At 39.5% G+C, this 72089-nt stretch overlaps 1 long non-coding RNA gene across 1 annotated transcript; it reads right to left on the bottom strand.

The window, feature by feature from the left end:
• Positions 1–12033: 12033 nt before the first annotated feature.
• LOC138988895 (uncharacterized) lies at positions 12034–40176 on the bottom strand. The gene is made up of 7 exons (XR_011465135.1): positions 40045–40176; positions 23413–23555; positions 22793–22932; positions 19713–19885; positions 18553–18666; positions 16594–16715; positions 12034–15055 (listed from the first exon to the last, which is right to left on the bottom strand). It is a non-coding gene; the product is annotated as an uncharacterized lncRNA (long non-coding RNA).
• Between the last annotated feature and the right edge of the window lie 31913 nt (positions 40177–72089).

The following is a 72089-nucleotide window of genomic DNA, read 5'->3' as shown; positions in this document are numbered from 1 at the left end:
ATGATCCCTATCCTTGTCCTGTGTGGCCAGCCAACTTGATAATGTATATGTGTATTGGCTTTGCCTCCTTCTGTTTCTCTCGTCTCCTGCTCTCTTGCTTCTTGGGATTATTACTCCCAAGTAAACTACCTGCAGGCAAAGCTCTATCTTGGACCCTACTTTTTGGGAAGTTAGGCTAAGACAGGGAGAGACCTGCACTTTAATGCTAGACAGGCATTCACGATGTTTTCTGGAGGCCATGTTGACCACGATGAACAGAATAGCAAGGAGTGAACTCTGCTGGAAGAAACCTGTCTGGGAGGAGAGTTTGCTGGGACGAGGTAGCCCTGACAGAAAGAGAACGGGAATTCAGGTGAAGTTAAAGAGGTTAGCCTGAAACTGCATTCCCTGTGCCAAGAAATCGTACAATGAGAGGTCTCTGAGGAAAACTTGGAGAAATGTACACTGAAGCCCATAGAACAGCCAAAATTTGATGACTGCTTTGCAGACGTTATTAGACATATCAAAGAGAACTGGGAAAAGCATCAACTGAGAAAAGGAGCATCTACTTTTTTACTACTCTTCTACCTACTGCCCTTGACCACAAAGGAGGTAAGGCAACCTGAGTTGATGAGGAAGGCTTTGAATTAAAGGGAGGAAAAGAAGAGACGGTGCCGCTTTCCCCTCTTCTCTGATAGTCTGTAAGATTGTGAGTTAGGATTAAAGGTGCAGGAGGGGAGAAGTTCTTATTTGGTTGAGAGACTAAAGGTTTGATTTCAACTGGATTTGACCTTAAGTTAGACCTTAGCACCTTCTTAATACCTTTATTTTAATGCTGAAAAATGAGGGAAAGCTTTGGAATCTGTGTCAGTTATTGTCAAGGGCAGGTAAGGAAAAGCTGACAGTATGGAAGGGCTCTTTCCTGAATTTATCCCATTCAATGAATTAGTTAACTTTTCGGGTTTTATTTTCCTCATCTTCAGAATGGGGATACTAGATCCACCTTACAGGTTTTTTTGTAAAGATTCAGTGAAATGCTTGGTGTGGTGTATATTGACTGACTGATTGATTAACTGAAAGAGAGAATGACAGTACAGAACTCAAGACTCCACTGGACAAATATTTTCACTCATTGAGTGATCTCAGATCAGATATTGCCTCTTTCCAGTCAGCCTTTAAAAACTGTTGTAATGATCAGAGTGTCTTTTTCTCAGCTAATTAAGTAGGCAAATCTTTTATTATTATTATTATTATGGTTTAGATGATATTGCTGCCCAGCACTTTCCCTGTCATCTTTTTCTGATGCACCTCCTTGTAATTTTCCCTTTGTTACCTAAGAACATCAAGGCACATTCTTATCAAACTTAGCACCATAATTAATAAGGAGACATGGGACTGAGATGCACATGTTTGTTTGTTTGTTTTTTTTCCTCAACTGCTTTACCCTTAACAATTTAATTCTGGAAGCATATACATATACATCTTGTGACTTAAGATGTTATTTGTCCCTCATCAAAATGAAGGTGTCATTTTCAGGGTGAAATTATAGAATTGACAGAACTTAATCTTCCCGAGCACTGGAGAAGGAAATGGCAACCCACTCCAGTGTTCTTGCCTGGAGAATCCCAGGGACGGGAGAGCCTGGTGGGCTGCCGTCTATGGGGTTGCACAGAGTCGGACACAACTGAAGTGACTTAGCAGCAGAAGCAATCTTCCCGAGCAAGGCAGGAGTGCTTCCCTCCTTGCTCCTTGGTGTTTCTGACTTAGGCTTTGTTCTTGTTATTTTATCTTGCCGAAAAGTATGTGTACAGAGCATTTGTCTGGGGACTGTGACCGGCTCTGACAGTATTGTCCAAAAGCTCAGCCATCAATAAGAGTTTCTCTTATTGACTCCCGCCCCTCACGGTCTCCCCCCGCATTTTCTTAGTAAAAATTTCCCAAAGAAGAGAACAGTAATATGTGAAGAAGTATGAAAAATTCCTTCTATGGTACTGGTGATTATACCAACAGCCCATAAAATCTTTGCAGAGGAGCTGTAGGTATCCTGACCTCTGTCTAGGGCATAAAGGTCTCCTTAACACAAGCAGGAACATGTTTCCCACCAGAGTTGGTCCAAACATAAGTCTGTCTCCTCTGAGGAAGAGAGGTCTAGGGGACATCTGTTTCAGTGGTTTTGTGGCCGATCTCAAGCAGGGCTGGCCCTTTGTAAAATGTCTGAATCATAGAAGTTTGACACAGGTAAGATTTGGGCTACTATTTTAGCATTTTTTCCCCACTCCCAGCCCCACCCCCATTTCCATCTGCTCCAAGCTGCTCAAGGTACCTTGTACTGTTGGTTCTTAAGGTTCACCATACCCAGCAACACAATAAACCTTCAGTGACTACTTGCTGAATGAATAGATGACACTGATGACTTTTATCCCTACCTGTTGCCGAAGGGCTTTTATTTCCCTGTAAAGTGGTTTCCAGTGTGTGGACCATAGAAGTCATGGAAGAGACGTGCTGCAGCACCCCTGTGCCCCCAGACATCCAAGTCCACCAGGATACCCAATTAAGCACATTCCCATGATCTTTATGCTACTGTTTTTCCATGTATATAAAGGAAATTGGGATTAATGCGTAATAATGTTTATAATCCTTACTGGACAGGGCTTAAAAATAAAGATGAAAAGGTGTAAATCTGTACTGATTGCTGTGACAGGATGTTGATAAGTAATTTTGTGAGAGAGCTTGGTGATAAAATAGTGTGCAAAGTGGGTTATCATTCCTGAAAGATCGTACATAAAATACTGGATAGATAAATAGATTGGTATAAATCAGGATACAAATGAATTGTCTGACGAGTGCTCCTCATTTTTAGTTTATGTCTTCATTTTGGTGGAATATATCATCCAGTTGGTTTCTGGGAAAATGAGCACAGGGAGTTTACGGTTTTTTTTTTAGATCATTCATTTTTTTCCTGTCATATTTTTATTTTAAAAGTTTGTTTTTTCTTCTTATGCTCCTTTTAAAAAATAGTGTTCTCTTCTTAGTCCATGGGTATGATTTTCCCTAATGTCTGGACATGTAAATTATAATTTTTAAAGTGTTTTTCTTTCTTATTTTTCTGCAATTTTTGTGTTGTTGTTGTTTTGATCTTAGACTTTTCTGTTTGTTTTTGGTGAACTGTAGTGATCATGTTTAAGAACAGACATTCAAGGTGAATGGAATCTCTAGGGTGTGATGGAGCCTTGCCAACTGGTGGCCTTTTGTTGGTGGCTGCTCTGACACCACCACTGGGTCATGTGAGTTTCTTTAGCTTCCTGCTAGTGTGGAACAGTTTAGGAGTCTGTCTGTCATCATTCTGAAAGGTAACCAGGAAGGGGACTGGAGGTCACTGTTTAGAATGTACATTTTCACTGTAATCGCCCACTTTTCAGCTTTCTGCATGACCCCAATGCTCAGCTATGCCTGGCCAGTAACTCCAGAGCTGCTTGTTTAAGTGCTCTGGATAAACCTCTTTGTTCTTTCCTGGGTAGAGAAGGTGAGAACTGAATGCCTACGGTAGAGCAGGCATGTAGGTTCTAACTACTGCCTATCCAGACTTCAACCATATAATGTCTTAAGATATAATTTGCAAACTGTATAAGAGATATATTTGACTTGTAAACATATATTTTGATGTATTTTAAGTCTACTTAATATATTCAAAATAGAAATTTAATATGTTTAAATTATATTTGTAGCTATATTTAACTCAAAAAAAAAATAATGCTTTGACTATAATGTTAATGTATGTTCTTTGCTGGAAATAGCTAGTTACTTACCCAGGCAATTAATTTATTTTTACAGTTGGTCATGCAGTTAGTTAAGTTGAACAGGTGATTATTTTTTATATACCCCTTTCTTTTTCTTTTTATCATCTTACATGGTATAATATACATGTTTTCTATAAAAAACTGATGCAGAAGTGGGGACACAGAAGTTGAATATTCCTTCACTGTCTCTCTCACTCCTCAATCGTGCCTTACTTCCCAGAAGTAATCAGTTTTAAAAACTGGTGTCAATAGTCTGTACCGCCTTTGGGGCTATTATCTTAGACTTCTCCTTTTAATTAAGTTAATATTTACTATCATGCCTACTGGAGAATGAATGAAGAAATTCAGGATACCACCTCTCAAACGCATATAATTTACTTGAATAGTGGAGCAGATTTGGTGGAAGGTAAAGAGCTGTGCCCTACATGAATTCTGGTTCCTTTCAAGAGCTTTCAATTAATTATAAACAGGCCAATATCTCCCCAGGTTCCATGGCTAACTGAAGACTGACTATCATACAAATTGATTCTACAGATCACAACATTGGGTATCACTTTAAGAAAGATGGTTTTAAAGCGTTTCCTTGTATTCCATATGAGGAAAGAGATCCAACTGGGAGAATTAGAATGAAATAAAGAATCTGAGCTGATGCCAGAATGAAAGCCTGTGTGCTGTAGAGGCATTCAAATAATTTTTTAATGAACTGGTTCCTTTGACTTATTTTAAGATCTATATGTAGGGGGAAGTAAAAGCATGACAGGAATAAAATAGATGGAAAAAAATTAAACAAGATTCTGCCCCATTAGTTATGACTGACAAGGAAAAGATAATAGCCAAAGAGCAAATGGAGTTTGTTAGCAGAGAAAGATAATGATAATGGAACTTTCACAAATATATCAGAGAAGAATTAGATAAAAGTTTTTTTAAAGTTCAGTAATCAGTAGAGATATGTACAATATGAATGACTCAAATATGGTTGAGATATTGGTGTTTAAATCCTGTCACTACGAAAATAAGAAGTGAAGTTTAGAGCACTAATGACTAATGGAGGAAATTGCAAACATGGCTACTAAAAATGCAGATAAGTGACTATTTGTACTGAGAAATTTTCAACTTTATTTATCAGCACATGTAGTTGACATGCCTCCTCTTGGGTAATATGAGAATCAGCTAATGTGCTTACCAAACCACTTATGATGCATAATTTTTATAAGATAATTGTGCTGATTTAATATGAACTAAATATTGAAATATATTGAAGTCTGGAGCTGCCAATTTTTTTTTTTTTTTTTGTGAAAGTCCCTAACACGCTAAAAAAGTCAGAGAACCCACAAATTGCTAAGAGGGGACAATCCAGTTTCAATATACTAAAATAGAGAAACGCCTACTAACTATTGCATATTGAAGAACAGGCTGTCAACCTGATTTTCAGAGTTATATCAGGAAGGTGAGGCTGCCATTAACCAAGTTATTACTTGGAGGGCTAAAGACACATCATCTGCCTTGCCAGGGCTGATCATCAATGCTAAGTCTGGGTACCTCTCACCCCAAGGATGAGAAATGAGGGGGAAAAATAAGGAATGTGAAAAACGCTAAACATAACAGCAAGGAACACCTCCCTAAAGACACAGGGCCAATTTTCAAATAAGGAAAGAAGGGAAGCTGAAATAACAAATTATTTGAAAGCTCTGTGGTTTTATTCTTCAGACTGACCTCTCCTCCTGTTTAGCTCAGAAGGCCAGTAGTCACAAAAAGTTACCCATGATCCCTTTTCTAATGTGTATTTAAGCTAAGGAGATGTGCATACACTTGCGTTTTCATTTCCTCTTCACCTTTATTTTCAAAAGAAAGAATAAACCATGTTTATTGATCAAATCCTAGGAAATCCATCTGTGTAGTAGACTGGTCTACAGAGTGTATCTCCACACAAGTATCCATCGAGCAGTGGGAGGAAAATAGTAGAAATTCTATTTATCTATTTATTTACTATTAATATATTATCTAAAATTAGAAAGTTTACTAATTTTTAATTTATTGGTTGACATTTATTTTGGGGTGTTTCTCAAATGATTGGATATTGGTAGATAGTTGACTGCTCTCTGTAGCCTGTGAACTTTATAGTCTATATGGGCCTGTTACAGTAGTTTTACAGAGGATATTATCTTGTTTGCATTACAGTCTTTAGGCGGAAAGAGGACTAAAAAAAAAATCTGTCAGAGACACAGAGATAAAATATAATGATAGCAGTGATTAGGCATAGACAAGCATCTACAACATGGTAGTCCTGACATTTTACCCACCCCTAATATGAGTTCATATTTAGGCATCTAAGAGGCAAAAGCAATAGCAATCTAATCGTCATATTATTAGATATAAAGCTTGGAAGCTATTAAGAAAGCTTTTTACATGTAAATTTACATCCACAACAAAGGGATTAGCTACTGATGGTGTGAAGTCATCATGGTTCACCAAATGTTTAAAAGTAGTTTTATTTCACTTTATCTCATCCTCTAAATTGTCTAAATCTGTTACATGTATAAATAAGTTGTCTATATTTTGGGAGTACTTGCCAAAATTTATTAATAGCGTACAAAATTTAAAATGCCTGGAGAACACTATGTGAGAATGTATTAAAAAGAGATGGTACAGAGATTCTCAAAGGGGGTGCTCTTTACTGTTGCCTTGTATGTCATATACATAAATTCCATGATACATACTTTGCAATAACTAAATGACTTTGCCTTTTTATGAATTCTTTTACAAGTTGGTCATGGCATTTTCCTGGTTCTTCTGTGGTGTGGAAATAAATGAAAACTAATCAAGTGAGAAAAACAAAGGGTATTTGTTTAGAGCTTGCTATATAGTAAGGGAGTTAATCACCATCGCTTGTGTTTGGCGGTGACTCAAATGCAGGCAGAGGAGTAGGGAAGGTTTCAGGTATGCCCTACCTGGTGGTTGCTGGGATGGGGAAAGCTGGAGATGTGGTATCTAGAAGTAGGGATAACTAGAAGTAGGGAATCATATGACATGACTGGTTAGGAGCATGTTTTTGGCTTTCTCTGGTTGGTCCTAAGTTGTAAGCAAGGACAAAAATTAGGGAAACTGTCAGTTATTTATCAAGTCCTGGCGGTTTTGGACTGATTTTTACAGGTGTTATTGTCTTGCTTCCTGAATTGTTCCTAAAGATATTATAGAACTAACTTCCTGCAAGTATAACTTATAGCAGTCTGGTTTTCTGGACTGATTATTGTAGATAAAGGCTTGGCATTCTGGGCGGGTCTCTGAAGATTGTGGGTCAGAGTTCTGCTTTTGTTTATGGTCTGGTCATTGTGTATTTAGTCTTTTAATGGCTATTTAATTTTATGATGTTCCTTTTAGTATTTCTCTTTAAAAAGTCTCTTCTGGGGGATGTTGTGCTAATATTTTCTGTTTTGATAATTTATTGAAAAGTCTGCAAAATGACTTTAAATAATTAGATAATCCCTCCTGTATGCCTCTTGAATGTTGCAAAATGAAGACAAATAGCTGAAATCACAGCTCTGGGTATTTCCAGGAATATATTATTCTTTCCAACCTTTGGGAAAGGTGAACTATGGCATTGAAAAAGGGAGAGACTATGTTCTAAAGTGCCCCTGGGATCATTCTAAAAAATCTCTCTGTCTCTTTTTACATCCTTTGCTTTATTGAATTTTCTCAACACCCCCAAGAATTAAAAACATTACATTGAGAGATGCCCCTGGTGGTCCAGGGATTAAGAATCTGCCTTCTGATACAGGGGACTTGAGTTCCATCCCTGGTCAGGGAACTAAGATCCCACATGCCTCAGGGCAACTATGCCCCCAGGCTGCAACTAGAGAAAGCCTGTGCCAAGATGAAGACCCGGTGCAGCCAAAGTAATAAAAATAAATAAAACTTAGAAAGTAAACTTAATCATGATATAGTAAACAACAGCAAAACAATCCATCAAGAAGGACAAAAAGAAACTTAAGGCAAAACCAATATGAGATCTTGGGGCCAAGGTGAGATTAGGATTTTGGAGGTTGGGTACTTAATATGCTATAGGTCAGGAGTATAGGGCAGAAGTTGGACTATAAAGAAAGCTGAGCACTGAAGAATTGATGCTTTTGAACTGTGGTGTTAGAGAAGACTCTTGAGAGTCCCTTGGACTTCAAGATCAAACCAGTCAATCCTAAAGGAAATCAACCCTGAATATTCATTGGAAAGACTGATGCTGAAGCTGAAACTCCAATACTTTGGCCACCTGATGCGAAGAACTGAGTCACTGGAAAAGACCCTGATGCTGAGAAAGATTGAAGGCGGGAGGGGAAGGGGACAACAGAGGATGAGGTGGTTGGATGGCATCACCGACTCAATGGACTTGAGTTTGAGCAGTCTCTGGGAGTTGGTGATGAACAGGAAGCCTGGCCTGCTGCAGTCCATGGAGTCACAAAGAGTCAGACATGGCTGAGCAGCTGAACTACTTAATATGTTGCCTCCCCCAAACTGCGAAAAAGAACTTTGGAGGTGATGGCTCCTTTGTCTCAAAAACAGCGGTGCCTGAACAACATATAGGTCAGGATATCCTGGTGGTTGTACTTCAGGAACGTCCCATGGTAAAGCTGTGGCATCTCATAGGATCACTAACCACCATTTGACTTCAAGATCATTGAAATCCCATTTATGCTTGATTCTTAAAAAGAGCCCCTTCTTGATAATTCTAGAAACTCCTCTTTTCTTATATCATATATATACAAAGTAAAATAAGCATGCTAAAAAAATTCAGTATTAATATATTCCACTTAGAAGTTTCAGTTTAAACTGCAAAGTCATTCATTCCAAGAGGCAGAGTTCATCTCAGTTTCTTAAAGTTAAATGTATGAAATTCAGATAAAAGTTACATTTCTTTTTAAGAAAAAAATTTTTTAAACACCAGTTTTTAAAAGTCTATGCAACACTATATAAGCTAGTTTTTAAACAAGTGTTTATTAAATTTTATTAAATATATTCAATGTGAGTAATCATAGAGAATCTGGAACAAATAGAACAATGAAAAAAGATAGAAAATTTACCTAGAGACTTAAGCCCAGAGAAAACTAGTGTTATCTGGATATAATTCTTTTCAATCTCATTTCTCTTAGGAAGAGATTTTCAAAATAACATCTATTTAATTTGAGTATGATGTCATTGTGTGAATTTTGTTTTGTTGACAGTTTAAATTCATTCACTCTTCCTCCCTTCTTTGTTCTGTAGGATTATTTCTAACTATTCTGAGTCATGTAAGAGGGAGGAATTCAGAAATACTGAATTTACTGTATTTGCTGTAGATTTGTTCATCAGCTGTGGATGGATCCTCCTCAACACTCTAGGGACCGTGGCCCTTCATAGAATGATGTCCTTAACCATCTTCTAGAGTGTGGTCAAGATTTATCAGTTGCCATCGATCCCTGGATCAGGAAAATCCCTTGGAGAAGGGAATGACTACCCACTCCAGTGTTCTTGCTTGGAGAATTCCATGGACAGAGGGGCCTGGTGGGCTACAGTCCATGGGATTGCAGAGTTGGATACGATTGAACAAGAACCACTAACTAATAATTATTGGAGAAAAGGGACCATTATTGTGGGCGAGATATTTCCTCACCAGCAGCTCTCCAAAAGCAAGGGTTTAGGTAGTGATTACTGAAGCCCTATAGAGGGAGAGTGGGGCAAAATGAGGTGGAATGATAGAACACGTATTATACACCAGCCCAGATACTTTATTTAACACAAAAACCTTCAGTACCAAAGCACTAGGTAGGAAGACTGCATGGAAGGGAGAGATTCTGAAGATTCCAGAAGTGAATTTCATGGAAATTTTGAATATAAAAAAATTAATTATATTTGGTTACACTGGGTCATTGTTGCTGTGTGGACTTCCTCTAGCTGTGGTAGTGGGGGCTGTTCTCCATTGTGGTGTGTGGGCTTCTCATTGCGGTGGCTTCTCTTATTGCAGAACATGGGCTCTATGGCACGTGGGCTCAGTAGCTGCAGCTTGTGGGCTCTAGAGCATGAGTGCAGTAGTTGTGGCACGTGGGCTTAGCTGCCTGCAGCATGTAGGATTCTAGTTCCCAGACAAATGATGGAACCCATGTCCCCTGCATTGGCGGGTGGATTCTTAACCACTGGACCACTAGGGAAGTCCCAGAAATTTTGATTTTTTTATTATGCACAGATCATAAAGGACTTACTGAGTTATGTTTGACCTAAGAGCTGATTAAAATGTCTAAATAAATTTGACATATAAGTCTTAATAGCAAAAGTCAAGTGTCCACTCCAGACAGTTACTAACTAAACAGTCCACAGTTCCCTACCCTTCCCTTCTCTGAGTTTGCCCTTCTCTCCTTCGTTTTCCACAATCCATAGCTTATTCCTTTAAAGTGCTCTCTTCCCAGCCCTCAGTGCTCCTTTCTCCCCACCTCTTGTGTTTCGCAGAATAAGATACCCCTCAATACAGAAATAGTGATGTTTAGATAATGGTGTGGTACTTTGTCAATTTTACAACCTCTGCCTGCCCAATGAATGTCAAAGATTCCCACTCTCTACTGGTATCTGCTACCTCTGCAAAGGGTTTGAGGGGTGGAGGAATGAAAAAGAACTTTTGACTCTGGACTGCAGTTAGAATTTTTTTAATTAATTAATTTGTTTTTAATTAGAGGATGATTGATTTACAATATTGTGTTGGCTTCCACCATGTATCAACATGAATCAACCATAGGTATACATATGTCCCCTCCTTCTTGAACCCTCCTTCCCACCTTCCACCCCACTCCTCTAGTTTATCACTGAGCACCAAATTTGAGCTCCCTGTGTCATACAGTAAATTTCACTGGCTATCTAATTTTACGTATGACTGTATACACTTCAGTGGTACTCTCTCAATTCATCCCACCCTCTCCTTCCCCTACCCGTGTGTCCAGAAGTCTGTTTTCTGTCTGCATCTTCATTGTTGCCTGCAAATAGGTTTATCAGTACCATCCTTCTAGATTCCATATATATGAGCTAATATATATTTGTTTTTCTGACTTGCTTCACTCTGTGTAACAGGTACTAGGTTCATCCACCTTGTTTGAACAGAGTCAAATGCATTCCATTTTATGGCTGAGTAATATTCCATTGTGTATATGTACGACAACTTCTTTATTCTGTTGATGGACATCTAGGTTGCTTCTATGTCCTAGCTATTGTGAATAGTACTGTGATGAAAAATGGTATGTGTGTGTCTTTTTTGCAGTTATAATTTATTTAATTTTCAAAATTTCTATTATGGTAATGGCAAATTTTCCTCCTTTTTCCCAGTATTTTTACCTTACTCAATGTGAACTGACAGTATTGAATTTGACATTATTACTACTGTAAGAGAGTGTTTGTAGTCTTCATGCTCTGGGTATTTGCAGAGCAGAGTTTTTGTATATGAATATACCCTAATCAGCTCTCATTTTACCAAGCCATAGAGGTTCTAGAATGCTGCTCTAGACTGGGTAATTATGCAAAAAGTTCCATGAGTAATTAGGATAAGTATCCCACAAGTATAATGTTCATCATAAATATTTTATACATTAAAAGAATGTAGTTAACATTTTTCTGGTTATACACCATTCCATCTCTGTTAAATAATGTCTTTAATGTTTTAAACCATAGCTAATATTTGTGGTCAACTAAATTATAATTATGAATCCTACTACCATGAACAACTTTGTATATAGTTTTCTGAATTTAAGATTGAGGTGGTATTCCAGAAGAAAAAGTTTTTTCTAAAAAGAAGTTCTCTCTACACGTAGTCTTTTCATCATTTCCTTTTGTTGATTTTTTAAAAATCTACATAATTTTTGGTGTTTTGTAATTGAAAATAATCCAACTATTATTTCTTCTTTATGATACCAAAGAATAATATGTACTTATTCCTACTATCTTTTCTATTTGTGTTACATTACAATTTGGTAGAACATGTTGGTGAAATTAAAATTTTTGTTTATTCAATTCAAAGTGCATTCTTTTAATTGAAAATTAGATAATATTGTATTTTAATAGTTGTTGTTCAGTTGCGTCTGACTCTTTGCAACCCCATGGACTGCAGGACGCCAGGCTTCTCTGTCCCTCACCATCTCCCGGAGTTTGCCCAAGTTCATGTACATTGCATCAGTGATGCTATCCAGCCATCTCATCCTGTGACTCCCTCTTCTCCTTCTGTCCTCAATCTTTCCCAGCATCAGGGACTTTTCCAATGAGTTGGCTGTTCATGTCAGGTGGCCAAAATATTGGAGCTTCAACATCAGTCCTTCCAACGAGTATTTAGGGTTGACTTCCCTTAAGATTGACTGGTTTGATCTCCTTGCTGTCCAAGGGACTCTCAGGTGTCTTCTCCAGCACCACAGTTCGAAGGCATCAATTCTTTGTTGTTCTGCCTTCTTTACGGTCCAGCTCTCATAACTGTATGTGACCACTGGGAAGAGCATAACCTTGACTATATGGAGCTTTGTTGGCAGAGAAATGTCTCTGCTTTTCAACCCAACCATCTAGGTTTGTCATCGCTTTCCTGCAGTCACCATCCGCAGTGATTTTAGAGCTCACGAAGAGGAAATCTGTAACTGCTTCCACTTTTTCCCCTTCTGTTTGCCATGCAGAGATGGGGCTGGATGCCATGATCTCAGTTTTTTTTTTTTTTTTTTTACTATTTAGTTTTAACCTGGCTTTTTCACTCTCCTCCTTCACTCTCATCAAGGGGCTCTCTAATTCCTCTCTGCTTTCTGCCATTAGGGTGGTATCATCTGCATATCTGAAGTTGTTGATGTTTCTCCTGCCTATCTTGATTCCAGCTGGTAACTCATCTAGCCCCACATTTCTCGTGATGTGCTCAGTGTATTGGTTAAACAAACAGGGTGACAGCAGACAGCCCTGCCATACTCCTTTCCTAATCCTGAACCAATCAGTTGTTCCATACAGGGTTCTAACTGCTGCTTCTTGACCCACATATAGGTTTCTCAGGAAACAGGTAAGATGGTCTGGTATTCTCATCTCTTTGAGGGCTTTCCACAGTTTGTTATGATCCACACAGTCAAAGGCTTTAGTGTAGTTGATGAAACAAAGGTAGATATTTTTCTAGAATTCCCTTGCTTTCTCTATGAACCAGCAAATGTTGGGTATTTCAAGTTTAATAGTAAAATGCCTTAATTTGAATAAATAAACTGAATTATATGATTGCTTTGTTCAATACATTTTATGAAATGCTAACAAACTAATATGTGTTATATTAAATTTTTCCCAAAAAAGATAAGTGATTTCAAAATATAATGGGAAATTCCCTGGTGGTCCAGGAGTTGGGACTCCATGCTTTCATTCTGGAGTGCCTGGGTTTGATCCCTGGTCTGAGAACTAAGATCCTATGAGCCATGTGCCACAGTCAGAAAAACAAAACAAAAACCAAAATATGAACCAATTTGTGTAAAGATAAAGATTTTATTTCAAATTATCTATAAAATGAATTATTATCCTTACTTTAAATTTTTATACTGATAAACATTTCTAATAAAGATGCTTTGATCCCTATATGGTTTTTTAATTCACTTAATTTTAAGTTAAATAATCTGTCAATTAGTTTTATTGAGATATACTTGATTAAAAACGTTGTGTCAGTCTCTGCTGTACAGCAGAGTGACTCAGTTATACAGCAAACATTCTTCTTTTTAAATATTTTCCATTATGATTTGGGAGTGGGAGATGCAAACTATTATATTTAGAGTGGATAATTAGCTTAAGTTTTTAGAAATCTTATGAATAAATCTAGATCGGAAATTCATTGGGATAGTAAATCATTCTTAGGTTTTAATTTGACATCTCACCAAATATTCAATAATCATCTGTGTTGTATGGGATACAAAGGAATACAAGGTAAATGCATTTTTTTTGAAAGAATAATTTAAACGAAAAAATTCAGAATATTAAAAAAAGTTAAATACTTTATCTGAATGACAACTTAACTGTAGAATCGGACCATCTGACCACTCATTACATTTAGTCATAAGTAATATTCCATTTCTAAGAAGCTGTAGTTACATCTGGACAAGCTCAGTGTCTTTGGTTATACTTCTGGGACAGTCTATACATCTTACCTGGTTCTTAGGAGTTCCCTTTTGAACTAGGTAAATTTTGGTCTTCTGTAGAAACTTTCCAGGATTTTCCTATGACCTGGAAATGTACTTAAATATAGCCTCTTACCTTGGGATCTTTAAATCTCAGGATTTTCTTTTCTTTCTTTCTTTTAAAAGATTTCTTCTAATATTTATTTATTTATTTTTGGTTGTTCTGGGTCTTCATTGCTACAAGATCTTTTCTCTAGTTGCAGTATACTAGCTTCTCACTGAGGTGGCTTCTCTTGTTGCAGAGCATGGGCTTTGGGACGTACAGGCTTCAGCAACTGCAGGACATTGGCTCAGTAATTGTGGCAAGAGGCTTCAGAACGCAGGCTCAGTAGTTGTGGCACAAAGGCTTAGCTGCATGTGGGATCTTCCTGGACCAGGGATCAAATCCATGGCCCCTGCATTGCAAGGTGGATTCTTAACCATTGGACCACCAGAGAAGCCCTCTTCCTTCCTTCTTTCCTTTCTTTTTAAAGTTGTCCTGTAATCTATATCATTTTAGCATCCTGAAAGTATCAATAGCTACAGCCAGTGGATTCGCCAAGTTTGTTCTAATTAGTCCTGAGTCTAGGTGGTTCTTGGGATGGTTGTCCTGCATTTTATGTTATGGACGGAAACCAGGAGTTGGGGTTATCCTTGTATTGGGTGTCAGTAAGTTGTTCTTCCCCACTGTGTGGATGGTTGTGTTAGGCAACCCGAATTTAGCTTCCCTAGCCTTGCGTACCTTCTCTAAGCTACTGTGATCACCTCAGAAATAAGCTCTGAGGCACCACAGGGAAGTCCCATTGGTTCCTGCAAGGTCTAGTACTTTCTGAACTTCCTCCTCTCTGCTTTAGGTCTCTACACTACACAGATTTTGCTCCACATAACCCGTGGGGTAGATACTATTGTGCTCTCACATATGTCCTTGGATTGAAGTCCATAAATTGCCTTCATTTGTTTCCTGGCTCTCATGGTAATGATTTTCACTTTTCCTTTATCCCTTGTGTTTCTTCAGTTAAACAGCCCTCTTTGCTAGATTTCAATCCAGTTCAAGAACCTGTCTCCAGTCCACCTGTGTATTGGGCTATTGGAAGCACAATATTCACAATAGATGTGTGAGGTGGGGATCTGTGGAGAATGAGATAGTTCTTTCACATTTTTTTAATTAGTGATTTTTTTTTCCTAACATAAAATACATACTGACTTGTGGAAAGTTTAAAAAATAAAAATCAGTTTAAAGAAAAAATAAAGAAAACTTGTGATCCTACCACCTGGGGATATACTTTGTTAGTATTTTGGTGCATTTACTACCTGAAATTTGTGTCTCTGTGTGTATGCTCAGTCATGTCCAAATCTTTCTGACCCTATGGACTGTAGCCCACCAGGCTCCTCTGCCCATGGAATGTTCCAGGCAAGAATACTGGAGTGGGACTGGAAATTTTTAGGTATATCAATGACTGAATAAATTTGTAAAGAAGAAGTGTATTATACTCTACATTCAGACTTTATGCTACTTTGTTTCTTAATGTAGATAAATATTATGCCAACCTCATAAAAATCTTTAAAAATGCAAGTTTAAGTAATTGCATAGTATTTCAACAGATGGGTGGCTTTCACCTTTTAATTTCTGCTTTTTTTTTTTTTTCCTGGGAACCTTATTTTCGTCCTGATAAAACAGTGAAATTTGCTAGTATTATTTATTTCTTAAGATCATTACATTTTTCTCAAGTCAATATCTTATGTTTCTAACCATTATTTTTTTTAAGCAAAGAATTATGAACACTGGGGTTCTTAAATGCAATATAACTTTACCTTTATGAAAAGGCTCAGTATTTTTTACTTTCTTTTTTTAAGTGAAATAGCTTTGGGTATTATTCTTTTAAAGATTTGGAGTCTTATTAACTTCATAGAGTAACAACTAAATCTCCAAGTTCTTTAGGAATGGACTTCAAATGTTTGAGGAAGACTCACAAACCAGAATTTCAGTTTCACTTTCCTTTTCTAGGAAGAATAAAGATTGTACTTCTAAAAATGTCCCCAATGATTTTAGACCAATAAGCATCTCCTTTTATAAACTATTAGAAACTTCAGAAATAGAATTATTTTGTTTCATCTCTTTATTGCCACAATATCCAGCCCAAGTTCCACCACTGTCTGGCTATCAGTTTTTGGACAAATGTTGAAGCTTTCTAATCCTCAGTTTCCTCATGATAATTGTACCATTCTCATTGGGTTATAGCAAGGGTTAAAAATATCCAGCACACTGTCTAGCCTGGATCATTAAATTTTAGGTATTATTTATACTGTTATTATGCTACTGGGGGAGATAGCATAACATGGTGGTTAATATGGTGGACTTTGAAGCTAACCTACCTAGGTTCAAACCTTGACTGCCACTTACTAGTTCTGTGGCCTTGGAGAATTACTTATTCTCTTTTGCCTCCGTTTTCTCATCTGTAAAAGGGATCTAATAATAGGATCTACCCATGGAGTTTTTATGAGGATTAAGTGTTTTAATATATATGAAAACTATTGAGAATGGTGTCTAGCAAGTGCTGTATGTGTGATTCTTTAAAACACACAAAATATTTGGTCCATATTTTAAGTATTAAGTGGATAAAGTAGTTACAGAACAAAGCCAAGTCATGTCACTTTTGTTTCCTTACCTGTGTTAATATTTCTTTTTCTTTGAAGTGTTCAGTAACCAGAAGAACTGCATGCTTTCAGTTTTTTGTTGGCTGAAGAGTGCTCAATTTGACCAGTCCCCAAGGAGGTACTTGCCAGACTGCTAGGATGGAAAGTTAATGATTCAGAATCATCAAAATCTGAGATGAGTCAACTGATGTCTATCTTACTGTCTTAGGTAGAGCCCAGCCAAGAACATGGGAAAAGTATTATGAGTAGGTAACCTTCTCTATATATGTTTATGGGACTATTGCCATCTTTTCTAGTACAGGAGAGTAGTTGTGGGTTAGAGAGACTGATTTACTTTTAGAGATTAAATGTCTTCAACTATCCCTGGGCAAAAAGGAGTTTGCAAAGAATTAAGAAAATATAAACACTGTTTTTCTATTTCTCTTAAAGTAGGACTCTTCATAAAGAGTGACCCAATAGACTAGAAGATTTTTCAAGCAAATTAAAATTATTTTCCACAAGGCACACGAGCATTTTGATTGCTTCCCTATGTTTTAGAACTCTTAAGAGTTCTTCAGATGAGGTCCAAAGTGCAGCAAAACATAATCATCCAACTTGGATGGCAGCCACGGAATGGGATGACTGAATAAATATTACCATCTAACATCATTCATCTCAGGCTTTAGTGGGAATAGAAGAGAGGTTGGGAGAGATTTCCTGCCAAAATCCAAGGTTAAACCCAACGAGAAGTTAGTATTCCCCTGAGGCCATTTTTTCTCGATTATGAGCCTTGGCTATGATTTCATTTCAATGATTATTTTTTTTTAAATGTATTTTGAGTAGGGGTAGGCAAAGCTGGTTTCAGACATCTGTAATTTGAAAATTCATCTAGCAGTGTGATGGTCAATTTGAACAGATATGAATATACTTTAGCTGTTGGCCTGTTCCTCAATATGCTTTTTTTTTTCTGCTGTCAAGTTAGAACTATTAAAAATTCCTTGCAATAGAGGCATTTGATTGTTTAAAGTGAGACTGTGGATACCTCCACCAGCCTTGACAGGGGATACAAACCTTAGTTTGGAAACTAATGTAAACCTTGCGACAATGAAGCAACTTAACAGACCTGAGTCAGGCATAAACAATGAAATGGTTTGAAAGGATCGGTCTCCCCGGAATGTCACGTTCCATGGAAGAATGCTTTCTCTATTTGATCTGTCACTAGAGCTCTCAAAATATGACACTCCTGAACATAATATACTTTGATGATAAACTAGATTAACTTTCCCAGTGCAAGTGGAAGGCCACCTGTTGCCAGAATGGCCATATTCCTCGTTGGCTGTCTTGTAGCTGTCATCACTTCAATGCAATCTGCAGCCGACATGCTGGAATATAATGAATATGTCAGAAGTTGGAGGTCAGCCATCGAAGTACATGAAAACTTGGCTTGCCTACAGTGTCAGCATGGAGGCCTCCCCTATCATCTTGTGCAAAGGATTTCTGCACCACTTGATTTGTTTGCACAGGGTTTGTTGCTGTTGGATGGGACGTATTTCTGAGAGGCTTTTTGACAGCCCATTCAAATATTTTCAGTGTGGAAAAAATAGGGCTTCTGGTTTCATGCTCTTCAAATAATAATAGATGGTGTGAAATGCCGAGGAGTACCCAGTGGTGGTGGGGGTCAGTTGTGGCTTTTTAGTGGAAATATCCACAGAGACTGTTAGAAGTGTTTTGATTGGAGTGGAGAGGATTGGTTGGAAAATCAGAGCCACTGAAGAGATCGTGGAGGTGCTCAGTTTCTACCTTCTCCTCCCTATTCCTCCCTACTAACATATGTGATGTTAGGGCACTTGGGCTACAAACTCTTAATACTGGGAAATATAAAGTGGTGCATCATATTTATTTATGTCAAATATTTATATATCATATACAGTATACTATTAATGAGTTTTCCAGGTTATGATATCATGGGCCAATATGAGATACTTATTTACCATGGAATATCTATTCTTCTTGAACAGTGACGTCTGTTTTTGCTAATGGCATCAAGAAGAAGTTTTCTGAAGTCTTGGTCATTATGATGAAAGATTCATTAGTAGTTCCATTGGCTGAAAATAAGAGAGCTTAAAATCAGTCTTAGCTATTGTTAAATGCTTTCTCTAAAACTTTGAAGGCCAAATGAAAAGGGAATTCTGTTCTTGGCTTTGGCTTGGGCAGAGTTTCTCAACCTTGACACTATTGACATTTTGGATTGGATTATTCTCTGTGGTGGGGACCATTCTGTGCATTGTAGGAGCTGAGCAGCATCCCTGGCCTTACCCACTAGACACCATAACACCTTCCCAGTCATGACAACAAAAAAATGTCTCCCAGTGTCCCCAGTTGCCAGACGTCCCCTGGAACCCACTTTGGGGGCAAAACTGCCCCTGATAGAGAACCACTGTGTTAGTTGCATGCTGGGTTTCTAGAAGTATTTTACGTTGCAGTATCTAAAGGAGCAAATTGTATGCATAGACCCATTCTTCTAACTTTACCTCCCCAGTTTTAACAACAGAATGTCAACCGAAAAGGAGTGGGAGGTTTATAGCACTCTATACAATAATTCACATTCAATCATTCTTAAAGTATACATTTGGGTAGCCATGGGCCTAAGATTATCTTCTATGGGTTTTGATAATAATAGCAGTGAAAGAAAGTGTTAGTCACTCAGTCATGTCCAACTCTTTGTGACCCAATGGACTTGTAGCCTGCCAGGCTCCTCTGTCTATAGGGATTCTCAGGCAAGAATATTGGAGTGGGTTGCCATGCCCTTCTCCAGGGTATCTTTCCAACCCAGGGATCAAACTCAGGTCTCCTGCACTGCAGGCAGATTCTTTACCATCTGAGCTACGAGGAAGTTTAATAACAGCAGCAATAGCTCTAATTTATGCAGGGGTAATTGCAGTCCCACACCCTGTGCTAAATCACGTGCTATTTCACTTGATCCTTGTAACACATGTAGACATTAACTAGGTTTTCATACTCTTATCAGATGAGCATGTGGAAGCTTGGAGCATTTAAATACTTTGCCTAAACTTGTACCCTTAGTAAGAAACAGAGTTTGTGTTTAAATTCAAGGTGATCCCAGCTAGAACTTGTAAAATGAACTACCTACATAATTTCTTCCTTTGTAGACTGGGTTACGGCTGCTCCCAGGGATGGCACGGTCCACAGCTGATACTCAGCACATTTCTTTCCGGCATTTTCACATAATTTAGGTCTCAGTGAGTCACATCCTATAATCGTTTTATGAGAACAAACTGGCAAATGGCTAATTTAAAATTATCCCTGTCAAAAGAAGATAAGAAAATTACGTGTGGGTTTGATTAAAAAAAAAAAAAAAAACGTTTTATATCTCTTCTAAAACACTTGTTAAATTTTATCGAGATGTGACCTTTTAAACTTAGACCTCTCATGTCTCAGCAAGCTGTACACTCCGTGGGAATTTGAATCCCCATTCAATATTTAATTTGTGTTAATTAACTCAGTGTTTAATTTTTTCTGTTTGTTTTTTTCATCTTTAACATTTTCTACATATGTTGACAAAGGGAAATATCTGACTACTACATCCCTTTTTTTTTTTTCTCTCCTACCCTGCTGGTAGAGGTTTAGAAATGAGTGAAGTTGTCAAAAGTCAGACAAATTGAACAGAACAAAAACAAAAGCAGAGACACTTGTTAATCCACAGCCTGGGAAAAAACTGACACATTTGTCCTCATCTATTTTTTCTTAGTCCAGTGTCAGAGCTCCTTTATCCCTCTTCTTTATTTATATATTCTTTTAATCATCACTTTATCTTTACTTATTCAGTTACCATTCCCCAAATTGATGATATAATATAAAAAGAGCCTTTCCCCTTAGTTTTCTTTTTTTTTTAATCAGTGCATTATACCATTTTTTTCATTAGCACTTAGCAGACAATGAGTAAATATTTACTGTCTTATGAAGGCCAGTAGACAAATGAGAGTAGAAAACAAAGAAACATAGAGATACAGGCCAAGTGTAGCCATATGGAAGATAACTATACTGCCACTGAATGATGGGCACAGGAAAGACAGTGAATTGCTGTTCCCATAGTTTCAGTCAGTTCAGTTTCTCAGTTGTGTCCGACTCTTTGCAACCCATGGACTGCAGCACAACAGGCCTCGCTGTCCATCACCAACTCCTAGAGCTTACTCAAACTCATGTCCATTGAGTCGGTGATGCCATCCAACCATCTCATACTCTGTTGTCCCCTTCTCCTCCTGACTTCAATCTTGCCCAGCATTAGGGTCTTTTCCAATGAGTCAGTTCTTCTCATCAGGTGGCCAAAGTACTGGAGTTTCAGCTTCATATCAGTCCTTCGAATGAATATTCAGGACTGATTTCCTTTAGGATGGACTGGTTGGCTCTCCTTGCAGTCCAAGGGACTGTCAAGAGTCTTCTCCAACACCACAGTTCAAAAGCATCAGTTCTTCGGCACTCAGCTTTCTTTATAGTCCAACTCTCACATCCATACATGACTACTGGAAAAGCCATAGCTTTGACTAGACAGACCTTTGTTGGCAAAGTAATGTCTCTGCCTTTTAATATGCTGTCTAGGTTGGTCATAGCTTTTCTTCCAAGGAGCAAACATCTTTTAATTTCATGGCTTCAGTCACCATCTGCAGTGATTTTGGAGGCCCCTTTCCCCCCCCAAAATAAAGTCTGTCACTGTTTCCATTGTTTCCCCATCTATTTGCCATGAAATGATAGGACCAAATGCCATAATCTTTGTTTTTTGAATGTTGAGTTTTAAGCCAGCTTTTAAATTCTCCTTTTACTTTCATCAAGAGTACTTTGGCTTTCTTTAGTTCTTTGCTTTCTGCCATAAGGGTGGTGTCATCTGCATATCTGAGGTTATTGATATTTCTTCTGGCAATCTTGATTCCAGCTTGTGCTTCATTCAGCCCACCTTTTCGCATGATGTTAAATAAGCAGGGTGACAATATACAGCCTTGACATACTCCTTCCCAATTTGGAACCAGTCTGTTGTTCCATGTCCAGTTCTAACAGTTGCTTCTGGACCTGCATACAGATTTCTCAGGCGGCAGGTCAGGTGGTCTGGTATTCCTATCTCTTGAAGAATTTTCCACAGTTGGTTGTGATTCATGCAGTCAAAGCTTTGGCATAGTCCATAAAGCAGAAGTAGCTGTTTTTCTGGAACTCTCTTGCTTTTTCAATGATCCAGCAGATGTTGGCAATTTAATCTCTGGTTCCTCTGCCTTTTCTAAATCCAGCTTGAACATCTGGAAGTTCATGGTTCACATACTGTTGAAGCCTGGCTTGGAGAATTTTGAGCATTACTTGGCTAACGTGTGAGATGAGTGCAATTGTGCGGTAGTTTGAACATTTTTTGGCATTGCCTTTCTTTGGGATTGGAATGAAGACTGACCTTTTTCAGTTCTGTGTCCACTGCTGAGATTTTCAAATTTGCTGGCATATTGAGTGCAGCACTTTAATAGCATCATCTTTTAGGATTTGAAATAGCTCAATTGGAATTCCATCACCTCCACTAGCTTTATTCGTAATGATGCTTCCTAAGGCCCACTTGACATCACATTCCAGGTGTCTGGCTCTAGGTGAGTGATCACACCATCGTGGTTTTCTGGGTCATGAAGATCTTTTTTGTATAGTTCTGTGTTCTCACCACCTCTTCTTAATATCTGCTGCTTCTGTTGGGTCCATACCGTTTCTGTCCTTTATTGTGCCCATCTTTGCATGAAATGTTCCCTTCTTTCTTGAGGAGATTTCTAGTCTTTCCCATTCTATTGTTTTCCTCTATTTCTTTGCATTGCTCACTGAGGAAGGCTTTCTTATCTCTCCTTGCTATTTTTTGGAACTCTGCATTCAAGTGGATATATTATCCTATTTTACTGATTGCTTTTGAAATACTCTTTATCATGGAGAAGTTTTAAACATATACAAAAGTAGAAAGCCTGGTAAATGAACCCCAATACACTTTCACTCATCCCCAAAAGTCACCAAACTATGGCCAGTCTTGTCACATACTGCATTAGTTATCTACTGGGCTTAAACAAATGATCCCAAATTTAGCAGTTTATAACAGCATACATTTATTATCTCAGAGTTTATGTGGAGTAGGTCTCCAGATGGGGCTTCTTTGGATCCTTGTGAGAGGATCTCTCATAAGATTGTGGTCATCACGAATCTCACCTGAAGGGTCCACTTCCAAGCTTATTCAAGTGATTGGCAGGATTCAGTTGCAAGAGCTTTTGGTGGAAGGCCTCCATTTATTCCTTCCCAGGTGGACATCTCTGTAGAGCATCTCACAGCATGGAGCTTGCTTCATCAGGCTGCCCACAAGGACAAGAGCAAGAGAGTGAACAAGAAGGGAAATCATGGTCTTTTTTAATTTATTTATTTTTGGCTGCACTGGGTCCTCATTGCTGCACACTGGCTTTCTTTAGGCCAGCTGGGGCTCCTCTTTATTGTGGTGTGTGGGCTTCTCTTTGTAGTGGCTTGTCATGGAGCATGGGCTCTAGGGTGCTCAAGCATTAGTGGTTGTGGTGTCTGGGCTCAGTAGTTGTGGCACATGGACTTAGTTGCCCCGAGGCATATGGGATCCCACCAGACCAGGGATCAAACCTGTGTCCCCTTCACTGGCAGGTGGATTCTTAACCAGTGGATCACCAGGGAAGTCCAACACAGTCTTTTGAACCTAATCATAAAAGAGATATCCCATCATCCTTGCTAAATTCTATTCTTAGTGGAAAAAAAAAACACCAAGTCCAGCCCACACTCAAGGGGAAGGAATTACATAAGGGTGTAGTTACCAGAAGGTGGGGATTACTGGAGGCTGTTTCAGCAGTCTGCCCATCACACATATACACTTGCACTCCTTCTACACTCACAGAGTACTTTGAAGCAAATCCCAGATTTCATATCATCTCTTCTGTAATTGTTTCAACATGTATTCCTAAAAAGATAGGGGTTCTTTTGAAAAATACATAACCAAAGCACCATTATTACATCTAAAATTTAATGATAATCCTCTAATATTTTCAAATATCCAATCAGTGTTCAAATTTCCAATTATCTCATTAATTTGTGTGTGTGTGTTAATGGCTCATTCATGTCCAACTTTTTGCGACCCCATGGACTGTAGCCTACCAGCTCCTCTGTCCATGGGGATTCTCCAGGCAAGAATACTGAAGTGGGTTTCCATTTCCTTCTCCAGGGTACTTTCCCAACCCAAGGAATGAACCCAGGTCTCCTACATTGCAAGCAGGTTCTTTACGCTCTGAGATACTAGGGATATAGTAATCCATTAAGATAGATTGATAGATTTTAAAATGTCTTGTAAATCTCTTTTTATCTATTGTTTTCCCTTCTTTCTCCCTTTTTCCTTCCTTGTAATTGAATTGACCTATAGTATTTCCTGCAGTCTGAGTTTTACTGATTGGATTCCTGAGTTAAAGTTTGTGTTTAGTTGCTCAGTTGTGATCTGATTCTTTGCGACCCCATAGACTGTAGCCCACCAGGCTCCTCTGCCCATGGGGATTCTCAAGGCAAGAATGCTGGAGTGGGTTGCCATATCCTCCTCCAGGGAATCTTCCCAACCCAGGGATCCAACCCAGGGATTAATCCTGAATTGCAGATGGATTCTTTATTATCTGAACCACTGGGAAAGCCTGGGTTAAAAATTTACTACATTCTCAATATTTCCCTATATATAAGTAAGTATTGATTTTAAGATGGCAATTTTTACACATTGAAATCAAGGTGCATCTTACCATCAAAGGCATCATATAATTTTTCAGTTGACAGTTACGATACCGTTGAATTGCTTCATGAACAATCTTGTCTGGACTATTTTATCACTTTAATATCTTGACTATGTTATAACTTGAATTATGTGCATTGTTCCTATTATGTGTATTGAGTTTAATTACTATTTAATTTTTTTTTCCCTAAAAGATTACATTCTGATTCTACATTGAAAGAAAAAGTAACTGTTAGAGCAGGAAACAGAAACAAAACAGGGGGGAGTAAAATTGATTCATTCATCACTGGGCCACTAAAATCCCTTAATGTTTTAGACTGCAAAGCAAATAAGGACATTTGGAGAAGGACTCAAGTCCTGATGTTTGGAATGGATCACGGAAATACCACCGTCAGCATTTGCCAATGGAGTGTCAGTTCCTTGGAAGAAAATTCCATAGTCAATAGCAGAGCACCCTTTCAAGTTATATTCAACATATATATTATCCTTCAAAAAAATACTGTGGAGAAACACAGCGATCAGTGGCTTTGAATATAAAAGTGATTCCTGTTAGATAGCTTTTTGTTTGTTTTTGTTTTTCCAGAATATTCTTCTGACTTTCAGAAATGCTAAGTGAAAACAGTGCTAAGAAAATTGCATCACTAGTATTAGTTTAGTTAAGGTGCAGGGAAAGGACTAGAAGGAAATGTGTCAAAATGCACCAATATTGATGAGATGTGAGACATATATTTTTTCTTTGTATTTTGTTATTGATGTTGTTTTCCTGAATTGTTTGCAATGAACAAGAATACCTTTTAAAATCAAGGAGAATAAAAGCCCTAGTAAATAATATTAAAGCGCTATGTCAGAGAAGTGACAAGTCAGATCATATGATGGCTTCTGTAGGAGAAGCTGTGAGATTTTCAGGCCTGTAGGCTGCAAGATGAGTTTTAGTTCTTGACCTTGCAGCCTCTTGGCAGTCTTCCCATGGATAGGCTGCAGCCTTCTCCCTTCTTCAGGAGTGCCCCAGCCACCCCTGACTCTGAAACTGTTTCAGTACTGTCTGTGAGGGATGTTCTCCAGTTGTTCATTTTGCCTTAAGTGCTCAGGTATGATATTCTCATGATGACCTTGGAGTTCAGAAAGGTCTGTTGGATTCTTTAGGTGAAGAATTTTTTGTAGCATCTTAATCATAGACATTTTTACTAAATTTCTTATTTTGTGAATACATGGGAGTAACAAATGACATAAAACACTGTAAAAATAAGTTTAAAGAAATCATTCCAGTAAGTGTGAAAATTTTCAAAATAATAAGGTACTTGTATCAGTCTAATTGGCAGGGTCTTTTTTTTTTTTCTTTCTTAGTTGCTTTGAAAATAATTGTGTGCTTTTCAAATAAATTATCAGATTTGATGAAATGTATTGACCCTGATGCTGGGAAAGACTGAAGGCAGAAGAAGGGGATGACAGAGGACGAGATGGTTGGATGCCATCACTGACATCAGTTGATGCCATCAACTCAATGGACATGAGTTTGAGCAAGCTCCAGGAGTTGGTGATGGACATGGAAGCCTGGCGTGCTTCAGTCTCTGGGGTCACAAAGAGTTGGCCGTGACTGAGCAACTGAACATCAATAGAAAAATAAAAAAGAAAAACTCTGTCTTCTAGAGCTAAGTTTAGGAGATTAGGGATCTGTCTTTTCTTTCCTTATAGATCTCTTGCTGATAATCTATTTCCTTGATACAAGGTATCATAAATTGTTAGATACATCATGAATTTTATAACAACTTTTCAGAAAAAAAGCACCTATAAAATTACACATTTTGTTTTTTCCTGTAGATGTTCATTCTTCAGTTTATAAGTTTGGCCTGAGCCTAAGCTTTTTTCACATTTGAAGTAAAAAATGTTCTCCTGAGTATATTTTGGTTTGGACACTATCAGCAGCACCATGGTGACCTTCTCCAATCCACCTCAAAACCTGTCTTTTATAATCTGTTCCTCTTTAGTATATTTAAGATTGAAAGACATTTCAAGATGTGTCATAATATTCCAGGCTTGATGAACAATCCCTGTGTGGTTCAAATCATAATTAACTTTTCTGTCATAATTGAATTACATATTAATGGACATTAGACGGTTCTTCAGAATCAACTGTTTCTGATAGAGGGATACTGGTGCCAGAATGATCACTGGAATTCAAGAAAATATATCATCGACTCTTCATAGTTTCGAGAAACCTATGCCTATTCCAAGAGACTTGGCAATTTCTGTTGCTTTTAATTGTGTTGTGTAGAGCGTGACAATATTCTGCAAAGACAATTATTGTTTGTTTCTCTGTTACATTTTAATATATTCTTTTTTGAAGACATTTTCAATGACAATTGGAATCCAAACTTAAAATAAGGTTCAACTACATGCCATGCAAACAAGGCTTATTTCCCAGCTTAGGTGAGACTCAAATGAATCTGTAACCTTCTACACACATGCTAATTTGCACATGTGCAGACATTGACATCTATGTCACAACACATTTCTCTGCCAAGTATCTTTGGCAAAGACTATAAATTACATACGAATTTGAGATATGTTAAAATGTGAAAAGCTCTGCATCTTAGACTTGATGAAATACAGTAATAAATAACACTTATCAATTGTGTGTAATATGTTAGATACCTTGCCTATATTATTCACTTATTTTCATAATTACCCTATAAAACAGTACTGTTACTGTCTCAATTTTACAGATGAAGAAAACCGAGTCTAGGGGAGTTTAAGTCATTAGTCTGAGGAAAAGGCAGAATTGAACCAAAGCTTGAACTTGAAGCATATACGATCTTCCCTACTTATCTCTTGGTAAGCCTTATTATTATTATTTTTTATGCACTATAAAGTCCAGTAGAACTTTCTATTATGGAAATGTTCTCTATCTGTCCAACATGGCAGTCACTAGCCACCTGGGGCTATTGAGCATTTGAAATGTGGTTAAAATTTTAATGTTATTTGATTTTAATTAATTTTAATTTAAATGGGTACATGTGTCTGGTGGCTCCCACACTGCAGAGTGCAACACTAGAATGAAGATCACTGTGGTCTCAGGAAAATTCCAGAGAGTTGACACAGAGTTCACTTTTGTGCTTGCAAGTCAGGTCTACACAAGTGCAAATACCCGTTACTTTATTACTTCTCTGGAACACCTTGACTATTTTCATGGCTTTTTGAGATGAGAAAAAACTGGTCAGCAAATCTAAAACAAAAAGGGAAGCTAGAAAACTGTCCTACCACTGTATGGGGTACTTACTCATGCTCTAGTTAGGTCCCTTATAGGTTCTTCTTAGGTCTACTGTGATGTGTTTTTGTTAACGTTGTTATTAATCTTCTGCATTTGAAAATTTTTCAGTTATCTTATGAAACTTTCCCAAATGTTTTAGAAGGTAACTAGAATTGGTATTACAATTCCTGTTTTACTGATGAGGTAAAATTAAGATTCAGGTTGTGTGATTTGTCCAAGGTCACACAGATACCTGGTGACTTACATGGGACCGGTATCTAGACCTTTGAACTTCTAATCTGTTGTGCTTTCCATACAAGGAGCTATTTCTCTACTATTGCATTCAAATATATTTTATTTAAAAACAAGCACACATACCAGACAAACTCTGCAGGAAGAAACTCTGACTTTGGCTGGAGATGATTCCAGGCAAGCTGGTAGAATAAGGTATCACCCCATGGGCATTAGTCCCTCCCAAAGGAAGCATTTGCCAGTGACTTGAGTAGTGTCATGATCTTCGTTTTCTGAATATTGAGCTTTAAGCCAACTTTTTCACTCTCCACTTTCACTTTCGTCAAGAGGCTTTTGAGTTCCTCTTCACTTTTCTGCCATAAGGGTGGTGTCATCTGCATATCTGAGATTATTGATATTTCTCCCAGCAATCTTGATTCCAGCTTGTGTTTCTTCCAGTCCAGCATTTCTCATGATGTACTCTGCATAGAAGTTAAATAAGCAGGGTGACAATATACAGCCTTGACATACTCCTTTTCCTATTTGGAACCAGTCTGTTGTTCCATGTCCAGTTCTAACTGTTGCTTCCTGACCTGCATACAGATTTCTCAAGAGGCAGATCAGGTGGTCTGGTATTCCCATCTCTTTCAGAATTTTCCACAGTTGATTGTGATCCACACAGTCAAAGGCTTTGGCATAGTCAATAAAGCAGAAATAGATGTTTTTCTGGAACTCTCTTGCTTTTTCCATGATCCAGTGGACATTGGCAATTTGATCTCTGGTTCCTCTGCCTTTTCTAAAACCGCTTGAACATCAGGAAGTTCACGGTTCACATATTGCTGAAGCCTGGCTTGGAGAATTTTGAGCATTACTTTACTAGCGTATGAGATGAATGCAATTGTGCAGTAGTTTGAGCATTCTTTGGCATTGCCTTTCTTTGGGATTGGAATGAAAACTGACCTTTTCGAGTCCTGTGGCCACTGCTGAGTTTTCCAAATTTGGCATCCGGTCCCATCACTTCATGGGAAATAGACGGGGAAACAGTGAAAACAGTGTCAGACTTTATTTTTCTGGGCTCCAAAATCACTGCAGATGGTGACTGCAGCCATAAAATTAAAAGACGCTTACTCCTTGGAAGGAAAGTTATGGCCAACCTAGATAGCATATTCAAAAGCAGAGACGTTGCTTTGCCAACAGAGGTCCATCTAGTCAAAGCTCTGGTTTTTCCTGTGGTCATGTATGGATGTGAGAGTTGGACTGTGAAGAAAGCTGAGCGCCGAAGAATTGATGCTTGTGAACTGTGGTGTTGAAGAAGACTCATGAGAGTCCCTTGGACTGCAAGGAGATCCAACCAGTCCATTCTAAAGGAGATCAGCCCTGGGATTTCTTTGGAAGGAATGATGCTAAAGCTGAAACTCCAGTACTTTGGCCACCTCATGCGAAGAGTTGACTCATTGGAAAAGACTCTGATGCTGGGAGGGATTGGGGGCAGGAGGAGAAGGGGACGACAGAGGATGAGATGGCTGGATGGCATCACTGACTCGATGGACGTGAGTCTGAGTGAACTCCGGTAGTTGGTGATAGACAGGGAGGCCTTGCGTGCTGCGATTCATGGGGTCGCAAAGAGTCAGACACGACTGAGCGACTGATCTGATCTGATCTGAGTAGTGTCAGTGTTTTCAGGGTGACACTGCAAGCTGAATGGTTGTGGTGGAAGATCAGTCACTAATTCTGCTTTTTCTCAATGTGGCCATTTTTGTTCTTTTTGTGCAGTTTGTAAAGAAAATGAGTGGGTCATAATATCAATTCCTTCTTGGATATTTTGGTTGACTTCAAGTATCATTCCTTTTGTAATTAAGTGGGAGAGGGAAAACAGATGGTCACCTTGTCAAATTTTGTTTTCAAGTCAAATACACACAGCCCTCTTTTCTAAGTAGGTTAATTCCCTTTTAATGGGACTGCTTTAAGATAGGGAGTCCCTGGTGGTTTTGCATAGGCTCTAATGAATATGTACATAGTGTCCACCTGTTTGGACAGTGCACTTGGAATACATGTCTTAATTTGTATAGAAGTGCCGCCTGTAATCTTTATTGTCTGGAACAGTCATCCTTTAGCTTCTCTGTGCTTTAGTCTCTTCAGGGCTATACCTTCTGTATATATAGCCAGAGCACACGCAGGGAGCCTTGGTATGTATCTGGGCACTGTAAGCTGCCATTCAGCTGGAGATTAAAGGGATAGCAGGATATTTCTGAACATGATCCCACTATCACCTCATTTTGGTTCCTTCTTGGATCTTGAGAAGGATTTTTGCAGAGATGAAAGAATAATGATTACTCAAAACTGGAAACCATCTTTCTTTTTTTAAGTTTTATTTTATTGAAGTATAGTCAATTTACAATGTTGTGTTAATTCCTGCATACAGTAAAGTGATTGTTATACATATAGATTCCTTTTCACATTCTTCTCCATTGTGGTTTATCACGGGACAGTGAATATAGTTCCCTGTGTTACGGTAGGGCTTTGTTGTTTGTCCATTCCGTATATAATAGTCTGCACCTGCTAATCCCAGACTCCACCCATCCCTCCCCCGCAGACCGTTGGCAACTGCACGTCTGTTCTCTACGCTTCTGACTCTGTTTCTCTTTCGTGGATAAGTTCATTTGTGCCATATGTTAGATCCCACATATGAGTGATATATGGCATTTGTTTTTCTGCCTGACTTCACCTAGTATGATAATCTTTAGGTGCACCCATGTTGCTGTAATGGCGTTATTTCATTCTTTTTTATTGGAAGCCTTCTCAACCCACCTACTTTCAAGAACAATGAGGACCAATAGATTAGGGAGATCTTAGGCCCTTCTCAGATTTATTCTCTATGTTAAGGAAAAAATAGAAAAAAATACCTTCTATTTTAAAAGAATGTTTTTTGAGATGTATGAAAATGAGAAAATGAGCTGGTGTTCTTGCCTTTGCCAGTCCTAAAGTTCCTCTTTCACACCTTTTTATGTGTCTCCTTGCTTCCTTGGCCTAGTAAAGTTACACTCTCTCAATCCTCCATGTTACACATAACAGAAGTGGACTTCCAGACAAAAAGAAAGCCCTGATTCTGCCTCTGTTTCTAGAAAAGCATGAGATTCTTGTCACTGCTTTTTTGTTAATCAGTGATCTATTCTGCACCTACTGTGTACTTAGAACTATATTAGAATTTTTCTTCTTGCCTTGAAGCGAGCACATTGATTTTTAGAACTATCTTTAGTTAAGAGTTTAATTTAAAATCCAATATTATTTTTTAAATGGGTGGCATTCCTCTTGGAGTTCTGAAGTCTTCTGCTTTCTGCTTGTGTGTTGATTTGGGGCAAATCTCTCTTTTTTTTTTTTGCTTATTTCTTTTAGCCAGAAGTAAAGGAGACAACTTAAGCTTAGTATTTTCATGAAATTTCTTTTTAATTGTTTTGACATTGTGGCTGGTGCTCTGGTTAATTCATAAAGGATTTATAGTTACTATAAATTATTACTATCTAAAAATATACAGTTTAGAAGGTTAACTGATACTGTGTACACACATAAAAAATATTCCTGCATACAGCATGAGTGGATTTCAGTTCAGTTCAGTCACTCAGTCGTGTCCGACTCTTTACAACCCCATGAATCGCAGCACGCCAGGCCTCCCTGTCCATCACCAACTCCCGGAGTTCACTCAGACTCACGTCCATCGAGTCAGTGATGCCATCCAGCCATCTCATCCTCTGTCGTCCCCTTCTCCTCCTGCCCCCAATCCCTCCCAGCATCAGAGTCTTTTCCAATGAGTCAACTCTTCGCATGAGGTGGCCAAAGTACTGGAGTTTCAGCTTTAGCATCATTCCTTCCAAAGAAATCCCAGGGCTGATCTCTTTTAGAATGGACTGGTTGGATCTCCTTGCAATCCAAAGGACTCTCAAGAGTCTTCTCCAACACCACAGTTCAAAAGCATCAATTCTTCAGCACTCAGCCTTCTTCACAGTCCAACTCTCACATCCATACATGACCACAGGAAAAACCAGAGCTTTGACTAGATGGACCTTTGTTGGCAAAGCAATGTCTCTGCTTTTGAATATACTATCTAGGTTGGTCATAACTTCCCTTCCAAGGAGTAAGCATCCTTTAATTTCATGGCTGCAGTCACCATCTGCAGTGATTTTGGAGCCCAAAAAAATAAAGTCTGACGCTGTTTCCACTGTTTCCCCATCTATTTCACATGAGTGGATTTAGGCTTAGTTTATTGGAATATCTTTTAAACTAGAGTATTACATACCAACCCCCTAACCCTTATTCCTAAATGTAGGCTAACAAGGGTTCAATAAAAGATATCTATGTAAAAACCCATTTGATGACCAATTTTGTATATCCTGTGAACATATTGTAGAACCTACATAAGTGTAGATGTAAAAGACAAAACCCTGAATTCTACCATTATCAAATAATTGTCATTAGGGCAGTGGCTACCTGGATGCAAATTCGTTGATGTTTAATTAAATTTGTTTTTAATGAATTGATTGGTCAAAAGACAAGTCTGGGTCATGCGAATTTCCCTATGAATGAGGCTACACTGCAAACACAAATGACTTTTTCACTCAGTCTTGCTTTCCTATATGGTTCTTAAGGAGGGTTCCCTTTGCATTATTTAATGTTTTTGGCTTATTTATAATTCTTGGAGGAAATGTTACACAAAACCACAAGTACTCAGTCAGACTGTGCATGAAACCAGGCATGTTTTTGCCATTTAAAGCTTCCACAGCAAGAGAGAGCAAAACCGTGCATCTTCAAGGTTAAGCAGATGTGGTAAAAGCACATTCACTCACTGTTTGTTTTGCTAAAAAAGAAAAAAAAAAAATGAAAGCTTAATATGTGTTACAGCTCTCTTTCCCTTTTTGTTAAATTGCAAAAAGTTGATTATTGTTCCAATGATAACGCCTTTTATTGCTTAAAAGAAATGATAAGAACATACTTTTTTTAAGGTCTGAAAACTCAAGAATCCTTAATTTCGTGAAATGTATCTTTTATTTTTTTGATTAATGCATTTGTCTGTGTGATATTTGAAGTTTTCCTGGAAATGGCTTTTGATAGTTTTTTTTAGCTAAGCCGATGTCAGATTTATATGTAAAAAAGCCATATTCACGCTCCTTAGAATCATTTCTAAGAGTGACATCTCCTTAAGGATGCTTTACTCACTGTTGGCCTTTGCACTTGACCTTTAATTTATAAAATGAGATTTTTGTATACCTTTTTGTTCTGTATTCCATTTTCTTACTTTTTTTGGTGGGGGAGATTTGGAGATGGTCACCAGTATTTATTTTTTCCCCTCTTTGCATTTTAAAGATGGAAAAAAAAAAAAACCTGTAGAAACTCCTAGATTATTATGTAGGATAATAATAATGGTATGTGGTATTTACATGAAAGGGTGAAAATGAAAGTCGCTCAGTCGTGTCCACTCTTTGTGACCCCATGTACTGTAGCCGAACAGGCTCCTCTGTCCTTGGCATTCTCCAGGCCAGAATACTGGAGTGGGTTGCCATTCCCTTCTTCAGGGGATCTTCCCAACCCAGGGATCAAACCCAGCTCTCCTGCATTGCAGGCAGATTCTCTACTGTCTGAGTTGCCAGGGAAATCCAGGAAAGGATGCTATAATATAAATTAAGAATTTAATTCTGATTTCCTTTCAAATGGTTTTGAATCTGGATATAGTCAGAAAAATGCCTAGGAGGTCCTCTGGATGGTAAGCTTCATATTCTTTTGCCACCTGGTTTCTAGCGTTGATAACTAGATTTCCATTATTTTCCCACTTTGCTGCTGCTGCTGCTAAGTCGCTTCGGTCGTGTCTAACTCTGTGCGATCCCAGAGACGGCAGCCCACCAGGCTCCCCCATCACTGGGATTCTCCAGGCAAGAACACTGGAGTGGGTTGCCATTTCCTTCTCCAACGCATGAAAGTGAAAAGTGAAAGTGAAGTCACTTAGTTGTGTCTGACTCCTAGCGACCCCATGGACTGCAGCCTACCAGGCTCCTCCATCCATGGGATTTGCCAGGCAAGAATACTGGAGAGGGTTGCCATTGCCTTCTCCGACTTTCCCACTTTAGCCTTCCCCTTATCCTCAGAGCCTATCATCCCTCTCTCACCATCCACTTTCCCTCCCCTGACATGGCTGAACATTATTTCACACTCAGTATTGAATGCCAGAGTTTGCTATTAAGTTCAATATCTAACTAAACATGAATGATGAGTGAGTCATATCCATCTGAAAGTTAAAACAGGCTATGGGGCCTCCCCGTCCCCACGCCAAGGATTACAACTTGAAATCAACATTTGTGTCCCCTCAGGGAAAATCATGGAAGTTTTAGGACTATCTGCACATTCCCTATTTGATTTCAAATGATAATATAATCAATCCAGGAAAGGAAATCATCCTAAAATTTGATATTATGATTAGAAGTGTAATCTAGTGAAAGAGAAAATGTCTAATTATTAAATTAGAAGAGTCACAATTCCTCAAGCATAGATTCTGAGCACTGCATTTCTAGAGAAAATGGCTACTTTGGATGAAAAGATACAGTTGACACTTTGCCCATCATGTGGTAAGTGCTCAGTAACTGTTGCATTAAAAACTAGAAGTTAGCACACTCCCCAGACCATAGAAAGCTTTTCTTTTTTTTTTTTCATAGAAAGCTTTTCTAATTTTTCTTTTGCCATTTTAAAACAGCATACTGATTTATTTCCATTACAAAAAGAAAAATTTCCTTCTAAACCTAGCTAAAAATTTAATTGTAGTGGAGGCGTAAGAGAAGAAAAAAAAAGAGAGAGAGAGAGAGAAAAAAAAAGGGCTTAGGGGAGGAAGGAAGGGAAAGAGGAAGAAAAGAAAAGGAAGGAAGGAAGTGAAGACAGTCTGCATTCACATTTGCTTGCTGTCCTAAGATTAAGCCCGACCACACAAAAACCCAGAGGAAGCAAGCATCATTTAACATTCAACTTGCAATTCATTTTGTGACTCTATCATTATGCCAGCTCATTTGTCTGCAGTTTAAAATGTGTTATAAAGTAGAAACTTAGAAGTAAAATTCTTTCACTTCCTGATACTAGAGTGAGCGTAGTACATCTGCGTGTTTTGGATCATTTCTAAGCATTTCTCAAAGGTTTGTTCCTCTTTGCCTGAAAGATGGTGGTTTGAACCATTGAAAATGTTTTCATCAAAACTTTATCAGATCATCATTTCTTTTTAAAAATTTCCTATTAATAGATATTACTATTCAAACAGTTTAACACTCATCACCTTGCCCTTTTAATTTTATTTCTAAAATGTCTCTTGATTATGTCCCCTTTTCTCTCTGCCCTAGGCATTGTCTTTATGTCCTGAACACCTCTCACCAGAGCTGCTCCTGGGTTGGCTTCTGTTCCTATCTTTCCTAATTTAATTATTTCCTTAGACTGTTGCAGGATTATTTCCCCAAGAAATAGGATAAATCAAGAGGGTTTTTTTCTTCCCCCCAAAAAACCTTTAGTGGCTTTCATTTGCTTACACAATAAAAGCTGAACTGCTTCGAGGTCTTTTATCATCTAGCTCCCCTAATACCTTCCCAGCCTCAACTGCTCCTTTCTCCCTGTATGTGTGTGTGTATGTGTATTTGTATCAGTGAGTTCCACAAATGCACTGGAAGCTTCCACATTTCTTCATGAAAGGCTTTGCTGACACTAATTCCTCATCCCAAATGTCCTTACTCTGCTTTTACATGGAAAATCCTAGCTCAACTCAAGTATTACCCCTTTATGAAACACTGGGAGGCCTTCTCCAGCTGAAGGTAATTGTTCTTTCCTCTACCTCCCTGTAGTACTTGGATAAATTATTATATTAGAAATGAAATAAGTTTTACAGTCCAGTCAAACTTTATTCAGGAATCACCTTGGTGTCAGGTGATTTAGTTTCCAATGAAAGAAACATCAAATAAATTTGGGCAAGTAAAAGTTTTTATTGGTTCATATAACTAAAAATTGAGACAGCTGAATGCAGTGCCCAGCTAGTGTTCCCATTTTTTGTCTCTGTTTTCATCCCAGTGATTTCAGACTTCAGCAGACCCTTCACTCCGAATGATAGGAAAGTGGTTTTCAGAAGTGCTAGATTTACATGATATTTTTAGCTCTTAATCTCAGAAGAAGAGAAACCCTCTTCCACAGCACCAATATCATCCTTTTTCTCCCTTGGAGGATTGTTCCAGTTTGCATCATTTGTCACTGTTTCTGGGAAGCTGGGTTCTCTGGCTGGTCAGTCTAACATGCTCCTCATTGTAAAGGAGGTAAAGCCATGTGATGGACAGATGCACCAGAATATTGTAGAGTGAGGAAGAAGCTGTCTCTGAGAGGAAAGTGATTTTTATTACATCCTCTATTGAGTATTTTAATTTTTCCCATTGTTGTAACTCACTGTTGAAGTGTATCTTACCCTTTTAATGCTAAGCTTCTCCAGGACAAGTATCAACATGCATTCAATAAATGTTAGCTAAGTGAAGGACTTATCAGCAGATAAAAAATGAAATGGCACCCAAAGTTACCATTTTAATGGACTGAAGATTCTTTTTTTTAACCTTTTCAAAGCCTTATTAGTGAGACTTGATATTTTCCAGTGATTAAGGGAGATTGGAGTTTACAGAAAATAGAGGAGAGGATTAATATTTAAGATACACCCAGTTCATATAAAATATTGGATCCCAAACACTTCTAGTTATAATTTGGCTATCAGAAACCATTTAAATTAAAATGTTTTGAAGTAAAAAAAAAAATGCTTTTAGTAGAGAAAATTTTGATATAGTTTATTACCATCACAGAAACAATTCTACTTAAAACCTGCATTTCTAATCTCTCACAGTTAGACCGTTTTGTTTTGTACTCTTAGAAAGTATGAGGTCTTGCCAACTAGTGTTTTAAGATATTCAAAATGGAAAGTTAAAGACTAGTTCCTCATTTCTCTTCTTAGTAACTTTAAATAATCTAGGAAAATGACCCTGTTTTGCATTTTTTTGCTCTAAATAGTCTAAGTGCTTTATTTAAACTGGTTATCTCATTAGCATGATGCTACACAAGAGAGTTGATCACACTTGGCCACAGTACGGGCAGTACTATGTTGTGAACACCGAATCTGTATTGTTTCCTTCAGTGAGCTTTTAATAAAGCAATTTCTAAGCTTGTTTTCATCAAACCTGTGCTCTAGAGTTTGTTTGGTATAGAGGGTAATTAAGCATTCTGGATTTGGAACCTGATATGAAATCTAACTCTGCCACTACACTAGTTATCTCTGGATGTCCTTAGACAAGGTACACAGGCTCCCTGGATTTTTTACGCATCTGTAAAGTGGGGTTAGTACTCTCTAGCTCAGAGAATTTTGAGTTAAAGGAGATAATGTGATACTGTGCATGGAGTATCTGGGATATTATAAAGGCTCAGTGTAATTTATGGACTATTGTTACAATAACTTACTGTACTTCAACTGGTACCTATTGCTTTAGAGAGGAGGAGATCAAACCCAGTCAATCGTAAAGGAAATCAACCCTGAATACCCACTGGAAGGACTGGTGCTGAAGGTCCTTCCTAGCTTCGATACTTTGGCTACCTGTTGTGACGAGCTGATTCATAGGTAAAAAACCCTAATGCTGGGAAAGATTGAAGGCAAAAGATGAAGGGGGTAGCAGAGGATGAGATGATTAAATAGCATCACCAACTCAATGGACATGAAATTGAGCCAGGGGACAGTGGAGGATGGAGGAGCCTGGCGTATTGCAGTCCATGAGGTCACAATGAGTTGGACATGATTTAGAGACTGAACAACAACAAAGCTGGAAATCACTGGGGAAGGAACATTTGAGCAGTTGTATTAAAAGTACTCCTGCTTAGAATGGAAGATGTGGCAGTTAAAAGACAGGACAGTGTCCTTATTTCATCACTGATAAGATGTCCTGCTTTCAGTCCTTCATGGACTGACGCCTCTACTGCTTGATACTCCCTGCTCTTCACCCCAGTCTCCAGCTCTCCTCTTCCTCAACTGCAGCTACCAACATGTTGTGACAAAAAACCCCTCCTCCATAGATGGACCCTGAGGACTGTAAGGTCAGACCCAGGGTGACTTTTCACCTCTCTCAAGATAAAAAATATCTTGCTCCATTTGAGATTAAATTTAATCTTTTTGCCAAATGTGAAGCTGCTATACTCCAGTTTCTTAAATATAAAAGATGTGAGATGAAGCAAGGCATAGCATACAGGGAGATCTAACCAGACATCCCAGAGTCCCAGTGAGACCACAAGTCACAGAGCTTCATTATGACGAGAGTAATGGTAGTAATAGACCGACAGTAGCTTACGTAACCTTCCCTGGCCACGATTCCGGACTGAACAACCGTCTGCTGTAAAGAGCATCTCTGCTTGATATGTGCACACAGCAGGTGCTCATTCTTACACCATTTCCCACCCACTGTTGTTTGTTGTTTATAGTAATTTTCAAAACATTTTATTTTGCAAATATTTTAACCTTATAGGAATGTGGCAATTTTGGTTAAGAGAATTGTATGCTTTTACCCAGGCTCACCAATTTTGTTTTAAGTGAACACGTGTCAAATATTTTAACTCATTATTAATGAGGGAAACAGGCAATGTTGCAGCCAGTTCAAAGATCAGAAATATGGAAATGAATTTGCAAATGAATACAAAACTGGCTTATTCCACAAAGAGGGAGGGAAGTCAGCTGCACCTCCACTTGACAGAATTTATGTACAAGAATTATTTTGCCTCTCTCCGATGACTCACTAGCTTTTAACATTTTGCCACAAATCCTTTATCCTTCCCTTTTTCTCTAATTAAATTTTTCTGAACCCTTTGAGAATAATTTGCATGCATTGTGCCCGCATAAGCATTAATACTTTAATTCAATGTGAATTGTGAAAGAAAACACATTTTCTTACAAAACCATGGCAAGTTACTGAATTCAGAAAATGTAGCATTGATACAGTACTTATTTTAATCTATAATCCATGTTTTGTTGTTGTAATAACATTTTAGATGGCATTTTTCATTCTCTAGTACTGAGTTCAGTCTGCGGTGATATATCATATATACTTATGTCTCTTTTTTTAATTGAGGTATAATTGACATAAATTATGCTAGTTTCAGGTATACAACATACCAATTTAATATTTGTATATATTGTAAAATGATCACCACAAATCTAACATCTGTAACTATATATAGTCACAAAGTTTCTTTATTATGATGAAAATTTTTAAGATCTACTCTCTTAGAAACTTTCAAATATACAATACAGTATAATTAACTGTAGTCACCGTGTTGGTCATTACATCCTCAGAACTTATTTATTTTATAGTAAGCCAGCTTCACCCATTTTACTATTCATCCCTCCACCCTGCCCTTGTCTCTGGCTCCCACCAAGCTGATCTCTGTTTTTATCTTGTCTCTTCAGTTTTCTTTATATTTTTTAGAAAAATTTTGAAGTTTGTGTATGTTAGAAATTATGGCATTTCTGTGTTTGTGTGTGTGTTGCTTTATTTATGATAATATCCTCAGCTATTATGTCAAAAGGTGTGTGTGTTAGTCGCTCAGTCATATCTGACTCTTTGCAACCCCACAGACTGTAGCCCAACAGGTTCCTCTGTCCATGGGATTCTCCAGGCAAGAAAACTGGAGTGGCTTGCCATTCCCTTCTCCAGAGGATCTTCCCCACCCAGGGATCGAGCCCTGGTCTCCTGCATTGCAGGCAGATTCTTTACTGTTTGAGCTACAGGGAAGTCCTATTATGTCAAAAGCTGACTTTTTAAAAAAGTGCATTTCGACTCCAAAGTGATACTGGGGGGAAAATAGCAAGCATAAATCAGAACATCAAAGTAAGTCCCACCACGCCTACAGTGTACAAATAGCTGTTGATGAGTTTGCCATGCTTAGTGAACTGAGTAACTGTAAAAGCTTTTCGTGTGCATTCCTATTTTCAGGCCCAATACAGTACGTTAACCTCAGAATATCAAATTGAATCGGGTTCTGAGAAGAGCTGCCTGCAAAGCAGTTAGAATGACACTCTTCATTACACCACCTAGATTTGGGTTTCAGACCACCATAACCAGGGCCTTTTCTAATCTCTCACCTATAGTCAGATACGCACAGCCACCCAAATCAAGGACTCCGTACCTCTTGAGAGTGAAGTCCACCGAAGCCCGCGAAGCTGAGCCCCAAATTGTTAGGAAGAACCTCTTCTTGATGACATTTTTCCTGGCAAGGCCAAATAACCAGCCCCTGCAAGGCTGCTGGCCACACAGTATGTCAGCACAAATTATGCAGTCTGGGGCTGAGTGGCTGTGTCAGCTGCCCATTAGACCACACTAAAATAGAATTGCTGGGTGCCTGAAGCATGAAGCATGATATTAGATAAAGTGATGAAATTTCACTCGATTAAAGAGCCAGGTCAAGGACAGTTACCTCAGGAAATTCCTTTTTTCCTCAAATATTCTCACAACCTTGATGAATTTATCGTTTTCTTGCGTATTTTTCATTATCGTCTGGGGCTTTATGAGCAATAAAAGGTGCCCTCAGCAGGCACTGACATATTGGAGTGATCAGAATCATAGGTTATATTGATTCAAAGAAAGAAAGGGGGGGGAAAAAGACGGAATTGACATTGCCGCAGGTCACAAGCCCTTGGAAATGTTGGATTGATTTGTTTAGACAGTTGTTTGATTTCTCTCTCTCTGTCTTTCTCTAACACTTTTGTTTTGTTTTTCTTAATAAAGGGATAGGAAAAAGAACAGAAAAAGGTAGTCTTTTTTTTTTTTTTAAGGCCAGTTGAAGGATAGGAACAGCAGCATATGGCTTGGCAGAAAGTTTTATTTTTATTTTTTTGATTTATAAGGACAGGAGAAAAATGCTTCTTGCAAAGGGCTTCTTTTATCAAAAGGACTTGCAGGCTGAAAGTAAATGATTGCATACCTACACTCCTTCTCAAATCTGGGTTGGATAACCACAGCTAGCCAGAGTAAAGCAGTTTGAGTAATGCACCCACCACCCACTTCCTGGCCTGGTTCCTGTAGGAAAACATTTTTTTTCATTAAGGAAAATATTTTTGGTTCATTAATACTGTACTCTGGCTTATTTTCATTTACAGTAGCATTTGAGAAGCAAAAGAAATGAGAAGTGGGTATTCAGATCACTTGAGTTTCACGCTTACAGCTTAATGATTCTCCCATTCCTCTCCCTCCCCTCTTATCCTGCCATTGAGGGCGAGGTTCTTATGTGAGCACGATATCCCTGACGGAGTAGCACCAAGGCCAGCTAATCGGATCTTGTAGAACTCTAATTCAGTTGGCTCAGCCGCTCTTTCTTTGGGTCAGAAAATCCACAGTTGCAAATGTGTTCTTCAGGGTTGGGGAGACGGCAGGGAGGGGAGGGTTTGAAGGTATTTGGGAGGAATCAGCTAGCTTTTGGTACCACTTGAGGGTCATTGCTGCAAACTCTCAACTCAATAAATGATTGAGGAAACTTAGTTCAATAAATTTCCCAGGCAATATTTTAACTTTGGTGCTCCAGTTTCATTCCATGTTTGTAGGCTGCTTGAGTTTTTAGAGTCCTATTTTTCCCTTTATAAAATAGGAATAATTTTAGCATATTATATCTCTTCTATCTTATAAGACTATAATGAAGATGAAAAAGGGCATCTGTTTACAGATTTTTAAATTGTAAATAGAAAATGTATTATCTATATTCTAAATGATATCATGATTATATTTCCATACAATATTAATTTTTAATACTAGTGAACAAAGAATTTCTGTGACCTGGTGAGCTTTACTTACTTGGCATGTGAACTGTAGACACAGAATTTACACCTGCTTTTTTAGCAGATTACTTACACATTACATGAATGTTTCTATAAATCAAACTTCTTTTATAACAGCGTTTCCTAGGTAAGAGTCTCTACCCAAGAAAGAAACACATTAAATGATAGCTTGGTGGATGGACACAAAATACAGGAAGGCTTCTTGGGTATAATGCTGGTTTCTCAGTGTCATCATAATTAATAGAATAAAAGTGAAAGGACAAGTTTTCTTTTTTTTTACTTACAGGAAAAAAGTACAATTACTTGTTACATAGAAATGTTAGATACCCACTTTTGGATCTGATCAACTATAATCTTTCTTTTATTTTTCCCCTGGAGCCAAGAGGGTTTTTTTTGTTGTTGTTGTTTTTCAAAATATTGAAATGGTTTGAAAGATCAAAAGACAGTTGTGCTAAGTTTTCTATTATTAGCATGGAAGTGATAACAGCTTTCTTATCCCTTGGGAGAAGAGGTGGCAGTTGGAGGCTGAGGAGTTCTCAGTGTTGTATCAGCAGGCTTTACACCAAAGTGAAAGCAAAAATAAGAATATCCGCCTGTAATAAGACTGCAGATGGTGACTACAGCCATGAAATTAAAAGACGCGTGCTCCTTGGAAGAAAAGCTATGACCAACCTAGACAGCATATTAAAAAGCAGAGACATCACTTTGCCAAAAAAGGTCCATCTAGTCAAAGCTATGGTTTTTCCAGTAGTCATGTATGTGAGAGTTGGACTACAAAGAAAGCTGAGTCCTGAAGAATTGATGCTTTTGAACTGTGGTGTTGGAAAAGACTCTTGAGAGTCTCTTGAACTGCAAGGAGATCCAACCAGTCAATCCTAAAGGAAATCAGTCCTAAATATTCATTGGAAGGACAGATATGAAGCTGAAACTCCAATACTTTGGCCAACTGATGGGGAGAACTGACTGATTGGAAAAGACCCTGATGCTGGGCAAGATTGAAGGCGGGAGGAGAAGGGGACAAAAGAGGATGCGATGGTTGGATGGCATCACCCACTCGATGGAGATGAGTTTGGGTAACCTCCGGGAGTTGGTGATCAACAGGGAGGCCCATTGTGCTGCAGTCCATGGGGTCACAAAGAGTCGGACATGACTGAGCAACTGAACTGGAAAGAGGAGGAGTCTGTTTCCTTTTCTCAGTATAATATGAAGGGTAAAGATATACCAGTGGAGTTAAAAGTTGCCCAAAGATGGGAGGAATTTTAAACTCCTGTTTCCCTGTTCTTGGTGAGTTGGATTCTGATCTGTTGGAGGCACTTGGCTACCACTCTTTGTGTTCTCAAGGGTCCAAGAGTCAGCTCACCATCTCCTGTGTTTCTTGCTAGGCACTTGCTTTGTTCCTGTCATATTATTTTGACCTAATAAAAATCCTTCATTCAACTGCAGAATGGGGAAGGCCCACACCAAGCATAGGTTGGCAAAGTAAAGGTGCATCTATTTTTTTTAAGATGCCCGAAGAGGCCTTTGACCCATTTTCTTCTTCTTCATCAGATGCTTGGGCAGCAGGAGGCAAGAATTTTATTCTACTTAGGGTCTTCTTGTTTATGATGAAAATTACATGCTTTGTCTGAGCAACAATAAAATAAATTACTTTGAAACCTCTCACTGGCACCTTTAATGAACACAATAGATAGAAGAATATGCTTATCAAAATGTGTCATCCTTTTCTCCATGCTCAACTCAGTAAATATTCCATTAGAAGAAGGGTTTGGTTTCCCATGTGGATTGTGAAATCTCTTGAGTTATATTAAGGCTGCAAATGCAGTTCAAAGCAGCTCAGAGCCTTGCTCTAGGGGATGGGTGCCTTTTATTTTTGATTCTTTCCCCAGAGGTGGTTCTGATTAGCCCAGTGCTCACTGGTGTAATAATGGAAAGGAAATTTCCTACAGGCAACTGCAGCAGAGCCTGAGTTGAGCGTTTGCTACCTTGGGAGAATCAGGTCATTCTCCTATCTGCCAGGGAAACACACGCTCCCTGAGAGAAAAACATCAGGAAAACAGATTCCTCTGACAGGTGTAGAACTTCTGCTGCAGAATCTTCCCAAATAGTGCCCGAGGGGAAACTGTGTCTTCCTGATCAGATTGTCTCCGCATTTTCTCTTCTTCTTTTTAAAATTTATGTTTTTTGTCTTATTTATTTTGTTTTAACATGGGAGAATTGAAAGGGCAAAATGTTCAGGATGTACATCCCTCTAATGTGAAGGGTTCATCATTTCAGCTGTGTACACTGATTTCTGTCATCTCAGCCAACACGAAGGAAGAGACACATTTCTTTTTCTTTCCATGATGCCTTCAGTGACATGACACATAGATGATGGACTATGCAATGATTTAACCAAGCCTGATCTTTCTGCCTGGGGGCATACACAACACTTAAAGCCTCAGCGAGTCCTTATTTATTTACTGTGATTTTTTTAGATCTCTGTTGAGAAACCATAATAATTAAAATCCACCTCCTTTTTCATCCTTTAAACAGAGAATTTATTTTTCTTATTATAGAACAACTGTCTTCATAAGCCAACATGGTCAGGTTCTAATTATGTGGAAATTCCACACATATTTCAATTGTGAGTCTTTCATTCTTTAATTGCTGGAGTTTTTGTATGACCTCTTCTTTACCTGGGCACTGCACAGAGGAGAAATTGCATGTCCTTGAGTTCTAAGGTTGGCCCATCATTCATGTCACTTTGACTGATTATTTTCCTCCCCCCGTACCACACAGCGTAACACTTTCTGCTGGATTCAACTAGATGCATCCCGTCTGGTTTTCTGTGTTGCAGGTGATGTGACGTGCCAGGGAGTTTGCTTGTAACCAGTGCTAGATTGCCTAAGAGCACTAGAACACATTTTGAATGACATGAGAATTCCTCTAACGCCATTGACATGGTGATTCCTTTAGGATAAGACATGTCACAGTCATTTTTTTTTTTTCCTTTCTGCCTGACTTATCTAGGTAGGAATTAATATAGGGATGAGTGACTGAACCAAAAAAGAGGATGAGGTGTAGTTCTCAGAGATCTGGGTTTTAGATTAATGGTCACAAACATGGAACAGTAAAAATTAAACTACATTCAAAATGATCTCAGGGGAAATCTGCCAGTTCCCAAGATCCAGTACATTTAAATGTCATTCAGAACCAAGTTCCAAAATGGCCAGTTGGTCTTAAAACTCATCACAAAATGTGGAAACAAACAGAAACATATTTTGTTTGGGAAGATCCTAACAATTCTCATTCAGGATCATGAATGAGAAGATCAAGTCAGCCTTGTAGAATCTTCCAGGTAGAGATAATAAATAGTAAGTTAAAGGCTGTGAGGTAATAGTGTCCTGGTGAGTTTAAAGAAAACTCAGATTTTTCATGGAATGTTGCTATCCGTGGGGAGACCGAAGAAAATGTTAGGGTCATGAGGGGATTTTCTTCACGATGCTTGACACCATTGGGGATGACCTAGTAGTAAGGGAGACATTCATGATGTAGAGAGAAGGCAGGCTTGGAGAGGGAGTCTCAGGAGTTAGGATGGACTAAGAGAGGGGAGATGGATTCTAGTACACATGTGAAGGGTTGGCTGTAGAGAGGAGCCTAAAAGTTTACCCACTGTAGCAGGACAGAACCTAGGGCTCCACCCCAGGTCACAAAACACATCAGTGTCAAGAGCTTCAGAAATCTCTTGAGGGAGTGTGTGTATAAATAAAGTCACTGAGCGTAAAGATGGAGAATATGTGTTAGAAGTCTGGGGAGAAAGACTAAGTCATGGGATAGTCATCTAGGGCAGTGTCTCTCAAAGAGTTGTCCAGACCAGCAGTGTCAGCATCACCTGGGCGTTTGTTAGTGATGTGGTTTCTCAGGCCCTACCCCAACCTAACATTCTAAAACATTGAGAGGGGACCTGGCAATATGAGTTTTCATGTGCCCTCCAGGTATTTCTATGGTAGTCTCAAGACTGACAACCACTTGCTCAGGATAAGAGGAGAGTAATGTATTTTGGGAATGTCGTATGATTGATGGGTAGAAAGAAGGACTTCATTGAGGACAGTGGTCAGGCATTTGAAATGAGATCAGTCAGCAACCTGGTGTGATTTTCTACAGCCGTGACCATCTCTATGGGTGGACAGAGCATGCTGATTACATTTAATCTGGCCTGAGGATTTTTCGGGTGATGATAATGAGACATGATTGTTAGGAATATATGCAAAGGTGTAATACAGTGATGGGCCCATCACAAACTAGATGAGATGGGAAACCCAGAGAAAATATATAAATAATGTCTAATGGCACCTCATGGGGTCAAAGTTTCTTAGAGTTGGAGTATTAGCAAGAATGAGCTTCAAAGACAGAATGCTTGAAATTGCAGTTATGGAGGGGTTGGGTTATGTTGCTGGTAATGACTAGTCTGGGGTATGACCTTTGAAATGAGTGGCTTAGATGGAATAGAGAATGTGAGAGTTGGAGGATTGGGCATCAAGACACTAAGGGTCTCGGATATTGGAAAGATCATATATATGGGTACTGGAGTCACAAAATATGTTGGAGAAATGGCAGTGAGCCAGGAGCTAAAATTTTTAAGGAATTAGAGTCGCTGGGGGTTCTGTAGGTGACTGCAGCAAGTTGGAGTTGTGATTGATAAAGACTGAGATGACATTCAAAGATGAGGATTTTTGTCATTGTTTTTGTGATGTGATGTGATATAAAATCAGGACACCTGCCCTGCCTCCAGTCCTGGTGTTGCAAGAGTCTTGCAAGGTACAACAGCCATCACTTCAGAGGGCTGGGTGAAAATTAATTTCCTGGAAGGAGACTCAGTTCATTTAGAGCAAGAAGTGAAAGTGAAGTTCTGAGAAGAACTGAGCATGAATTCCAGAATACGGTGTGGAAGGGTTCCAGGAACTGGGCATGGGCATAGAGTGGATGAGAAAAGGGAACTATCAAGACACTGAGGAAAGAGTCCAGGAAATTGAGAGATGACTGAAAGTCTTGGCTTCTTGTGGGGCCTAATATCCATCAGTGCTCAGTCACGTCCTACTGTTTTGCAACTCCATGGACTGTAGGCTGCCAGGCTCCTCTGTCCATGGAATTTTCCAGTCAAGAATGCTGGAATGAGTTACCATTTTCTTCTCCAGGGGATCTTCCCATCCCAGGGATCGAACCCATGTCTCCTGCATTGGCACATGGATTCTTTACCACTGAGCCACCAGGGAAGCTCCAAAAGGAAGCATGGCAAAATGAGATTTGCGTAGATGTGCTCAACATAGATGTCAAGGTCAAGGCTGGAATTATTGTAGGGTAATGGGCTGTGGATGTCTTTCCAGCAGGATCCTGAGATCCTCTCTTTTACTCCTGATGACAGTGAGGGCTTCCCAGGTAGCATTAGGGCTAAAGAGCATGCCTGCCAATGTAGGAGATGTAAGAGACATGGGCTCAATCCCTAGGTTGGGAAGATCCCCTGGAGGAGGCAGTGGTAACCCACTCCAGTGCTCTTGCCTGGAGAATACCATGGACAGAGGAACCTGGTGGGCTACAGTCCACAGGGGCGCAGAGAGTCGCACACGACCAAAGTTACTTAGTATGCATGGTGGTGTGAGACCAGGGATGGGCGGCCTTATTCTCAGTATCTGGAACTCTAGGAGAATTGTGGAGGGAAGAGTGATTTTCTTCCTGTGATGTCCAATCAGAGTAGATTTGGAAGCATGTATTTGAAAATGGTGTTGGAAATGAGTTGAAGAGCAGATGAGTCAAGGCTTCTTTAATTTCAATACCCCAAACTATGCCCTACTTGAAAGTTACAGGGTGGCCTATTACCTATTCTTATCTTATTACAGGGTAGTCACTTATCTATTCTTATCTTCTTTAAGCCTTGCAAGTAAAAAATTTTTTTAAAAATGAGATATGAAAAGTACCTGAATTTGTATCCATTTAACCCTTCAGTTTTGTGAGATCCAGTGATTGTACCTGAGTTGTATCCATTGGTATAATTTCCAGCAAGAAAGACCACTTCATTCCATGTTGGTGCCCCATTCATTCCCCTAGCGTGTTCACATATGAGGAGGTATTTGGTTTGTTTACCAGTGAAGAGATGCTCTTAGGAACCAGCATACTTTGATGGCTTGAGCAAAGGTCCTGGGTGTGAGAGGTGTACCTAGGATACAATAATTCATACTTTTCTGGGGATGCACACCTGGAATGCAGAGATGGGGACTACTGAAAAAGCAGCTCTTTTAGATTCTAAATACTTTGAGAACAGCTAACTCCAATGGAAATCTCTTCAAATCTGGTAAGAATTTCAAGGTCTCTGGGCCCTACACACTGAGCTTGTGTACTGTAAGTCAGTACTCTGTGTGAAAATGCTTGGATGAAATTAGAATTCTCATAATGTGTCTTTAGTGGCAGAACATCATTTGCAGACTGACAAGTCCCATTAGAAAATGTATACCCTTCCACCACTACCCTTTTCTTAATGTGTGGCAAGGGAAAGGACTGATGCAAAAATAATACCTCTTCATGAGTTAAGATCAATTGTAGAAAAAATTAAAGAAGAATTATGTATGTTCAAGGAAATAAGTAATGGAGAAATCTCTGGACGGCTTCTGGCAACTTTGATATCTGCAGGGAGTTGGAGGGATGAGAGAAAGAGATCTGCTTCTCCAAGGTGTGTACTAAGAAATAGAACAAGGCAAAAACAAACATGAAATGACAACCAGAAAAACCCCTTTAAACCTGAAAGGAAGACTTGCCTTTAAAGTGCAATGTCAATCATTTTCTCACTCACTTCCCTTTTTTATTGACTGTTACTAGCAGCCATGGTTAGTTTCTTTTCAGATAATTTCTGAATACAGAAAATATCATTTTGAAAAACATAAATGTATCTATTATTACCTGTATCATACCCTGTATCTATTATTCTACAATTTTGTTTTTAATATATTTTATTTTATTTGTCTTCTAATTGAAGGATAATTGCTTTACAGATTTTTGTTGTTTTCTATCAAATATCAACATGAATCATCTAATGTATTCTGGACCTGAAGATTTCCTATAATCTTTCATTCAGTTGTTTAATGTTCTATGTATATTTAATGACATAATTTATATAACCTATCCCTGTTAACCTTTAAATGTCTTTCATCTGGTACTATTATAACAAAACTGCAGTTGATATCCTTGTGCATATATTTTTGTGCACTAAAGCAAATCTATCAGAGGACTAAATTCATAGAAGTATAATTCCTGCATCAAAGAATACATGCATATTTTTTATCTTATTAAAGTGTTCTATTTCAGGTTTAAAGTGTTCTTTTGAATCAATAGCAGAAGATGAGAAATATGTAAAACTAAGTAATGGTAAAGGTAACAAGAAAAGAAATAGAGTTGGTTAATAAGCAAGTAAAAAGATAAAATATCCTCATAATTAAAGAAATGAAAAATAAAACAAGATACCATTTTACCAATAAGTCTGATTCCACATTTCATTGGTGAAGATGGGGAACCCAGCACAGGCATGTGCTGTTGGTGGTGGAGTAAGCAGTCATCCCTTGTTTTGGAAGGTGCTTCAGCAACAGCTCTGTCAATATTTTTACTCCTAAATGCCCTGCCTCTTGGCCTGGACCTACGATTAGCACACATGATTAGAGAAGCTCTTTAGACACTGATTTGGCTTCCCTTGTGGCTCTGGTAAAGAATCCTGCAGTGTGGGAGACCTGAGTTTGATCCCTGGGTTGGGAAGATCCCCTGGAGAAGGGAAAGGCTACCCACTCCAGTATTCTGGCCTGGAGAAGTCCATGGACTGTATAGTCCATGGGGTCACAGAGAGTCGGACATGACCTAGCGACTTTCCCTTTCCCTTTAGACACTGATTATATGTTTCATTTTCAAAAGCTGTCTGACTTAATCTCATTATGGATCGATTTGCTAGTTTGAGTCTTAAGTCTTTCTTTTTATTAATTCATTTTTGGTTGTGCTGGGTCTTCGTTGCTGTCTGTTGACGTTCTCTAGTTGCAGTGATTGGGGCTGCTCTTCATTGCAGTACATGGGCTTCTCATTATGGGCTTCCCGTGATGCAGAGCAGAGGCTTTAGGTGTGCAGGCTTCAGTGGTTACAGCATGTGGGCTCAGTAGTCGTGGCTTACAGACTATAGAGAGTGGGCTCAGTAGTCGTGGCTTACAGACTACAGAGAGTGGGCTCAGTAGTCGTGGCTTACAGACTACAGAGAGTGGGCTCAGTAGTCGTGGCTTACAGACTACAGAGAGTGGGCTCAGTAGTCGTGGCTTACAGACTACAGAGAGTGGGCTCAGTAGTCGTGGCTTACAGACTATAGAGAGTGGGCTCAGTAGTCGTGGCTTACAGACTATAGAGAGTGGGCTCAGTAGTCGTGGCTTACAGACTACAGAGAGTGGGCTCAGTAGTCGTGGCTTACAGACTACAGAGAGTGGGCTCAGTAGTCGTGGCTTACAGACTATAGAGAGTGGGCTCAGTAGTCGTGGCTTACAGACTATAGAGAGTGGGCTCAGTAGTCGTGGCTTACAGACTACAGAGAGTGGGCTCAGTAGTCGTGGCTTACAGACTACAGAGAGTGGGCTCAGTAGTTGTGGTGCATGAGCTCTGTTGCTCTGTGGCATGTGGACTCTTCCTGAACCAGGGATCTAACCTGTGTCCCTTACGTTGGCAGGTGGGTTCTTGTCCACTGTATCACCAGGGAAATCCTAAAGGTGTTTTTTTTTTTAATTCATTTAATTAATGTTTATTAGGCATCTACTATGTGCCAGTGGGAAAACAGTGGGGGGCACAGTGATGATTAACAGTGGAGGGACAGACAAGGCTTCTGCTCTCACAAAACTTACATGCTAATGGAGGAAGTTAGCAGCAAGCAAATATATCTGATGTATAGCAGAAGATGATAAATCCTGTGGTGGGGACAAAACAGAAGAAGTGGTGGTAAGTGCCTGGAGGGCTATTCTATAGCATGCCAGAGAGTCTCTCTGAAGAGGTGATATTTAAGCTGAATGATGAATGATAGGAAAGAGGTGGCTATGCAAAGACCTGGAAGGGGCCCACCAAGCAAGGAACATAGCATGGGCAATGGCCCTGGGCAGGCAGGAGGACCAGTGTTACACAGTGAATTGTGGTGGTGGTTTAGTCACTCATTTGTGTCCAACTCTTTGTGACACCACAGACTGTAGCCCGCCAGGCTCTTCTGTCCATGGAATTCTCTAGGCAACAATACTGGTGTAGGTAGCCATTTCCTTCTCCAGAGGATCTCCTCTACCCTGGGATGGAACCCAGGTCTCCTGCATTGTAGGCAGATTCTTTACCAACTGAGCCACTAGGGAAACCCTGAATTGTGTCCTCCCAAAATTCGAATGTCAAAACCAAGGTATTTGAAGAAAGGGCCTTTAAAGAGGTAAGCAAGGTTAATGAGGTCATAAACTCAGGGCTCTAATCCAGTATGACTCGTATCCTTGTAAGAAGAGGAAGAGACACAAGGCATATGCATGCCACGAAGGAAGGCCAAGTGAGGACACAGTGGGAAGGCAGCCCTCTGCAAGCCAAGGGAAGACGGCTTAAGGAAACCTAGCCCATTTGGTTTGGGTTTCCAAGCTCCAGAACTATGAGAAAATAAATACCTGTTGGTTAAGCCACTAGTCTGGTATTTTGTTATTGTAGATTGAGTATACTAAGACAACCAGTGTGGCTGAAGCTTAGTGTCCAGGATGTAAAAGCAAGGACGTGGAGCTTGAGATGTAGGCAGTAGCCAGGCTCAGGATGACAGGGCTTTGAGGGCCAAAGTTAAGAGGCTGGGTTCCATTCTAAGTGTAAAGCTAAGTGGGGATACACTTAAAAATCTTGCTCTGATTGCTTTGATGAGAGTGGACTGGAAGGGATAAACAGGCAGTAGAGAGGACATGAGGAAGCCTTCACAGAAGGCCAGAAGAAAGAACAGATGCTGCTGTTGGCTAGAGCGTAGAGACGGAGACTGAGAGGTAAACAGAGGGGGGACATGGTTTGCTGTGAGGGAAGCCAAGGGGAACCCTCCCCAGTGGTGTACCAAGAGGTGGTAGGAGTGATCCAAACAAAAAGAGATGCACTGTCTACAGAGACTTTAAAGACATTAATAGCATTGAGCAAAAGTCCTCTGCTTTTTATTGTCATCATATACTGGTAATTCCAGACAATGTCCATGGTAAAGCATTCCTCCTGGCAAGCTTGGAAATCTGTCAGCATCTCCCACCACCCACCTGCCTTGGTCCAGATGCTGGGAGAGGGAGTGTGAGCCTAGTAAGTGCACTCAATGGCGCAGTAAAGCTGAGAGTCTCAAGTTCTTCATTGTAAGACAGTGACTTCCCCTACCTTCCTAAAGAGAGTAGATAATGGTGTGAGTGGACAAAACAACAGAATCCCTTCTGCCAGCACTTTTCCACAGGATGGAACAGGGCAGATCCCTCCTTTGCACCTGAGGCACACACGTAGGGAGAATGGGCGAGGCAGTCCTGAATTCTCCTTTCTGTTCTGTTATCTGTTGAAATGAGAGTTTCAAAGTGAAATCAACTGCAATTCAAACCTTTAGACAAATGGTCAAGGCCATGGTCAACCATGGGCAAGGCTGTCCCCTGAGGAAGGGGGGCCAGCAGCATGTCAGGGCAGCCCAGCTCCTCTTGGGCCATTGCCAACACCCACCAAAGCTGAGGATCATCTCTTGGCACAAGTGAGCTATGTAGTTCAGCTTTTATGATATACAGGGATATACAAAGACATTGTATGTGTTGTATGTGCTTAATCGCTCACTCATGTCCAATTCTTTGTGACTGTAGCCCGCCAGGCTCCTCGTCCATGGGATTTTCCAGGCTAGAACACTGGAGTGGGTAGCCATTCCCTTCTCCAGGGAATCTTCCCGATCCAGGAATTGAATTCGGGTCTCCTTTGTTGCAGGCAGATTCTTTACTGTCTGAGCCACCAGGGAAGCCCTGAAAGGACGTTAAGTTGTTTTAGAGGCCAAGTTGAGTTTTAGGCTGAATTCTTAATCTCAAGCTATACACAAGCACATTAGCCAAAACAGCTCACCAGAGATTATGGAATGGACGAATATTACGGTATTGATTCCCCAGGTATGAACAATGGATCACTTCTTAAAGTCCTGGAAGAAACAGAGTTAAAAGTGAAATCCAAATAGAAATCACCTTTCCCTTATAAACTAAGACTCTTAATTCTAAAATGCGTCCCCCTTCTGTTTCTTTTTCTGCTCAGAGTTAGAGAGCCTCACTCAGCTGCCTCGGCCAGCGCTATCTTCCTGGGACACTGCCCCAGTGGCTGTGTCCTCCTAAACATGGATCCACCCGGCCTTAGGACTCTCAGGTGCCCCATGCCCCTGAAGAGTTAGAAACTTACCTTGAGTCCTGAGACGATTGATCAGAGCCATAGATCCATACAAATAGCATTTATGGACGATCCTAGAAACAGCATTTCACAAATAGAAGCAATGTTCCCCTCTTTTTTTGAGCCAGCGATGGATCAAAGCTGAGACTTGGTGGAGGAAGTAACACAGAGAAGAGAAAGTATGAGGAAAAAAAAGTCATTTTGTCTTTAGATTTGCCAGGATGCCAGTTACTCTTTGCCAGCTGTCTGGAGTATACAACATGTTCACTTAAACTCAGTTGGGAAAATTTTCCATCATGAGCTTCAACATACTGCCATATGCTTCTCCCTGAGCCTTACATAAGGCCAGAGCTTCTCGCCTGAGCCACAGCCGTTGGAACTTTCTTCCTCAGAATTCTGAGAAGAAGTAAAGAGCCCTGTTTGCTGCATGCTTGTCCCACCAAACTTGCCATAGCTATGGATTCCTTTGGTGCTCTTTGGCTGTCGAAATACCCTGTACCTGTGGTTTGGTCCCCCTGCCTCAGTGGACCCCCAAAGCATTTCCTTGTCTCATTTTTTCCCTTAATTCCCCAGGCTGTGAATACATTTAACTGCTCAGGAAGCAGCACAAAAATCCCTTGTTAAGCACCCATTTCCTGGTACATTAAGACCACAGCTGTGGACAAATGGGGAAAACCAAATATCCTTTGTGTCTCATATGTCCAGCACTCCAAAGATCTCAGGCACTCACGTCTCTGCACATATCCCCAGGCCTTTTGAGGTGAAACCCTGTACAATTGAAAAGAACTCTACTCTTTCCAGGGCCGTGGGTATGTCAAGAGCTGTGTGAGACCCTGAACTCCTACATGAGGTGACCCAGAGAAGACTTTATCAATGCCAGATGAGAGATCTTTATCTCTGCTCTCCACCAGACCCCTGCTCATTCATTCCGAGGCCCCAAATCAACAGTGCATTGCTTTTAGTGATAATTCCTCCTGTGGCTGCCCACCTGAGGATTTCTGGCATGGATGCAGGTAATTTTCAATTGCTGGGGACTGCGATTACTAAGTCCAGATTCCTTGGTCCTGACATCCCAGACCTGCTTTAGACAACCACCTGTAAGAGGTGGAGGAATTGGTACAGAGGGAGAAGGATGTGGCCTGAGTCTCAGTCACCGTAAAAATGGGACAGGAAAGAAGTCAGTGCTTCTTCTGAGTGTGTGAAAAGTGAAAAAGGAAGCTGATGGCTTAGTTTCTGCTTTGGAAACACAGTGTCTAAGTCCATTCCAGCTGTTTTAATGAATGACCGTAGACTGAGTGGCTTATCAATGCCAAATATTTTCTTCTCAGGGTTCTGGAGGCTGGAAGTCTAATATGCTGGGAGACTTGGTAGCTGGTGAAGGCCTGCTTTCATCTCTGGCTGCAGACTCACACAGTGAAGGGATCAACTGGATCCCTGGGGTCCTTGTATTAAAATAAGAGCACTAATCCCAATCAAGAGGGTTCTCCCCTCATGACCTAATCATCTTCCAAAAGCCTCATCACTTAATATCATTACTTTGGGGGTTAGAGTTTCAACATATGATTTTTGAGTGGACACAAAGATTCAGAGAACATGGCAATCCTGGATCTTACTATATGTGGTCAAATGAATGTTTGGTCCTCTGATCTAAACAACTCCATAAGCAAGGACTAGAAGCTTGCTGCAAAAGGCAGGTTGTGGGTGCCAGTGGGTGGGCATGTCTGGGCTCGGAATTTGAAGATGCCAGTCTTTTTTCAAATTAGGAGATACAGTGACTATGAATTAGTAAATTAGCAAAATATGAACCATTGAATATCAGACTCTGATTATGTGGATTGGCTACCACTTTTCTCATGAGGGAGAGAAACTTGGAGAAAGAGAAGGGATGGGAGAGCACCCAGTATTTATCATAATATAATACTGTGGTATTTGTGCAGAGTGCCAGAAAGAGAGGTGTGAGTAGTGTATCAGTCAGGATTCCAGCCAAGAAGGAGAACCAGTTGAGTGCATGTGTGTGTGTCTGTGTAAAATGATATTTATTGCAAGAAATTGGCTCATGTGATTGTGGGGACTGCAAGTGATTGCGAGTCAAGTCTGAAATCTCTAGGGTGCGCCATCAGGAAGGGCAAGTTGAAAACACCGGGGAAGGAGCTGATATTTCATTTCACAGGGGAGTGTTTTTTTACCTTACTCAGGGAAGCCTCTGTCTTGCTGTTCAGGCGTTTCAACTGCTTGGGTCAGTTGTATCCAGATTACCCTGTCCAAAGGATAGACATCTTCTTTACTTAAGAGTTAACTGATTATGGACATTAATCACATCTACAGATATCTTTGAAGCAACACCTAGATTAGTGTTTGATTAGCTTGGTACTAGAGTCGAGCCAGTTTGACATGTAAAAAGTAAGGGAAAATGTCTCCTTTTCTCTAACAGCTGGGCAGATGTGTGGGGAAAGGTATTTAAGAGAGTGAGAGCACCATATGCAAAAAGGAATTGGAAGAGACTCAGAGTGAAGGAGAAAAAGGTTATAAAGGCAGTTGGGAAAAATAGGCAAAGGGTACAAAATCATAGGTACCCTCTCATTTTACAACCAGAGAGTTTGACTTTTTATCCAGATAGAAAATTTGTGATATTCTCAGGTAGCAAAGGATATGACAAGGATACTTGTTGTAGAAAGATCAAGCAGCTGACTATATAAAAGGCCTAGAGGAGCAAAGATGGAGACTTAAAAGGCTGGTTAAGAGAGTGGACAGAATCCAGGTGAGAAATGTGTTTTGGGGTAAAACGAGAGAAGAGTATAAATTCACCATAATTTAGAAGGTTTAGGAAGTAGAGTTTACAACACATGGTCAGGACTGAAATGGAGTTAAGAGAGCAGTCCAGCCTAGTCTGCAATTTGGGTCATTCATTTGCTGAAAGAATGAAATGCGAAGGGGATACAATTTGCTGCCTCCACTGACAAGAAGTGTATGTTATGGGTTTGATATCAGAAGGAGTCTATGAATATCAACATGTTGACAGGCAATTCTGGAGCACTGTAGGGATGTTTGAAATAAAAATAAAACTATGATCTTTTAATATATAGTTGCTGGTTGTTGCTGTTCAGTCCTTAAGTCATGTCCAGCTCTTTGCGACCCCATGGACTGCAGCATGCCAGGCTTCCCTGTTCTTCACTATCTCCTGGAGTTAGCTCAGACTCATGTCCATTGAGTTGATGATGCCATTCAAACATCTCATCCTCTGTTGACCCCTTCTCCTCCTGCCCTCAATCTTTCCCAGCATCAGGGTCTTTTCCAGTGAGTTGGCTCTTCTCATCAGGCAGCCAAGTACTGGAGCTTTGGCTTCAGCATCAGGCCTTCCAATGAACATTAAGGGTTGATTTCTTTTAGGATTCTTTGGTTGGATCTCCTTGCAGTCCAAGGGACTCTCAAGAGTCTTCTCCAGCACCACACATCAAAAGCATCAGTTCATCAGCGCTCAGCCTTCTTTATGGTCCAACTCTCACTTCCATACATGACTATTGGAAAGAACATAGCTTTGACTACGCAGAACTTTGTCAACAATTCATTGGAGAGTTATGCAAATGAAAAAAGAAGAGATTATTTAGAAAGTTTGAGTAGGAGAAGCCCCCAAAGAGAATAGGAAAAGAAACAGGAATAAAAGAAGAGAAAAGGGACAAGGAGAGAATCCTCAGGGACACTAACATTTAATGGACTGAATAGGAAGAGAATCTTGTGAATGACACAAAAATCAGATGAAGAGGAAGTATATGCTTTTTCCAACCACTCTGTAAACAGTTTTTTTCAGTTAAATATGCCTTTGGTCCTCTTCCATTCTTTCACCAAAGAGGTATCAAATGCCTTCCAGTGCCAGACACTATCCTGGAAATACAGTAATGAACAAGTCATGATTTCTGCCCTAAAATACTTTAGATCAGGGTTTCCTGTGTCTGTGGATGGCTGGGGATGGAGCAAAGTCACCCCCAGCCGAGAACCACTGCTCTCAAGACTAATGGTAGGGACAGATAAACATGCAATATATTTACATTGTAACAGATGTTATAAGAAGTATGAAATGGATCAATTTGTTGCAAGTAACAGAATTCATTCTTGCTATTTAAGCAGCAAGGGATAATAAATATTCTCAAAAAGGGATATTGGGTAATGTATAGAATCAGTGGAAGATTGCCTGGAGCAACACATCCACCACAGCCAGAAAAAAAATCAGCCAAGCACCACTCTGTATCACTCTGGTAAAACATCACCACTGCCACCGCCTCCAGGAAACACCGAGTGCAACATCCAGAGCTTGGATGCCAGAAGCCTTCCACAGCTACCCCAGGAAAACCTGCCCACGCTCTGCCCACAGGGGTGTCAGATGATCTTCCGATGTGATGCTTGCTCACTTCCAAAATTTCCATGGGTTTATCTAATTGATAGAACTGAAGTTATGTGCCTGGTTGTGTTCTAACTACAGTGAGAACCTGACAACATTGAAGCAAAGAAATGAGACTTGATTCATGACTTTAGAACACCACATCACTTTCCACTTGTGACCCTTGAAACTTCTGTTCAAATTCAATTCGTAAATAAATTTCTTTATTCCTTAGCACAAGCTTTCTATTTCTAATTGATTTCTCCATAGCTTCTCCTGGTATCTCAATCTGTATCTCAAGTTGGCACATCTTAAAAACCATTCCATTCCGAGAAAAAGGAACCCTTGTACACTGTTGCTGGGAATGTAAATTGGTGCAACCACTATTGAAAACAGTATGGATGGTCCTATAAAAACTAAAAATAGAGCTACCATATGATTCCGAAATCCCACTCCTGGGCATATATCTGAAAAAGACAAAAACTCTAATTTGAAAAGATACATGTACCCCTAATGTTCGTAGCAGCACTCTTTACAACAGTCAAGACAAGGAAGCAACCTCAATGTCCATCAACGGATGACTGGATGAAGATGTTTATGTATTAATATATACATGGAATACCACTCAGCCATGGAAAGAATGAAGTAATGCTGTTTGTAGCAACATGAATGGACCTAGAGATCATTGTGTTAAGTGAAGTCAGAAAGCAAAAGACAAATATCACGTGATATCACTTATATGTGGAATCTAAAATAAGACACCAGTGAACTTATTATTGAAACAGACTCACAAGGCATAGAAAACAAACTTATGGTTATCAAAGAGGAAGGAAGGTAGAGGAGGGATAAATTAGAGTTTGAGATTATTAGTTACAAACTACTGTATATGAAGTAGATAAGCAACTAAGTCCTATTGTATAGCACTGGGAACTATATTCAATATCCTGTGATAAACCATATGGAAAAGAATATAAAAAGGAATATATGTGTGTGTGTGTGTGTGTGTGTGTGTGTGTGTATGTATCACTGAGGGCATCCCGGGTGGCTCAGCAGTAAAGAATCTGCCTGCCGATGCAGGAGCCACAGGAGATGTGGGTTGGATCCCTGGACCAGGAAGATCCCCTGGAGGAGAAGATGGCAATCCACTCCAGTATTCTTGCCTGGAAAATTCCATGGACAGAGGAGCCTGGCGGACTACAAATTGCAAAGAGTCAGACATGACTAAGCGACTGAACACACACACACACACACACACACACACACGCGTAACTGAATCACTTTGATATTCACCAGAAACTAACACAACACTGGAAATCAACTATACTTCAGTTAAAAAACAAAAACAGAACACTTCACTCTGCCAGGTGTCTGGTCAAGAAAGCCTGGCAACTTTGAACTTCCCTTTCTGCTGTGTCTAATCAGCGGTCCCATTCAGTTGATTCTGCTATCCTATTCCCTCTGTCCTCACTTTAGGCTTTGGATGTTTCTCTCAGTTAATCTGAGTCTAGCCATTTGTCCCATCCAAGTTCCTTCTCTTCTTGGCTTCTTGAGTGCAGAAAGAAGGAACTAAAATTTATTGAAATTCTATGATGTGTCAGATGCTGTGGCAGGGACTTTGCATAACTGATCTCATTTAGAAGCAACTGGATAGTGTGAGAGGAAGAACTTTAAAATCAGAGGATTCTAAGAATCACAAGCAGATAGAGGGAAAAAAAGATTGATTATACTTTAACAAAATTAAAGTTTTTTGTGCATCAAAGGCCATTCTCAAAAAAGTGAAGAAGACAACCCATGGAATGGAAAGAACACTTGCAAATCATATATGATAAAGGACTAGTAGTCAAAACATTAAAGAACCCTTACAACTCAAGGGGAAAAAAACAATACCTGATTTTAAAATGGGCAAAGTGTCTGAAGACATGTATCTAAAGAAGATATACAGATGGTCAATAAGCACATAAAAAAGATGCTTGACATCTTTAGACATTAGGGAAATGTAAATTAATGCAACAGTGATATATCACTATACCGCTGCACACCCACTAGGATTGCTATAATAAAAATAAAATTATATTTGTCAATGAGGATGTGGGAGAATTGGAACCCTTACACATTGCTTGTGTGAATGTGAAATGGTGCAACTTTTCATAATAGAATCTAAAAATTTAATCATAAAGCCATTTATGTGCGAGGCACAGTGACAAGCACTTACATGCATTATCTTATCTAGTTATTTCAATAACCCTGGAAAGTCTATTCAATTCATTCTTTCCCAAAGTAGGTTTTGCTCAGACTCTCAAGATGCTCTGGGTTAAAATAAAACAAAACTGGGACACATTGCATTTTCAAAGCACTTGTGCAGAGTCATAGCACAAACTAGCCTATTACAGGCTTTGAGAACTTCTGCAGTATCAGAGAAAAATAATTTGGAGAATCTAGTGTTTTGCATATCATTTGTCCACTTAATGCTTATCAACAGCAGTTGCATGGAGCATATTTTGGGGGACACTGACTTGGAGTTGTAAGCTGTCCCACTGACAGTTTCTACAGGAAATGATCCTGTTGAGTTTTCACTATCTGCCTACATGAGTGTGCCTGCATTTGATAGAGTTAGTTTAAGAAAAGATAATCAAACAATTCATTATTTGAAGTTATAGAAAGTAACCAAAGCAAACAGTTCATTATTTGAGTGTGTGTTTGTGTTCACATGCACGTGTATGTGTGTTTTCATATAGGAAATAGAGATGTTTTTGAAAGTTTGTTTTGTGCTTTGCCTAATTCTTGGCTGTTTCCTCCCAAGCTTAATGTATTATCAAATGAGTGATTGTAAAGTAAACATAAAATGTGAAACCACATGCAGCATATCAACCATTAAGGTTCCTATGGGAATGGAGAGACAAGGGAATGGCATTTGGTGTTTGAGCTTCAGTTAAACAGGATTTGATTTAAAGCTCAGTTCAGTTCGGTTCAAGTCTCTCAGTAGTGTCCAACTCTTTGTGACCCCATAGATTGCAGCACGCCAGGCCTCCCTGTCCATCATCGTCTCCCAGAGTTTACTCAAACTCATGTCCATTGAGTCAGTGATGCCGTCCGAAAGCTGATACAGTGCAAATGACTGTGGCAGTGGGAGACCATATTGGTGCTTATGTGGGCTCCAGGTACCAGAACACCATGCAGTTAGATGGAGCACCTAAAGAACGGTTCAAAGTAAGATATCCAAGCTCAATTTGGAGAAATCCTTGAATTCTTATTAAAAGCCAAGCTTTCTATGAATACAGCAGAAGGATTTTATGGGAAACATGGATGAATAGCTATTTGCTGAATGATAGCAAATGCCCCTAATTTGCTCTGTTTAGGAGGTAGTCATAATGGATTTGTAAGCCAATGAACACAGTCTGTCAAAGGATTATTTTCTGCTTTGTGATTTTATATAAGAGGCCTTACAAAGATACAAAATTTAAATCACATTTGATGGGTTTTTTATTAAGAAGATTAAAATTACATGCATTTAAGACTTTTCTTAAAAACTGGGCTGTACACTTATCCTATGCTCCATGTACCTATTAACTTATGGGGACAGAAGGATGTTTAAAAATTCATTTGAAAACCTTTTTTTTTTTTTAATTTATTTAACATCAAGAATATTAGTGCATCAAGAAGGAAGCAAACATCTTCGTAAAAGAATATTACAAAGTCAATTTAATGTGTAGGGGGAAAAATGTGTCATAGGTTTTATAGGATTTAAGTGCATTTTGTGTTTTCATAGGTAACAATGGAGATGTTTAGATTGAAATATAATCACAATGAAACCTTTTTAATTCTTGCTTATAAGATTACCAAATTTGTAGGTCCTGTTCACTTCCAAAAAGCTTTTAACCAGTAAGAAGCTACAGTAAGAGTCTCAAGTTAATATATAATGCCTTTTTTAACAGAATGCTGGCTTTGCAAAATGTAAGAAGTTTGTACAGATTTAAGTAATGCTTATGAATTTTTAAAATATATAATAAATTGTATTTTTGTCTATCCACTTTTACTATTAAAGAGAAAAGGGGAGCATTACTTTTTTAGAATTTTGTTCACTATAAAAATGTATAGGAACATTTGCTAAGTGAAATCTCAGGGTTAACTATACATTTTAGGAATTTAGCTTGCACAGTTACTCTGACTCTGACATATTTTGTTTTTCACATAAATTTTATTTTACTGTGATATTTTAAAATGTCTTAAGAGGGATAGGTAAATATGCTTCTGGATAATGAACCTCCACCTGTACTATCTCGTCATTGCATGTATATTACTCTATCTGCCAATAATCAATGTAGCTTGCATGCGTACTCTGTTGCGTCCAATTCTTTGTGACCCCATGGACTGTAACCTACCAGGCTCCTCTGTGGAATTTTCCAGGTAAGAATACTGGAGTGGGTTGCCATTTCCTACTCCAGGGGATCTTCAGGGATCAAAACCACGTCTCTTGCTTTGGCAGGCAGAATTTTTACTCCTGAGCCATTTGGGAAGCCCATCAGTGTAGCTTCAGTTTAGTTTACTTCAGTTGCTCAGTCGTGTCCAACTCTTTGCGACCCCATGAATCACAGCACGCCAGGCCTCCCTGTCCATCACCAGCTCCCGGAGTTCACTCAAACTCATGTCCATAGAGTCGGTGATGCTATCCAGCCATCTCATCCTCTGTCATCCCCTTCTCCTCCTGCCCCCAATCCCTCCCAGCATCAGGGTCTTTTCCAATGAGTCAACTCTTCATGTGGGGTGGCCAAAATATTGGAGTTTCAGCTTCAGCATCAGTCCTTCCAATGAACACCCAGGACTGATCTCCTTTAGGATGGACTGGTTGGATCTCCTTGCTGTTCAAGACACTTTCAAGAGTCTTCTCCAACACCACAGTTCCAAAGCATCAATTCTTCGGTGCTCAGCTTTCTTCACAGTCCAACTCTCGCATCCATACATGACCACTGGAAAAACCACAGCCTTGACTAATGGACCTTTGTTGGCAAAGTAATATCTCTGCTTTTCAATATATAGGTTGGTCATAACTTTCCTTCCAAGGAGTAAGCATATTTTAATTTCATGGCTGCAGTCACCATCTGCAGTGATTTTGGAGCCCCCAGAAATAAAGTCTGACACTGTTTCCACTGTTTCCGCATCTATTTCCCATGAAGTGATGGGACCAGATGCCATGATCTTCGTTTTCTGAATGTTGAACTTTAAGCCAACTTTTTCACTCTCCTCTTTCACTTTCATCAAGAGGCTTTTGAGTTCCTCTTCACTTTCTGCCATAAGGGTGCTGTCATCTGCATATCTGAGGTTATTGATATTTCTCCCAGCAAACTTGATTCCAGCTTGTGTTTCTTCTAGCCCAGTGTTTCTCATGATGTACTCTGCATATAAGTTAAATAAGCAGGGTGACAATATACAGCCTTGACGTATTCCTTTTCCTGTTTGGAACCAGTCTGTTGTTCCATGTCCAGTTCTAACTGTTGCTTCCTGACCTGCATATAGGTTTCTCAAGAGGCAGGTCAGATGCTCTGGTATTCCCATCTCTTTCAGAATTTTCCACAGTTTATTGTGATCCACACAGTCAAAGGCTTTGGCATAGTCAATAAAGCAGAAATAGATGCTTTTCTGGAACTCTCTTGCTTTTTCGATGATCCAGTGGATGTTGGCAATTTGATCTCTGGTTCCTCTGCCTTTTCTAAAACCAGCTTGAACATCTGGAAGTTCACTGTTCACGTATTGCTGAAGCCTGGCTTGGAGAATTTTGAGCATTACTTTGCTAGCATGTGAGATGAGTGCAATTGTGCAGTAGTTTGAGCATTCTTTGGCATTGCCTTTCTTTGGGATTGGAATGAAAACTGACCTTTTCCAGTCCTGTGGCCACTGCTGAGTTTTCCAAATTTGCTGGCATATTGAGTGCAGCACTTTCACAGTATCATCTTTCAGGATTTGAAAGAGCTCAACTGGAAGTCCATGACCTCCACTAGCTTTGTTCGTAGTGATGCTTTCTAAGGCCCCCTTGACTTTACATTCTAGGATGTCTGGCTCTAGGTGAGTGATCACACCATTGTGATTATCTGGGGTCATGAAGCTCTTTTTTGTACAGTTCTTATGTGTATTCTTGCCACCTCTTCTTAATATCTTCTGCTTCTGTTGGGTCCATTCCATTTCTGTCCTTTATCGAGCCCATCTTTGCATGAAATGTTCCATTGGTGTCTCTAATTTTCTTGAAGAGATCTCTAGTCTTTCCCATTCTGTTGTTTTCCTCTGTTTCTTTTCATTGATCTCTGAGGAAGGCTTTCTTATCTCTCCTTGCTATTCTTTGGAACTCCGCATTCAGATGCTTATATCTTTCCTTTTCTCCTTTGCTTTTCACTTCTCTTCTTTTCACAGCTATTTGTAAAGCCTCCTCAGACAGCCATTTTGCTTTTTTGCATTTCTTTTCCATGTGTAGCTTAAAAATACTCAAATAATATAATACTTATGTTACCCAGTTTCAATGCCACTCTTGGGCTAGGCATAATAAAGTATTTTAAAATACACAATTCACAAAATTACTAGCATCCAAGCATTCTGAAAAATCCACTACTGCCCCTATGAATTTCACTACTACCTGAAAGAAATTTTCTACCATGGGTAAAATTATGCACATGAGGGAGTTTTAGCTGGGCTGGATCAGGGGTGGAGATTTACCTATTTGTGGATAGCCATCACTCTCTGAAGTTCCTCCTTGTAACTGGACAAATGGTACCTACCATTAACTGACAATTAAAAAGCCACACTCACCAATTTGATTGGGGTTCAGAACATTCAAGGAAAAGAACTTGGGCATGACCATTACTGAGATTTAGACAAACTAGTGAATTGGAAAGGTCATGATGGAAGTCAATTTTAAAGAATAGCAGTGGCAAAAATGTACAGAAGGAATTGGTTGTACTGGAACGGACTCAGAAATGAGACCTTCAAACGGGAGCAATGAGTCAGGCTGTGGTACTGAATATACTTTGTGTTCTTTCTTTCTAGGTTGCTTAAACACTTCGCTAAGAAGAGAGCATTGTAAGAAGAAATTAAAAAATTGCAGCACCGGAAGCTCAAGTCAATTCTATTGGAAGCTGGTCTTTTTTTTTTCCAGAAGGTTCTGGATGGAACAGACTGGACTCTTTCAATAAGGGTTTTAATATGCAATTTAATTTATAATAGAATGTCCTATATGACTAGAAAATGAAAGAGAAGTAAATGCTAGAGATATTTCTTAGGACTTTTGGGTGTCAAAACACTGAAATTAGGTGTTCCAGGAGCTTGGGAATCAGAGCCTCTAGAAGTGGGGCCCACTCAGCATATTAGTAATGATGTTCCTGCACTGGGTAGAGGGTCTCCAGGCTTTAAAGGCAAGTATGGTGAAGCAAGTACCCTTGAGGGTCTTCCTTTGGTAATTATATTTTTCACTACTCTGGTGAAGGTTCTTTCTGGAACTTTTTTGGGTATCAGAAGGTGTTGGATGAGCAGTTCTTAGATGATAAATCTACTCTAGCATTCCAAATTCCCTAGATTTTATACCAGTGGAGCCTTGGCGTTTTGTCTTGGTTTAGTGTGGGCTACCAGGTTTTGGTTAATTTACCAGGCTAACTCTTACAGCCACTCAGGATGGTGCATTCAATCCAGGATCTTGGCTTCCTGCTCTTGTCCAATGTTACATTCCTCCCATCCCTTAGAACCCACTTCCTTACATGCTTCTCAGGTTTCTGTCTATATAGACTGACAGAATCTTGCAATATTTTGATGTTACTGTCATTTTCTCATGGCTTACACTGCAGCTCGGGCTGATGAGACTTGAGTCTGGTTGGAAGTCTAGAAGCAAGGAGAGGTAGTGAGGGTCTTAGGGGAATCAGCAGTCTCTTACAAGGCAAATACCTCAATGAAAGCTCTCATAGAGTTCTTGGACAAGGGGATCCTGACCTCAGAGATGAAGAGCATCTTCCTGCAAAGGATCCTCAGCAGAATTGGGGGCAGGGCACTCATGGTCTTCAGCTTCACTAGAATTTGTTCATGTGTCCCAATTCCAATTTTTACTTTTTCTTAAGGTACTAACTTTAACATAAGAAACCCTTCAGGATGGTGAATTCAATTTGCCTTGTAATTCAGTTACCAGAAAGATTTGGTTTTGTGTTTGTTTTTCAGAACTTTTGGCCCTGTGTCTATAGGAAGAAAGATAATTTGTAATGATGTCATTCAAGCATTCTGATAGCTTGGGCTGGGAATTCAAAGTCCTGAATTCATCATTTCCCCTCTAAGTTCTCGATTTTATTTAGAAGCAACAAACTGATTCCATGCTACATCTTATTTCCACTAAAATATTTTTTGACGTGGATGACTTGGTTACCCAAGCCCAGGTATCTGCAAGTGATAAGCTCTCATTCTTTTGCCACCACTTAGTACACATGCTTCAGGTGTTCTTTCAAAAACAGGATCAGGCATCTACTACGTGTCAGAGACTCTTCTGGTTTTCTGGATTTACACCATAACCAAGACAGAAACCATCCCTACTCTCATTTAGCTTAGTTCTAAGGGGACAGACAGATAGATTAAAAATAAATTTTATTAAATTTTCAAGAATTTCAGTGCTTTGTTGGAAATAAAACTGGTAAAGAGACAGATACTGACAGGAAGGAACACTTTTAGGTCTGGTGGCAATAAACACAGACATTAGCTCATATTAGTAAAAGTGTTTAAGAATAAAAATAAGTATCATCAGGGCCCCTAACTTTGGAGACAAACTGAAGTACTGGATGTACTGCTGTTTTTGACTTTTTCCCCAGCATGGTGAGTTGTTTGGGAAATGATTCAGTAGTTATTTGTAGTTCCTAAATTCTCAACAGCAGTTGCCTCCTGATATGTGTCACTATGCATTCTGAGTTGACATCTGCTATCTGAATCACCAAAATAGTGCCTTGTTTTAAAATTTATCCACCATTGGCTTATGTTTTATCTTACTCTAGGCCATGTTATCACTACATGTGACATCTCTGTATATGTGTTTGTGAAACTGGGATAAAGTTGGCAAAACTTGAGATGGAGGAAGCTCTCTATGAAACATGTTTTTGCCTTGGTAGAACAGGAGGCATAAGCACGTTGGAAATAGAGGGAAGAAGAGAGGAGAAGAAATACTGGGGAAATAGGATCTCACAAAGCAAAGTCAGATACAAGTTGGGAAGCTTAAATGCCATGCAGGCAAGAGTCTTAGGAGTTGAGACAGCTATCGACTTTTCATCATAGTTTTAGGTCCCCAGCAAATAGATTAAATCCCCTTTGGAAATAAAGCCTGTGCTTAGTGGAGAAAAATCAGTTAATGTTTATGGATGATTTTGATGACAGTACTCATGACATTCCATTTGAGGAACATATCTCAAGATGGGACTTGATTTGGCAAACTTTGACACTGATAGCAGGACATGAACGCTCTGACACTTTAGACATTGATGTATGAGGAAGAGAAATCATTGATGTGACTAAGTGATTGTGAAGTGTAGTAGATCAGTTTCTAGAGTTTTGTGGAATTAAAAATTATGCAAACAAAATCATAGTACAGATTATCCCCTATGTTGAACAATATAGATATGCATACACATAATGTTGGCTAGCTATCAGAACAACTCCTAAAAATGTTTCGTTAATGCTTGTTTTATTTAAGAGTTCAAATAAATGTTAGGTTTTTTAATTATCCTACCCATTCCTAGTCCCTCTTCCCACTGTGACCAAAAGTGCACTAGTTCCAGGAGAGCCTCAGTAGATAACAATAGCATTTTATTTTATTTTGAATGTTTCTGTCCCTGCATTTTCAGCCCATTCCAGGCCACCTGGATCCTTGCTGCTATTTCATAATAAGAGAGTCTGTTAATTGTTCAGATGTCTTTCATAAAGGGCTGGTATAGTTCAGACAAGTGAGCTGAGTCTCACCCTCTACAGCTGCTGTTCTCTTTAATTCCAAAACACTGACCCCTGGAGAAGTGGGTAGGAGAATATTCAAGCCTGGTCGCCCTAGGGTTGGGCTGTATGTTGAAGAAAGGACACGAGTCTAGGAATTAGGCAACACAGGTGTCTAGAATTTGTTCTACCTTGTCTGTCTTTGGGAAACATCAGTAGGTGTGTTCCCTCATCAGATGACCTCACTGCTGCTGCTAAGTCGCTTCAGTCGTGTCCAACGGGCCCCTTCAAAAGCTCATGTCCTGCAGTTTCTCGCTGTGGTACTCAGAGGCCAAACAAATGATCTGATGGTTTTCCAACCTCCTCTCCAAAGCATCTTATAATATTAAAGCAGAGTATTTTGGTTGTCTCACATTGGGATCTGCTGATGAAATTGGAGGAGAACATATTACTAGGTTTTAGCTCTCTTAAATGGATGTGCTACTTTTTATATCCTCTCCCTTTTTCATCTCTGTTGTTTCTGGTTTTCTGAGGTTTGGGGCTATATGTACATGGACAATAAGGCTTTGCATTTGTGAAGAAGCAAAACGGACCCACTGTGCTTTAGCAGACTTTATTCTCATTTTGTTTCATGAGGGTTTGTAAATGTTGGGAGTTTTCCAACAGAACATACTTAAGGGCACCTACTATGTGCTGCATCTGCTTTAGTTTCTAGGAATTGAAAGACATCTGCGGAGAGAGAGCCATGAGTATCCATGTATTAAAATTATTAGACCTATATTTTCCTGTATTCTTTTAGTACTAAGAATTTGATACAAACCTGCACTGTGAATGAGCTTCATTATATTTAGGAGAATAATTTCTCACTTCTTGGGGCTTTGCTACAAATTTTAACAATAAATAGCTGTTCGCAGAACTAAAAGTTTGGCAGCCCACCAATAAGATGTAAAATGAAGAAAAACCAAAGACACCTCTATCACTTTGAAGTATGTGGAGCAATTTTTCAGAAGCCAGCTTCGTTGGCAGAGCAAGTCCGTTAATAACCCTGCAGCACTCCCCTTGTTGGAATAACACAAATTAGCATTTAACCCAGGAGGAAGAACACATGAAGTTATTTAACATTTACATAAAATTATGGAGTAAACTCCAAACAGGTCGCCTCTGAAATGTATAATTACACTCAGCAGTCCTGTCAGCATACATAGAAACAATTTTATTTCCAATCATCTTCTGCTTTTATTCACTCAGGAATGTATCATTAAAATTTCCACAGAACAATGAACCTTAATAGGTGCTAATGCAATTGTGAATTGTGGTAATTGTTACCTAAATTAATCTCTGTACTTTCCATTCCTTATTGCCTTATGCGTAAGGAGTGTGAAAAAGATAATGTTGGAACTGACATTTGTATAAGTGGTGTAAAAGATTTATCTTATTTGATGAAAAATTTCAGGAGAACTTGCCATTTTTAAAAGTAGTTTACTTGAAAATATGTTACAGTTGCTGCAGTTATGGTTTATTTAATCTTTTATTGATGAAATTTGTGATGGACAAAGGCTGTTGATTCGTTTCGGTTGTCTTGGTTCATATACAGTGTCTAAGGTACCCAGATGACAACTGTGTGCCCTGTGCCTGTGTTGCCAGGGCAGGGATATACCATCCATATCCCTGTCTTTGTGGAGTCACCTTTGTGTGGCTACCTTCACTCACTGATACGAAGTACCCACAACTTGCTTGGTGTCATGAAGCCCATTCTATGGACTGAATTGTTTTCCCCTCCTCCAAGTGTATGTTGATGTTCTAACCCCCAATACCTCAGAATGTGACTAGACTTGGAGATGGAGTCTTTCAATAAGTAATGAAATTAAAATGAGGTCATTAGGGTGGGCCCTAATCCATTATGACTGGTGTCCTTAAAAGAGGAGATTAGACCCAGACACCCACGAGGGGAGACCTTGTGAAGACAGAGGGAGAAGACAGCCATCTGCAAGCCAAGAAGAGAGGCTGCAGAGGAAACCAGCCATGCTGACATCCTGACCTCAGATTTCTAGCCTCCAGAATTGTGAGAAAATAAATTTCTCACAATTGTTACTTAAGCTTCCCAGACAGTGTTATTTTGTTATGCAGCCCCAGCAAACAAATATATTCATCTAGATTGGAGTAATGAGATATAGGTCAAGTATGTTCCACTCTAAAAAAAAAAAAAAGAAATATAGTTTCTGTCCTGTTTCTGTCACTCCTGAGTTGTATTCTTCCCATTTGTCAGTTCAGTTCAGTCGCTCAGTCGTGTCTGATTCTTTGTGACCCCATAGACCACAGCACGCCGGGCCTCCTTATCCATCACCAACTCCCAAACTTTACCCAAACTCACGTCCATCGAGTTGGTGGTGCCATCCAACCATCTCATCCTCTGTCGTCCCCTTTTCCTCCTGCCCTCAATCTTTCCCAGAATCAGGATATTTTCAAATGAGTCAGCTCTTTGCATCAGGTGGCCAAAGTATTGGAGTTTCAGCTCCAACATCAGTCCCTCCAATGAACACTCAGGACTGATTTCCTTTACGATGGACTGGTTGGACCTCCTTGCAGTCCAAGGGACTCTCAAGAGTCTTCTCCAACACCACAGTTGAAAAGCATCAATTCTTCGGTGCTCAGCTTTCTTCACAGTCCAACTCTCACATCTATACATGACTACTAGTAAAACCATAGCCTTGACTAGATGGACCTTTGTTGAAAAAGTAATGTCTCTGCTTTTTAATATGCTATCTAGGTTGGTCATAACTTTTCTTCCAAGGAGTATGCTTCTTTTAATTTCATGACTGCAGGGAGTCACCATCTGCAGTGATTTTGGAGCACCAAAAAAATAGTCAACCCCTGTTTCCACTGTTTCCCCATCTATTTTCCATGAAGTGATGGGACTGGATGCCATGATCTTAGTTTTCTGAATGTTGGGCTTTAAGCCAACTTTTTCACTCTCCTCTTTCACTTTCGTAAAAGGCTCTTTAGTTCATCACTTTCTGCCAAAAGTGTGGTGTCATCTGCTTATCTGAGGTTATTGATATTTCTCCCGGCAATCTTGATTCCAGCTTGTGCTTCATCCAGCCCAGCGTTTCTCATGATATATTCTGCATATAAGTTAAATAATCAGGGTGACAATATACAGCCTTGACATACTCCTTTCCTGATTTGGAACCAGTCTGTTGTTCCATGTCCAGTTGTAACTGTTGCTTCCTGACCTGCAAACAAATTTCTCAAGAGGCAGGTCAGATGGTCTGGTATTCCCATCTCTTTCAGAATTTTCCACAGTTTATTGTGATCCACACAGTCAAAGGCTTTGACATAGTCAATAAAGCAGAAATAGATGTTTTTCTGGAACTCTCTTGCTTTTTCGATGATCCAGCAGATGTTGGCAATTTGATCTCTGGTTCCTCTGCCTTTTCTAAAAATCAGCTTGAACATCTGGAATTTTGCAGTTCACGTATTGCTGAAGCCTGGCTTGGAGAATTTTGAGCATTACTTAACTAGTGTGTGAGATGAGTGCAAATGTGCGGTAATTTGAACATTCTTTCACATTGCCTTTCTTTGGGATTGGAATGAAAACTGACCTTTTCCAGTCCTGTGGCCACTGCTGAGTTTTCCAAATTTGCTGGCATATTGAGTGCAGCACTTTCACAGCATCATCAATAGCTCAGCTGGAATTCCATCACCTCCACTAGCTTTGTTTGTAGTGATGCTTTCTAAGGCCCACTTGACTTCACATTCCAGGATGTCTGGCTCTAGGTGAGTGATCACACCATTGTGATTATCTGGGTCATGAAGATCTTTTTTGTATAGTTCTTTGTATTCTTGCCACCTCTTCTTAATATCTTCTCCTTCTGTTAGGTCCATACCATTTCTGTCCTTTATTGTGCCCATCTTTGCTGGGATCTAAATTTTGTGTGTTTGTTTCTTTCACACTGCCCAGTATCACATCCTTTTCTTCTGCCAACAGCACCTGGTGTTTCCTTCATACACAGTGTGTATGAAGCTGGTCTAATGCCTGAGCTCTAGATGTGGGCATGTTATGAAGGTCTGGATTTTCCGAGTGGCACTAATGGTCAGAATCTGTCTGCTGATGCAGGAGATGCAAGAGGCGCAGCTTTGATCCCTGAGTCAGAAAGATCCCCTGGAGTAGGAAATGGCACCCCACTCCAGTATTCTTGCCTGGAAAATTCCATAGGCAGAGGTCTTGCCAATCAGTATGATCCATGTCCTCTGCCTGTGATGATGGGCTCAAGTATGGACATAGGATGGAGACCTGGACGAAGAGATTTGATTTCAGGACTTAATTTGTAAGTATTGAGCAATTATGTTTGTTGAAGCTTCTGAGATATGGGAGGTTGAGTGCCTGGGGCTTGCTATAGCTCTGGTAAGCCACAGTGAAGGGCCAGGCTGAGAAGGATGCTAACATGTAGGGAGCCAAACCACAAGACAGAGAGAGAACTAGTACTAAGGGTCTTTCATGAGCCTGATCCAGGATTGCCTGAAGCGAATGATTCCTGAGACACTGTCATTTTATTAATAAGCCATTAAGTCCCTCTACTCTTTCTTCTGTCTTACAGCAGCCTGACTTGCATTTTGGTCTTTGCTACCAAGAGCCATGAGTAATGTCATGGCTTAATGCTTTATCTTCCTCTGCAAAAATGAGTC

This window comes from Bos mutus, chromosome 8 (genome assembly GCF_027580195.1).
Source record: "Bos mutus isolate GX-2022 chromosome 8, NWIPB_WYAK_1.1, whole genome shotgun sequence".
NCBI lineage: Eukaryota > Metazoa > Chordata > Mammalia > Artiodactyla > Bovidae > Bos > Bos mutus.
Note: the sequence above shows the minus strand (reverse complement) of the source record. Positions and strands in the feature narration are given on the sequence as shown.